Source organism: Macaca nemestrina, unplaced genomic scaffold (assembly GCF_043159975.1).
Source record: "Macaca nemestrina isolate mMacNem1 unplaced genomic scaffold, mMacNem.hap1 Scaffold_46, whole genome shotgun sequence".
In the NCBI taxonomy this organism is placed as follows: Eukaryota; Metazoa; Chordata; class Mammalia; order Primates; family Cercopithecidae; genus Macaca; species Macaca nemestrina.
This window is the reverse complement of record NW_027257675.1, coordinates 546,023-606,970: the sequence shown is the minus strand read 5'-3', so window position 1 is coordinate 606,970 and position 60,948 is coordinate 546,023. Positions and strand designations below refer to the sequence as shown.

General features: G+C 42.9%; 1 long non-coding RNA gene across 1 annotated transcript; it reads right to left on the bottom strand.

Annotated features, from left to right (window-relative positions):
- Positions 1 to 1,474: 1,474 nt before the first annotated feature.
- LOC139361390 (uncharacterized) lies at positions 1,475 to 30,609 on the bottom strand. The gene is made up of 3 exons (XR_011618957.1): positions 30,405 to 30,609; positions 13,918 to 14,009; positions 1,475 to 1,678 (listed from the first exon to the last, which is right to left on the bottom strand). It is a non-coding gene; the product is annotated as an uncharacterized lncRNA (long non-coding RNA).
- Positions 30,610 to 60,948: the final 30,339 nt, after the last annotated feature.

The following is a 60,948-nucleotide window of genomic DNA, read 5'->3' as shown; positions in this document are numbered from 1 at the left end:
AGATTGACATGGTTTGGCTGTGTCCCCACTGAAATCTCAACTTGAATTGTGTTTTCTAGAATTCCCAAGTGTTGTAGGAGGGACCTACCGGGAGGTAATTGAATCATGGGGACCGGTGTTTCCTGTGCTATTCTTGTGATAGTGAATACGTCTCACGAGATCTGATGGGCTTATCAGGGGTTTCTGCTTTTGTTTCTTCCTCATTTTTCTCTTGCTGCCACCATGTAAGAAGTGCCTTTCGCCTCCTGCCATGATTCTGAAGCCTCCCCAGCCATGTGGAACTGTTAGTCCAATTAAACCTCTTTTTCTTCCCAGTCTTGGATATGTCTTTATCAGCAGTGTGAAAACAGACTGATACAGAAATGAAATAACAAAAAGTCAAAAACTGTTACATCTGCTTTTCCTTGTGATTGCAAATGAATATGGTGCCTGTGATACCTCACATTTATTACATATCACGATTTTTGAAACCTCTCACTGAGAAATACTGGAGTGTAAGTGTACATTTAAAGCAATGACTTCTGTGAAATGTGAATATTTACTATCACTCATAGTTCATTTATTTTCAGTGCACTTAACTTTTATCTAGGGATCATAAACAAGTGTTTTGCTTTCTTATTGTAATCAAGTTTATTGAGGTGTAATTTATGTGTAATAGATTGCATCCAGTGTACAGTTTGATGAATATTGACTGTTTAATATGCCTGTAAGATCACCATCACCATCAAGATACAAAACACTTCCATCACCCCAAAGGCTTACATGTACCCTTTGACTAAATGAATTTTGATAATGTGTATAAGTCCTTGATATTGAGCAATTTGGGAATAATTTCTGCTGAGGAGTTTTTGCTAGTTTCCTTATTTTATTTACTTTTTAAATTATCATAAGCATTAATATCTTATTTTTTTTCCTTGGTTATTTGCTTTGATTTCTGTTTTCCCATTAAAGGTCCTCTGTTTGGTCTTTCCTTCTCTTTCATATCTGTTGGAGCAGAAAGACCAAATAATGTTTTTGTGAGCTCACATAAATGAGATAAATAGAATACATTTGAAAAAACATCAAGACTAAGTTGCCTCGAAGGGAAAAAAAAGTCACACCAAAAAGAAGGTGGGAATTAGTGTACTTGAGTATGGAAATTGATTAAGCAATAAAAATATGATGACAATTACTTTTGTAATTCAGTTATGAATTATGCTTAAAATGTGTACTTTATTCACTTTAATTATGACATTTGATTTTAGAGTTTTTCCTTCTCTCAATTATTGATACATTTTCTAGGGAAGGCTTTCTCAAATATTTGTTTTTGTCTGACTTTTTATAATCGTGGCTCTTAAAATCGAAGGATGGATTTTGAACAGTCAATTTCTCTCAGTAGTGTAAAATGAGTCACATGGGTCACATTTGTCTTGAGTCCCTTCAAAGACTGGAATGTGAGTAGAAATTGCAGAGCAACTTTCCCACGGCACTAATTGCATGTGAAGGACAAGACACTTCCATATTGTAATACCAATTATAAAATAGTGCAAAAAAAAAAAAAGTCTCTGGTTAGAACTGTTCCATTTGTCATATGCCTTCTCATTTATAAAACAAGAATTTTCTCTCTTCTCTCACCCGGTTGGAGGATCAGCTTTATTTTTCAAAATTTGGATGGAAATCAGTCTTCAGTCTGCTGTATCTGAAAAGAGAAAAATGCTTGCAACAGTTTGAAACCCTATAAATTAGAATACTTGATGTCAGTTATCTAGGATTTTTCTATCACTCTTCTTCCAACCTCCCACTTCTCACTGATGAGGGTTTCTTACTTTGGGGTGAAGAATACATAGCAACTGTCAAAATGTAAAATAAAGCGAGTTCATCTGATTAGTCTGCAATCTCTCTCTTTTCGTTTGCATCTGGAAATTCTCAAGTAGACACATGGAAACTTGTTGCATGCACGCTTTCTCCCTGCACAAAAGAAGCACTTTGTGGCTTTTTATTTCTGTTTGTTGTAGATCACCTACATTGACACTTCTACAGTTTTCTAGCATTGCATTTGTATTTTATGGCATTCACTTAGAAAGCCATTAATATAGAGGAAATCCATCTGCCTTTGAAAGGATGTGTCTGTTTTTCTTTTTTTGTTTGCTGTCATTTTTTCCCTCTTTAATTTTTGTGGGTACATAGTAGATGTTTGTATTTATGGGTCACATGAAATATTTTGATATAGGCAAGCCATGCCATCACATAGGGGTCTATTATTCTTAATGTACAGCTTTTAAACATTTTCTTATATAATTTTTTTTTTTTTTTTTTTTTTTGAGACGGAGTCTCGCTCTGTCACCCAGACTGGAGTGCTGTGGCACGGTCTCGGCTCACTGCAAGCTCCGCCTCCTTGGTTCATGCTATTCTCCTGCCTCAGCCTCCCGAGTAGCTGGGACTACAGGTGCCCGCTACCACGACCGGCTAATTTTTTGTATTTTTAGTAGAGACAGGGTTTCACCATATTAGCCAGAATGGTCTCGATCTCCTGACCTCGTGATCTGCCCGCCTTGGCCTCCCAAAGTGCTGGGATTACAGGCGTGAGCCACCGCACCCAGCCATTCTTATATAATTTTAAAGCTGACTGTGGTTTATAGCTTTGTTCTGTTTTTCTTTGTCCTTAACAAATACCTTCTAGATATTGCTTTAAAATGGAAAGTTCCTGCCCATTACTGACTTAGGTTACCCAAACATTTACTCATACGCTAGTTGGAAAGTTGTCATCATTGTTTCATTTCAGGAAATAGAGGCAAACTTGGCGAATTAGTCATTGCATTAATAAAATGGAAGATTTAGCCAGCTTTTAAAAAACTGCACTGGAAACTATGGAGCACTGGGCACCCTAACAATGAAAAGTGAGGGCAGGGGAGGTGGAGACATTGAGATTTGTTTTCTCTCTCTGGCTATTTGAAGCTGCATTTTTCTTTGAAATTTTTCTTCTGGAAATTATATTTTGCTTTATTATACTCTCACATTACCAGACTAATTTTAAAAGACTTCTTTTTTTTTTTTTTGCATTTTACATATTTGCCAGGTATGTTCATGGATTACTTCATAAATTATTCCATGAACATTGCATTTTAAAGCTAATGCTGTTGTTTTAATATTTCATTTTTCTATGTGGAATGCTAAATCCCTTCTGATAATAATGTATATTTTATATATTAAAAATTAGAACATATATATTATATATTTTTAAAATTTTTTAATGTGTCCTCTGTAGAGTAGCTATTTTGATCATCAAAAAACTTGTAAGATTAGCAGGGCAATTTTTTTTTTTTTTTTTGAGACGGAGTCTGGCTCTGTCGCCCAGGCTGGAGTACAGTGGCCGGATCTCAGCTCACTGCAAGCTCCGCCTCCTGGGTTCACGCCATTCTCCTGCCTCAGCCTCCCGCGTAGCTGGGACTACAGGCGCCTGCCACCTCGCCCGGCTAATTTTTTTTTTTGTATTTTTGAGTAGAGACGGGGTTTCACTGGGTTATCCAGGATGGTCTCGATCTCCTGACCTCATGATCCGCCCGTCTCGGCCTCCCAAAGTGCTGGGATTACAGGCTTGAGCCACCGCGCCCGGCCTAGCAGGGCAATTATTTTATCTCAGTTATATAGATGAGAAAACAGACACATACACACTACATTAATGACCTGCTGTGTTCATACAGCTATTATCGGATGAAGTCAGAACTCAAACTCAAGGCACAATGCGGTCTGGTAAGTGCCCCCAGTCATAATCCACTTATAAATGCTATGATTAATTTGATTGTGTAAGTTTGTCATATTTGCAAACTGAGACAAAATATGTTGAACATAGCAAATAAAGAATAGTGTAGTTGTTGGAGTATAAAAGATCTGAACATTAACCCTGTCTTTGACACTTGCTAACCAGCTCATTACTAAACTACTTTAAGTGACTCATATCTTTCAAATGAGCATAAAATTCTTTCCAACCTCATAAAATTATTATGAGAATTATAAGAAACAGTGCACATAAGGTGCTTAACATAAGTACCCAACATTGGTAAACAATTAATTATAGATTTCATTAAAAATTGAATCTAATATAAATGGGCATGTTATAATTTACTGGTCATTGTAGACTAAGATCTAGTTTTTTCCTTACCTCCACTAAAATCTTCCCAGCTTGGTGGACCACTTTGCGTGTCACATTTCCAGCACTCTCTATGATTGGTAGTCATTTTTTAGGTACCGGCTGTGAACTGCGTGTTATCTTTTCATGCATTCCTCCCTTGTCTCCTCAGTTAAATTTTGCTTTCCGGGCCATGGCTAATTCTCTTTTACTTTCTTTCATTGATTATAGCACAGGGAAGGGACCTTGCCTCCCTGATATTATACCATTCTATGGTAGAAGCATGACAACAATTTTGTGGATGATAAATGAACAACTAGGCCTTAGGAACCAAGTAGTAAGTGCCAGGCAATGTGTGATTGCATGGTCTCATACCACATGTTTCCATACTACAAGTTTTGTCTTTCCTCACAGAAGGTAAAGATGCTAATTTGGCTCGGTTTGAATCTCTAATGAGTAACACAATCTGGAAGTGATTGAGTTTACCTATAATTAATTGATTCCTTTTTTTCCCTACTAGGCAAAATGGGAACTTGAGATAGTATGCAGTTCAGTAATTGAAAAGAAAAAATAAATTTCTCTATAAATAAGCTTTCTGATACGTGCTCTTAGCACACACAGTGTGTATGTGTGTGTGTGTGCACGTGCACGTGCATGTGTTTATTAAGCCATAACTATGGTAATTATGTGCCTGATTGATAAATATTTTTGACCCTCAGTCTTCTGGGAACACAGGATTGTACTTTCTGGCCTTTTAGTGGCTGACTGAGACCAAGAATCATAATTGGAATTGACATGGTTCCCTTCTGAGACACAAGATTTAATTCGTTGTGTAAGATTTGCATGAGTTCCCTTTTGCCTCCTGCCATGACAGCCATTGACACTGAGTAATAGCTTTTCCATTAGTCTGACTCTCTGGGTGACCCATTCCAGCACAACCTTGCCCACCCTGACTAGTACAAAAACTTAGAGAAGTTGAAATTAAATTTCTCTTCAGAGCAAGATGTTAATGTGTACAATTAAGTGTATTCTGCCTACATCCCCCGACACAGGGTATAAAGACACTGAAGATCAATGCTTCTCAGACATGCGACACTTACAAATTCTTCCTCAGGGAAAAGTGAAAGCAGAGCTGCTTTGCCTGAACTGAGAGGTGGAAGATGCACTATTGAGATTTGAAAACAATCCTTTTTTTCCTAAAAAAATTGAAAAGTGTTGTTCCTGATAGAAACATAAGGATATATATTGCTAGTACTTGAAGGCCACCTTATTAAGCTGTTCACATTATTCTGTCTTTTTATCTGTACTACAGATTTACAAACTATATGTAATTATCATCTTTTCACAAATCAAGAACCTATCAATCTCAAATATGTTAACAATTTTGCTCTTAAATGACTAGTACATTTTTAACCACAATCCCAACACATACCTATCTTTTAAACAAAAGTCTTTGATTTCTCTATCAACTCATTTGGTAACTACTGTCTCCAGCCAGTGGAGGCCCAAAAAAGAAGAGCATCAGCAGGGGATCCATCTGCATTGGGTTCTTTTGAGGCCCTTAACTTCAGCGTTCAGATTGGTTGGCAGGCTTTAATGTTTCACAAACAATGAGAAAGTTTAAGAGTTTTTAGTACTTACAGACCCTGAGGGGTACACTGTATGCCTGGAGGCCATACACGGGAGGTCAGGGGGGTGTAAACAGGGGTTAGGGTAGAGCCTAGCAACTAGCAGTATATATTTGGAATAGGCTGTGGGTCACTTTACCCAGCAAATGCCAGAATGATCCATTGAAGGGAAGCTGCAGCAAAACTGGGAGCCCAGTCTGTTAAGCAAGAGAGATGTATTTAAGTTGTGTCTTTGGCCACATCTTGAGTCTTTTGGGTGTGAGGTAGAACTCGAAATTGTGTCAAGGGTCACTGAGCCCTGCCTTTGGCACAAGAAAGCTAACCAGTATTCAAAATGCATGCAGAGGCAACATAGAATTACAAGCATCTGCTACAACTTATCTGACTCTACATTCAATAGACACATTTTACACCACTCCATGTGGTCTCTCATAGAATGGAAATATTTCTGGAAAGAAGAGATCCAAGGTTAAGTCATTCTCCTAAAATATAAAACATCCTTTGGAGAGAAAATATTTAAAGATTATTAATAATCACCTCCAAGCAACACTCTCATCAGTAGGCAAATTAACTTAATGGAAAAGGGGTGTGGTTAAAAAAATATAATACGTCGGTATATCACTGAGTTCTACTACAAGTCCCAGGCTTATGATATTTTCTTAATTTATTGCCTTGAATTTTTCATTCTCTGAATCCAGATCATTAAATTTTCATTGCACTATGATAATGCTAGAGATGAAACAAGGCTCTCTATTTTAAACTCAAGTTGTTTATCTTCGATCAGTTTATCCTTTGCTTAGAACAAACATGGATCTTTCTGTTTTTTTTTTATGTAGTTGTCAAATAAACTTATTCTGTTATTATGGTATACTTTATATTTTACATATCCATGTATGTTTGCTCTTTCAAAAAGTATACATTCTTTAGAAACACACTTTCTAAGTGCTCTTCTGGGCATTTAGTGCTTAGTAGCTGCTTCACTTTCCTGGACTTATAAGTAAACTATGTTATAAAACTTAAGTAATTGCATACGTTTTTTAAAGGGTAAAAGGGGTACCCATCACCTCAAGCATTTATCAATTCTTTGAGTTACAAATGCTCCAATTATACTCTTTTAATTACTTTAAAATGTACAATAAATTATTGTTGACTCTAGTCACCATGTTGTGCTGTCAAATACTAAGTCTAATTCATTCTAACTGTATTTCTGTACTCATTACCTGTCCCCACCCCCCCACCTCCCCACCCCCCCCCCACCACCCTTCCTAGCTTCTGGTAATCATCATTCTACTCTCTATCTCCATGAGTTCAATTGCTTTAAGTTTTAGTTCTTACAAATAAGTGACAACATGTGAAGTTTGTCTTTATGTGCCTGGTTAATTTCACTTAACACAGTATCCTCCTGTTCCATCCATGTTGTTGCAAATGACAAGATTCCATTCTTTTTTTTATGACTGAATAGTACTCTATAGTGTGTATGTACCACATTTTCAGTATTCATTTATCTGTTGACAGACAAGTAAGTTGCTTCCAAACCTTGGCTATTGTAAATAGTGCTGCAATAAACATGAGAGTGCAGATATCTCTTTGATATACTGATTTCCTTTTTGGGGAGTACTGATAAAAGAAAAGCTTCAGCCAAATTAAATTGAAAGGAGTTTAATTGAGCAATGAATGATTTGCAAATCAGGCATCTCCCAGAATCACAGCAGATTCACAGAGACTCAGAACAGACACATAGTGGAAGAAGATTTATAGACAAAAAAAGGGAAATGACATACAGAAATTGGAAGTGAGGTACAGAACAGCTGGATTGGTTACAGCTTGGTGTATGCCTTATTTGAAAATACTTTGAACACACAGCAGTGTATGAAAGGTTGAAGTATGGCTGCTGGGATTGGCCAAGAGTTACCTATTGTTACTGGTGCATACTACCAAGTTAGGTTTTCAATTTTGTCTGCCTATTAAGCTGGGTTACAGTTTATCACCAAGGACTCAAATATAGAAATACAGAGTCCTTTTCAGGCCATATTTAGTTTGTTTTAACAGTATATACCTAGTAGTGAGATTGCTGGATCATGTGGTAGTTCTATTTTTAGTTTTTTGAGAAACCTCCATACTGTTCTCCATAGTGATTTACTAATTTACATTCCCACCAGCAGTGTGCAAGTGTTCCTTTTTTCCCACATTCCTACCAACATTCATTATTGCCTGTCCTTTGCATAAAAGCCATTTTAACTAACATGGAAGTGTAGTTGTGATTTCATTGTAGTTTTGATTTGCATTTATCTGACAGTCAATGATATTGAGCACCTTTTCATATACCCATTTGCCATTTGTATGTCTCCTTTTGAGAAATGCCTGTTCATATCTTTTGCCCATTTTTAAGTCAGATTATTAGGTTTTTTTTTCCTATGGAGTTATTTGGACTCCTTATACATTCTGATTATTAATTCTTTATCAGATGGATACAATGTAGATATGTTCTCCCATTCTGTGGGTTGCTTTTTCAGTTTGTTGATTGTTTCCCTTGCTGTGCAGAAGCTTGTTAACTTAATGTGATGCTATTTGTCCATTATCACTTTGATCACCTGGAGTAATCAGTTTTGTTTCTTGGAATTATCCAGATCAGTTATTCATATTTTCTATATTTATGCTAGTTTATAAAATCCCAAACATCTAGATGCTATAAACCATCTTTCATGGAAAGTGAATTGATTTTAGAATTGAATTAATGGGGAATCATTGAAAGGTCTTATGTACCTAAATGATCAATAGTTAAATCTCAATATCCAACCCTTAAAAGTGAACATTTTTATGTATCAGCTGTTACACAGTTTCAGCAATCCTTGCTACTATTCGACCCAGCAATCCGATTACTGGATATATACCCAGAGGAATATAAATCATTCTGCCATGAAGACACATGCATGCAAAAATTCTTTGCAGTGCTATTCACAGTAGCAAAGACATAGAATCAACCTAAATGTCCATCAGTGACAGATTAGATTAAGAAAATGTGGTACCTATACACTATGGAATACTATGCAGCCATAATAAAGAATGAGATCATGTCATTTGCAGTATCATAGATGGAGATGGAGGCTATTTTTCTTAGCAAACTAACGCAGGAAGAGAAAACCAAATACTGCATGTTCTCACTCAGCAGTGAGAGCTAAATGATGAGAACTCACAAACACAAAGAAGGGAACAACAGACACTGGGGCCTACTTCAGGGTGGAGGGTGGAAAGAGGGAGAGGAGCAGAAAAAAAAATGGATACTAGGCTTAATATCTGGGTGATGAAATAATCTGTACAAAAAACCCTTATAATACAAGTTTACCTACATAACAAACCTGCACACGTACCCCTGAACCTAAAAGTTAAAAAAGAAGGCGGTAGCAAAAGGAAAAATAAAGAGTTTTAAAAAAAAACATACTGAAGCAGCCCTCTAACTGGCCTGTTTTCTTTACTCCCTATGATGCCAAATAAAAGGCATTCATAGGCTGGATCCAAGTGGATAGAATATTGAAATTCATAATTTATCATTCACTTCTGGTGTTTCTCTAAACTTCATGTGATAAACCATCAGGTATTTTCTCAACCATATTTCTTTCTCTTCGTGGAATACAAGTTATCCAAGTTTCCAAAATCCTGCTTATATCTTTGAAAGTTCACTTACACAATCTCATTAACTCCTCTTTTGTATTCACAGAAATTTAAATGATGATAAGTTCAATTCCTCAACATAATTATAAATGAATTTTTGAATTATAAATATCTTGTTCCCAGACAATTTTAACAAGGACCAACAGAGTCCAAACTTCAATGAACTTGACCTTGTCTTTAGGTTACATTAAGAATAAACATATTCTCTCTCTTATTCATGATCTCAAATCATGTTCGATTTACCATTATATTGTCTCACCAGACAATAATATGGAATGAGCATGAATTGGCAGTATAAACTCGAACAGTCATGACTTCAAAGACATTTTAAATGTCCTATTATGTTATCACTTTTCCTGAAGTAGTAAAGCCTAGGAATATTTCATCTAATGATCTGTTTTGATTACCGTCTGTGGTTTTCCTGCACTTTCATGCAGACTTAAGTACGTTTTTAGAACTCTCAACCATCTCTCAAATAAATCTTCCTTCCTTTTTCTCTCATGGAGATAGCATGGTTTTCAGATGAAAGCCCTCATCCACACACAACCCTTTTTTCTTTTGTGTTTTCCATTTTATTTTAAAAATCAAAATCTTGTACTCATGTGTGAGTGTATGTGCTATATTAAAAGTTGATCCAATTTCACTCTTGGAAGCTTGTTTCCTTTCTAATGAATGCACAATAGTTTTTTCGTCGCATACAAAATTCTGAGACCATCTTACTCTTTCTGTGAGTCAACCTAATTTTCGCTATTAGAGTCTTCTAGGCACAGGACACTTTTATTTGTTTCAGATTTTTTAGAATTTATGTTTTTTTCTTTTACAAACCAAAAACTGGTCAACCTTTAGAATTACTTCATCAGATTTCAATATGGGGCACTGATATTACTCAAAATACAACAATAGGCCAAGTTGCTTAATATTTCTATTTAATTTATCTGAAAAGCAGGAGTGGTATTATTATCTACTTTATATTTTTTGTGGAATATTTGATCTCTTTAGTCTTTTCAGAGGCAATAGAGAAGTACAAGAAAGGTGGAATAAAGCAGAGTAAGAAATTATTGCAAGTATAGAGGTCTGTATTTCTTGTCTCTAGAATCAATTATTAGATTGCCATGGTGGATAATTGTTTTGAATATTATGATTTCAACATCATATCCCTTTCCAGGTATGTTTTCATATATAATTTATAAACTACTCAGAAATATATATTTCTATAAAATTAACTTCTGGCTGAACGAGCTGAACACCACTTTGGCGGAAATGAGCTTTGTTTTTTAACATCATTATTCCTATTTTCATCATAGATAATTATCTTTGATTTTTAGCAAAATTCACTGCTTGCTTTAAGTAAAATTAACTATTTCTTACGGCAGTTGATACAAACACTACATTGACAGTTAATATACTTTATTTGTTAGAATTTTTTTTCTCCTTAACATGACACACATGTAACAATTAGTATTGTGATACTGTACCAAGGAAGTTATGATTTGGATTCCAAAGCGTTCTTCTACTCAATTCATTATTTAGACCTTTGGAGTATCTGTTCTTTGTTCTTCAATTGGTATTTGTGATGATAAGATAATAATACTCAAAAATTGACCCAGTATTGAACTCAGTAAACTTCGACCTCAATGATATGCCATATGCCTAAAATAGGTAACATTTGACAACCATCGTGTGCTCATAAAAACCACAGAATTTGAAGAAAGGATATCAGGACGACAAAAGCAATTTAGGAAAACATTCAGAACATCCTATTTCAAATAAACTAGAAAACCATTTTGAAATATATCAAGTGCAGGACAGTCATGGTGGCTCACACTTGTAGTCCCAGAATTTTGGGAGGCCGAAGTGGGCTGATCCTTTGAGCCTAGGAGTTTGAGATCAGTGTGGGCTATGTGGTGAAACCCTGTCTCTACCAAAAACAAACGAACGAACAAACAAAATAGCTGGGCCTAGTGGAGCACACCTGCAGTCCCAGTTACTTGGCGGGCTGAGGCAGGAGAATCACTTGAGCCTGGGAGGTAGAGGTTGCAGTGAGCCAAAATCATTCCGTGGCACTTCAGCTTGGGTGATGGGAGTAAAACTCTATCTCCAAAAGAAAAAAAAAAATCTCTCTCTCTCTCTCTCTCTCTCTCTCTCTCTCTCTCAGGGGCAATTATGTTGAGAACAAGTTTAATCTTATTGTGTCAAAACTGTGCTTCATTTGTAGTTTTATTTTTTCTGTTTCTTTTGTGTACATTATAATGTAATTCATAAATATACTAAACATATATTATTAATAAATGTATAAAATTGTCCTGTATACAAGTGAAAAGGCATGTAACTGATTTTCAAATGAATTAAGTAGTGGTCACAATTCTATATCTAGTTGAATCTATGGGAAATAACATAGTTGTGATTCCTTTATATAGAAGATGACAACCTGTCTCCCATGATTGCAGGGAGAGAAAGCCAATGAGTGTAAAAATACTATGTGTGTAAATTATTGAACTTAACTCTTCTCTTCAGAACAGTATGCGTCTCTTTTGTCTTTAAGCTCAATTTCAATCACATGACTAGGCAACTTTCTTATAGGTTGTAGGTGCCAAATTGAGAGAAAAAGGCAATGCTTGCCAAACTTCTGTGATCAATTCCATATCTTTGATCCTCAGTATATGGCTTGGTGGGGGGAGAATGTTGGATATTTTGACTGTAAAGAGTAATATGAACTGGTTCTAGCTCATAGTAATCCACAGAGGGACCTGATACAACCAGAATTCCAAGATCAACTCTGCTACTTACAAGTCATATGCCCTTGAGAAGCTAACACAACCTTTTTACATTTTTCTTTTAATTTCTTAATAAAAATGGACGAGCTTTGAGGAATAAATAACAAAATAAAAATGTGTATAAAACATTTCATGATACCTGAAATATTATAGCTCCAAGCCAACTAGTAGGTGATTTCTTGTTTTTCTTTATTTCCCTTCCTTTCTTCCTTCCTTTCTTTCTTTCTTTCTTTCTTTCTTTCTTTCTTTCTTTCTTTCTTTCTTTCTTTCTTTCTTTCTTTCTTTCTTTCTTTCTTTTTTTCTTTCTTTCTTCCCTTCCTTCCTTCCTTCCTTCCTTCTTTCCTTCCTTCCTTCTTTCCTTTCTTTTCCTTCCTTCCTTCCCTTTCTTTCTTTCTTTCTTTCTTTCTTTCTTTCTTTCTTTCTTTCTTTCTTTCTTTCTTTCTTTCTTTCTTTCTTTTTCTTTCTTTCTTTCTTTCTTTCTTTCTTTCTTTCTTTCTTTCTTTCTCTCTTCCTCTTCTTCTTCCTTTTTCTTTTTCTTTTTCCTTTCTTTCTTTATTTCTTTCCCTCTTTCTTTCCTCAAATTGATATGTTTTTAGGCATTAACCATATTTCATTTTATTGTGATGTCTTAAGACAAGAGGAATATTCTTGTTTGGTCCCTAACTCATTTGAAATGCAGTCCTTATACTTGTACATTCATTGTTCCTCTCTTAAAGTTCTTGAATTTCTATGCTTTATTTTATTCCTTCCTGAAATCTTTGGATTACATAGTTGTTAACACAATCCTTGTCACCTGTGTGTTGCCTGCTGTTGATTATTTCAAAATATATATGTTGCAAGCAGAATACTTATATTCTTCATAAAGGAGAAGATGCATATCTTCTACTTTTATTCAAATGTCTTATTCCTTTATTCTCTTACAATGGTAATATTTTCCATTCATCTATGACTGTTAGAAAAAAAAATTAATACTGTCTGAGTTGTAACTGCCCTACCTCTATTTTTAGGACTTAAGTTATGACATCACATTTATTTACTTGGATGGTATATTTATACTGCATGGTTTTGAGTCCATCACCATTTCAAATTCACTATTCAAGTCATATATCAGTTTATATATCAAATTTGCTGTTTGCCACCTGTCACTTAGATAAATGACCTCTCTGTTGTTACCAAAGAGCTATAAAAATAGATTAGGCAGAACAATCTTTATATAGAATCTTGAGATAACCATGAGAAGTCACCTAGCCAGTTGATCACAATTCTATTCACATTTAGGTAAAGTCACCCAATTGATTTCTGATTCAATAAATTGCTGTTACATTTCACCTTTAATTTTCTTGTAGCTACAAGTATCTCATAAGAAATATGATCAAATGCCTTTCTGATAAGGATGACTACCACAGTTAGATTTTTTATATCTACCAATCTATTTCCCAAGGAAATGAATGGGTTCATGTGATAGTATGCATTCATATCAACCCAGCTTATGCCTAGTAGTTCTTGATTCTAGAATATTTTCCAGGATCTACATTAAATGATACAATCCCCAGTTTATTTACTTTATTTTTAGTATACACTGTGAAAAATCAAGATTTTGTTTACCAATTTTCAGAGTTTTTTATCCTATTCTCAATAACAATCAATAATCATCAACAGCCATAAGAAATCTTGCTTACTAGGTCTTTCGTTCTAGCATCAAATTTGTCAGCTGAGGGACTTGAAACAGTTAGTTACTCACCTTACATCTCCTGACCAATCTTGAGCATGATCTTGGGGCACTTTCTCCTATATTAGTGTTTGCACTACTATTTTAGTCCAGTGGTCATTTCACTTGACAAATAAGACAAAAGCAAGAGATGAGTTAAAGTGTTCTGGTTTTCTATTCAATTCATCATTTAGTAGCTTTAATCCCTCTTTGAAAAAAGCTTGAACATAAATAAAATAAGAAAATCATCACTGCTATGCCCCAAGCTGAAGAACTATTATTTTCCTTGATCTTCTTTTGTGCTGAAAATAACAAAAAGATGGATTTATGTTTAACTAACAATTTTGTGACTTCACTTCATTTTGAAAAATTAGTATTAATGCTGTAATTATTTTTATTTTACAAGTCCTCATTATATTTATCCTTGATTATCTTTCTACCTGTTTAAATATGGTTTTAAAATGTGAACTGATTAACATGCAAAAGCTCCTAGTATGCTGTACATCACATTAGATCTGAAGAATAAATTCAAATTTCCTTCATACTGATTCATTGTCTGGTCCTGGAAAAGTCACTGATTCTCTCAGAGCCTTAGTTTTATTATCTGTGAAATGAGCATAATAAAACATCTACCTCAACTCTTAATTTAAAGTGGCATCTAAGACTTCCTTTCAAAGGCAGACAGAAACCATCAGAAGATCCTTTCTCCAGCTACTCTGGATAAAGTATAATAATATTTTATATATGTGACTAAATACAAAATCCAGAGAGATGAGTTTTACAGTATCTGATATTAAGATCTCAAAACCATATAGTGAGAGTTTTTAAAAGCCCAGCAAAATCACAATGGTAATGAAACAGGGTATATAACATAGAGAATTTTGTTTTATACCAGTGAGGAAAATATGGAAAGGGAAGAAATAAAGTGTCTATCCTTTTTTTTTAAATAAAGCATGGTAAAACGATTGGGAAAGCTATTTTATTAGATTAAATATTAGCAGTTTAGTCTTACATACTACGGAATATTTTTTCCTAAAATTAAACGTTTAATTTGATTTGATCCAATATAATTTCATTGTTTTATTTTGACACTTGATATTTTGATAATGTTTGTATATTACCTATATAAAACTATATGTGCATGGCTGAAATGATGAAATTATTATATTCTCATATGCAATTTTTCATCTATACATATGACAGGGTTGCATTATTTCACTTAGGATTTTCTTAGAGTGTCGAATTGCTTACAACAGGTTTGCAAAATGATTTCTACAGCTTCCACAGTTTTATCTGATTTATATTAGTATGTACAATATTGGGATGATGTGTTCCTTAAAGAGTAAAAAATAGTTACATGAGTTTCCTGATGATGACAGTGATGGGCTGTGATGTTTTAGGAAGGTTCCTGGCAGTGATAGTAAGTAAAGTGTTTTCCTTAAAGTCACACACCTAGTGATTGTAGAGCCAGAATACAAACCTTTGTGACTCGAAATTCCGTGCTTCCAACAAATAAGGTCAAAGAGTAAAAGAAACTAAAGTCAGAAAGTAGGATGTATAAATGGAATAAAGAAGACAGGCATGAGAAGTATTATGGGAGCTGTATTTATAAGATACAGAACCTGATTGAATATGATGGCATACAAGGAATTCATAAAATATTGGTTGATGGGAAATTATTCATTACAGAGATAATCAGAAAACTGATAATGTGTCCTACATTATTTAAAAGGAAATTTAAGAGAAATGTGACTGAGCAAAAAGGGCACAGAGTAGTGGTCAAACACATCCATAGTTTGTCTTTCTGTATTTTGTCCTGCAGCTGACCCTTTGGAAAGAGTTTGGTCTCTACTAAACATTTCATGGCAGAAAGTAGATGTGATTCACCCGTATGTCTTCTTGGTAGTAGAACTCTCATTGAAAATTTTTCAGCTAGTCTGTAATTATTGAGTCTTGAAAACAAAGTGGAATAATTTGACAATAGTGTCAAATTTGAGAGGTGCTTTCTTTGAGAAAAATATTAGCTACCATATATCTGTTTCTAATCATTAATCCTTGAATATATGCCTATAGTATCATAAGATGGTGATAGAAACTTCCCCAGAATCTTATACCCACTGAAGTATCAGTAGGATTAAAAAGCATGGCAGCATTTTGAAGGACAGTGAGCAAATTACGTGACATTGTGATAAGATTGTCAGGGCTACTTGTCCCCAACTTAAGGACATGTAAGAATACCTAATGTATCCAACCAATATTTGACTTAAAGTAAATGAATAAAAGGTTTAGAAAAAAAATCTCATGAGATGATCAATTGTATTACTTCTGATCAAGCTATACCATAAACCTTTGTGTTGAGATAATCAACTCCTGTCCAAATGGGCTTGGAGAAGGCATGTCATATGGGCAAGATAAGGGTTGGTTTACTGGAGGAGACAAAGCTTGAGTAAGACTTACTTAAAGGATGAATCTTTTTTTTCTTCATTTTTTCCCCTTCTTAGATTTTTAAAAATGAGATGTAATTTACATACCATAAAATTCACTCTTTTAAAGTGTGAACTTCAGTGATTTCAGATATTCAAGAGTTGTGTAACCACCACCACTATTTAATTCAAACAAAATTTCACCATCCCAAAAAGAAACCGTGTACTTATTAGCCATCATTTTCCATTCTGCATTCCCCACTCAGTCATTAGAAATTACTGATCTACATTCTAGTTATATGGATTTGGCTATTCTGGATATTCCATATAATTTAAATAATACAATTTGTGATCTTTTGTACCTAATTTCTTTCACTTTGTTTCAAGGTTTTTCCATGTCATAGGTTGCATTAGTAACTCATTCTTTTTATTTCTGAATAACATTTCATTGTATGAATGTACCACATTTTGCTTATTCATTTGTCATTTGAAGGACATTTGGGATATCCACCTTAGGCCAATTATTAATAATACTGTTATGAACATTTATGTCTTTTATATTATTATTTTCAAATACACTTTAACTTTATTTTTTACAGCAATTTTAGGTTCATAGGAATATTGAGTAAAAGATACAGGGATTTCCTATATACTCCCTGCCCTCACGCTTGCATAGCCTCCTCCATTATGAATATTCCTCATCAGAGTGGTACATTTGTTAAAACTGATGAACCTACATTGACATATCATAATTATCCCAAGTCCATACTATAAATTAGGGTTCATTCTTGATGTCATACCTCAATAATTACAGCCTACCTGAAAAATTCTTTGAGTTTAGACAAATGTATAATCATATTTATCCACCATTCTAGCATCCTACCAACCAGTTTCACCATTCTAAAAATCCTCTGTGTCTGCCTATTCATTCCTACGTCCTCCTCAACCCCTGACAACCACTGTTTTTCTTTTTTTGTCTCTCTGGTTTTGCCTTTCTAGAATGTCACATAGTTAGAATCATGCAGTATGCAGCCTTTTAAGATTGACTCATTTTACTTAATATACATTTTAAGTTTCCTTCATGTCTTTTCATCCTTCATGAATAGCTCATTTGTTTTTAGTGCTGAACAATATTTCATTGTCCAGAAGTACCACAGTTGATTAATCTCTTCACCTACTGAAGGGCATCTTAGTTGGTTCCAGTTTTTGCAAATATTAATAAAGCTACTATAAGCATCTATGTGTAGATTTTTGTGTGTACATAAGTTTTCAACTTCTTTGGGTAAATTTGAAGGGATGAGATTGTCAGATTATATGGTAAGACTATGTTTAGTTTTGTAAGAAACTGCCAAATTGCTTTCCAAAGGGCTGTTTCAAAGTGATGTTTGGAAAATGGCTTTTTCAAAATTTTGTTCTTACCAGTAATTAATGGAAGTGTATCTTGCTCCACATCCTCTCCAACATTTGGTATTACCAGTAGTTTTGGTTTTGTCCATTCTAATAGGTGTGCAGTGGCATCTCATTGTGCTTAAATGAGAATTCTTGGGGTTTTTTTGGTTTTTGCTTTTCAAATATTCTCACCCATTCTTTGAGTTGTCTTTATACTTTCTTGATGATGTCCTTTGAAGCATTAATATTTTAAATTTTGATAAAATTTAGTTTATCCTTTTTTTGTACAAAGCTTGTGTTTTGGTATCATATGTAAAAAACTTATTTTAAGGTCATGACATTTTATGCCTATATTTTTAAGAGTTTTATAATTTTAGTTTTTATGTTTATATAAGTGATACATTTTCAGTGAGTTTTTGTGTATAGTGTGAGGTAATGGTCCAGTTTAATTTTTTTCCATGTAAATAGCCAGGTTTTCTAGCACTATTTATTGAAAAAGAATGTTCTTTTCATTTTGAATTGTCTTGACATCCTTTTGAAAAATCAATTGAATGCAAATATAAAGATTTATTTCTGAACTCTCAATCTTCTGCATGATTTACATATCTATCTTTATGTTAGTACCACCACTGTAGCTTTGCAGTAGGATTTAAAGTTTAAAACTGTAACTCCTCCAAGATTTATTTATTTCATTTATTCAAGATTATTTAGGCTACTCTTGCTTCATTGCATTTCCATATGAATTTTAAGATCAATTTATCAATTTCTGGAAAAAAGTTGAGATTTTAAGAGGGTTTACAGTGAATCTGTAGATTAATTTTTCACACTTTCTAAACAAAATTAAGTCTAGACCATGAACATGGTTTTTCCTTTTAATAATATCATCTTTATTTTCATTAAATGATGTTTTCAAGTTTTCATTGTGTAATATAAGTCTTTCATGTGTGTCAACAAGTTCATTTCAAGGTATTTTATTCTTTTTGATGCTATTTTCTTAATTTCATTATCAGTTTGTTTATTGCTGGTTATAGAAATAGTTTATTTTTATCTTGATATTTTGTCCTGCAACCTTGCTGAAATAATTTTTGTATTTTATTCCTTAGAATTTTCTACATACAGGATCATGTCATTTTTAAATAGAGGTAGTTTTACTTTTTGCTTTTCAAAATCTGGATTTTTTTATTTTTGCACCTATTTTTTACTGAATGTAGTCTCCCACTACAATGTTAAATAGAAGTGGCAAGTGTGAACGTCTTTAAACTTTTTATTTTTTTTTCCTGTTGTGAGGAGGTAAGCTTTCTGTTTTTTGTATGTGTGGTTTTTTGTTTTGTTTTGTTTTGAGACGAGTCTCGCTCTGTCGCCCAGACTGGAGTGCAGTGGCGCGATCTTGGCTCACTGTAAGCTCCACCTCGCGGGTTCACGCCATTTTCCTGCCTCAGCCCCCCAAGTAGCTGGGACTACAGGCATGGGCCACCACACCTGGCGAAATTTTTTTTTTTTTTGTATTTTTTTTAGTAGAGATGGGGTTTCACCGTGTTACCTAGGATGGTCTCGATCTCCTGACCTCGTGATCCGCCTGTCTCAGCCTCTCAGAATGCTGGGATTACAGGTGTGAGCCACTGTGCCCGGCGAAGTTTATATTATTAATATATTATACTAATATATTTGTCCGCATTGCCTCACCCTTGCGTTTAAGGAATAATGCAAGGGTGATTCAATGGACACATTCAATGTACCCATTTGCTTATAATATGTAACTTCTTCTATGTTGCTGAACTCCCTTGGCTAGCATTTTATTGATTTCAGCATCTATGATCATAATGAATGTTATTCCGTGGTGTTATTTTCTTGTGATGTCCTTTTCTGTTTTTGGTGTTAGGGTAAAACTGGTCTCATAGTTGAAAAGTGCCTCCCTCCTTTCTCGTTTTGGAAGAGTTTGTAAAATATCGGTGTTAATTCTTCTTCAAATGTTTGGTGGAATTCACAAGTGAAGCCATCTGTTCATGGGTTTTTATTGTGGAAAGTTTTTATTTTAAATTATTTTTTATTACTATTTAAATTGCTCTACTTCTCATAAGTCTATTCAGACTTTTTTTATTTCCCCTTAATTTAGTTTCAGTGGTTTAAGTCTTTCCAGAATTTTTTGCATTTCATGTAAGTTATCTACTTTGCTGGTACAAAAATATTCATTTTATTCACTTATACTCCATTTTATTTCATAAGTTTGGAAATAATTTCCTATTTTCCACTCCTGTTTAAAAACTGACTTTTCTGTTTGTTTTCTTTTTCAGACTAGTTAAAAGTTAATGATTTAAAAATAGTTTCACAGAACCAACTTTTATTTTTATTTGTTTTCTCTATACTATCTTTCTATTTTCTATTGTATTAACTCCTACTCTAATTTTCACTAGTTCTTCTACTTGCTTTAAATTTAGTTTTCTCTTATCTAGAAAAAAACTCGAAAGGTTTTGTAGGTAGAGTATTGGATTATTGATTTAAAATCTTTCTTTAAAAAAAAAAATAGAAAGCTCTAAATTTCTTTCAGCCTTGCTTTAACCACACCAAATAATTTCTTTATGTTGTGTATTTGCTTTCATTCATCTCAAAATATTGTTTTAGCAACCATTTTTTTTACTATTTTTTATTTTTAATTTTAGTAGGTACATGGTAGATGTATATATTTATGAGGTACATGAGATAGAGGCATACAATGCATAATAATCATGTCATAAAAATGGGGTATCCATCCCCTCAAGAATTTATTCTTTGTGCTACAAGAAATTCAATTATACTGTTTTAATTATTTTTACATGTACAATTAAATTCTTATCGACTATAGTCACTCTGTTGTGCTATCAAATACTAGGTCTTGTATGTTCTTTCTGTTTTTTTAGGGGTACCCATTAACCATTTCCACCTCACCCCACCCCCCACTACCCTTCCCAGCCTCTGGTTATAATCATTCTACTCTCTGTCTTCATGAGTTCAATTGTTTTGATGTTTAGATCCCACAGTAAGTGAGAACTTGTGATATTTGTCTTTCTGTGCCTGACTGATTTCACTTAACATAATGACCTCTAATTCCATCTAGCTTGTTGCAAATGACAAGATCTTATTTTTTTAATGAATGTATAGTACTCCACTGTGTTATAAGTACCATATTTTCTTCATCCATCCAACCTTAGGCCACTTAGGTTGGACCCAACTTTTGGCTGTTGTGAATAGTGTTACAATAAACATGGGAGTGCAGATATCTCTTTGATATACTGATTTCTTTTGGGTATAAACATACCAGTTGGATTGCTGGATCATATAGTAGCTGTTTTTAGTTTTTTGAGAATCTCCAAACTGTTTTCCACAGTGGTTGTACTAGTTTATGGTCCCAACAACAGGCTATGAGGGGGTCCCTTTTCTCCACATCCTCACCAGCATTTGGTATTGCCTGTCTTTTGGATAAAAGACATTGTAACTGGAGTGAGATGATATCTCATTTTAGTTTTTATATGCATTTCTCTGATCATCAATGCTTTTGAACACATTTTCATGTTTCTATTTGTCATTTGTATGTCTTCTTCTGAGAAACGTCTATTCAAATCTTTTGCCCATTTTTCAATATGATTATTAGATTTTTTCCAGAATTATGTATTCTGGTTATTAATCCCTTGTCAGGTAGGTAGTTTTCAAATATTTTCTCCCATTCTGTGGGTTGTTTGTTCACTTTGTTGATTGTTTTCATTGCCGTGCAGAAGCTTTTTATCTTGATGTGATTCTGTTTGTCCATGTTTGATTTGGTTGCCTGTGCTTGTGGGGTATTACTCAAGATTTGCCTGAAATGATGTCTTGGAAAGTGTTTCTAATTTTTTTGCAGTCGTTTCATAGTTTGAGGTCTTAGACTTAAGTCTTTAAATTACTTTGATTTGATTTTTGTGTATGACAAGAGATAGGGGTCTAGTTTCATTCTTCTGCATATGGAAGTCTAGTTTTCCCAGAACCGTTTATTAAAGAGGCTATCTTTTCCCCATTGTATGTTCTTGGCACCTTTCTCAAAAATGAGTTCACTGAAGATGTGTGAATTCATTTTTGGGTTTTCTGTTCTGTTCCATTGATGTATATGTCTGTTTTTATGCCAGTACCATGCTGTTTTTATTACTATAATTCTGTAGTATAATTTGAAGTCAGATAATGTTATTTCTCCTGTTTTACTCTTTTTGCTTTAGATAGTTTTGGCTATTCTGGGTCTTTTGTGGTTCCATATCAATTTTAGGATTTTTTTTCTATTTCTGTGACCAATGTCATTTGTGTGTTGATAGGGATTATATTAAATCCATAGATATCTTTGGATAGTATGGATATTTTAGCAATATTAATTATTCCAATTTATGAATATGGAATGTCTTTCTATTTTTGGCGTCCTCTTCAATCACTTTCATCAGTGTTTTACAATTTTTATTGTAGAGATCTTTCACTTTTTTGGTTAAGTAAATTCCTATATACTTATATATTTAATTTTATTGTGGCTATGGTAAACAGGATGACTTTCTTGATTTCTTTTTCAAATTGTTTCCTGTTGACATATACAGATGCTACTAATTTTTGCATGTTAATTTTTATCCCACAATTGTAATGAATTTGTTTTTCAGTTCTAAATTTTTGGGGGGTATTTATAGGTTTTTCTAAATGTAAAATCATATCGTCTGCAAACAAGGATAATTTGACTTCTTTCTTTCCAGTTGGATGTCCTTTAGTTCTTCCACCTGTGTCATTGCTCTAGCTAGAACTTCTAATACTAGGTGGAATAACTATGGTAAAAGTGGGCATCCTTGTCATTCCCCAGATCTTAGAGGACAGCATTTCAGTTTTTCCACATTTTGTGTGATACTAGCTATGGGTCTGTGCTATATGACTTTTAGTATGTTGATGTATTTCCTTCTATATCCATTGTTTTAAGGGTATTTTTAAATCATGAAAAGATATTGAATGTTATCAAATGCTTTTCAACATCAATTGATACAATCAAATAGCTTTTGTCATTCATTCTGTAGATATGAGTTATCACATTGATTGATTTGTGTATGTTAAACCATCCTTGCATCTCTGGGATAAATCCCATTTGGTCATGATGAATAATCTTTTTATTGTATTGTTAAATTCAATTTGCTAGTATTTTATTGAGGATGTTTACATCAATCATCATTAGAGATATTGACCTTTAGTTTTCTTTTTGTGATGTGTCTACGTCTGTTTTTTTTTTTTTTTTTTTTTTTTTTTTTTTTTTTTTTTTTTTTTTAATCAGGGTTATATCTGGCCTTGTAGGATGAGTTTGGAAGTATTTTCTCCTCCTTCATTTTTTGGAAACAGTTTGAGTATGAATTGTATCAGCTCTTCTATAAATGTTTGGTAGAGTTTTGCTTGTTTGGGAATGAATGCCTTTATTTCTCTTTCATATTGGAAGGATATTTTCATTAGACATATTAGTGTACGGTGAAAGGTTTTTGTTTTTTTTTCCCTTCAGCACCTTAATATGTCATGTCACTCTTTCATGACCTATAAGGTTTATACTGAAAAGTCTGCTTCCAGATGTGTTGGAACTCCATTGTATATTTGTTACTTTGCTCTAGATGCTTTTACTATTTACTTTACTCTTGACTTTTGAGAGTTTAATTATTAAATACCTTGAGGTTGTCTTCTTTGGGTTAAATCTGCTTGATGTTTCATAACCTTCCTGCACTTGGACATTGACATATTTCTCTAGGTTTGAAAATTTCTCTGATATAATCATTTCGAATAAACTTTCTACCCCTATCTCTTTCTTTACCTTCTCTTTAAAGCCAATAACTCTTAGATTTTCTTTTTTGAGACTGTTTTCTAGATTCTGTAGGCATGCTTAATTGTCTCGTTATTCCTTTTTCTTTTTACGTCCTCTGACCATGTATTTTCAAATGGCCTGTCTTCAAGCTCACTTCTTCTTTCTTCTGCTCAATTAATTCTGTTATTAAAAGATTCTGATGCATCTTTCAGTATGCCAGTTGCATTTTCCATCTCCAGAATTCTGCTTGAATTTTAAAAAATTAATTCAATCTCTTTGTTAAATCTATCTGACCGCATAAGATAAATTTTCTCTGTGTTATGAATGACTCTGAGTTTTCTCAACACAGCTATTTTGAATTCTGTTTCTGAAAGGTCACATATCTCTGTTTTTCCAGAATTGGTCCCTCATGCCTTGTATAGTTCATTTGGCAAAGTCAGAGTTTCCTGGATGGTATTGATGCTAGTAGATGTTCTTTGGGGTCTGAGCATTTAAGAGTTAGGTATTTATTGTAGTCTTTAGGAGTTAGGTATTTATCATAGTCCTGAAAAGAATGCTTTTCAATATCCTTCCTTCTTAGGAAGGCTTTCCAGATTTTTGAAAGGACTTGGGTGTTATGGTCTAAGCTCTGTTGGCCTTATGGGGCACCCCAAGTCCAGTAATGCTGTTGGTCTTGCAGATTTGTAGAGCTACCCCCTTCATGATCTTGGGCTATGTCTGGAAGAATTCTCTGGATTACCAAATAGACACACTTGTTCTCCTCTCTTACTTTCTCCCAAACAAATGGAGTCTCTCTCTCTCTGTTATGAGCCACCTAAATGTGGGGGTGGAGTGCAACAAGCACTGCTGTAGCTACCACCAGAAGAACTGCACTGGGTCAGGCCTGCTGTCAGTACAGCACGGAGTCTTGCCCAAGGGTTTCTGTAATCGCTGCCTGGTTACCACATATGTTTGCTCAAGGTCCTGGAGCTCTACAATCAGCAGGTGGCAAAGCCATCCAGACCTGTGTCCTTCCCATCAGGGCACCCCCACCACAGTCCCATGGGAAGTTCTGCCAGACTACTGCCAATGTTCCCTTGATGGCCAAGGGCTCTTCAGTCATCTTGTGGTAAATGCTGCCTGGCCTGGGACTCACCCTTCAGGGCTGTGGGCTCCCTTCTGATCCATGGCAGGTTCAGAAATGCTTTCCAAGAGCCAACACATGGAATCAGGGACCTCAAGAGCCCACATGGTGCTCTAGCCCCCTATGACTGAGCTGGTGCCTAAGATGCAATGCAAACATATCCTTTATGTTTCACTCCACCTTTCTTAACCAGAAATATCTGAGCCAGCAAGTCTCAGAGTCTCACCGAAGGCTTTCAATGTACCACCTGGGTATTACTGCTGGTCATTTAGGCCCCAAGGGCTCTTCAGTTACCAGGTGATGAAGCCTGCTAAGATGGGGTCCTTCCCTTCAAGGCAGCAGGTTCCCTTCGGTCCTGTGCTGTGTCTAGAAATGTTCAGGGCAAGGGCCTAGAAAGGGGGCCTCAGACTCTGACTGGCATTCTATTCCACTGTGGTTGGGCTTGTATCTAAGATACAAGGCAAAGTCCTCCCCACTCTTCCTTCTTTTCTCCTCAAGTGGAATAAAGGGTTCTCTTTTGGAGCTGCAACTTGTATTAATAAATCCTTGGGTTACAGGAGAAATGATGTCAGCACTCCCTTAGTCACCCCAGCCGATGTTTAAGTAGCTGTCGGGCCTCCTCAGCGTTCTGGCTTTGGGCCCAGTTCAGCACCAGGATTCACCTAGGCATTGCAGTCCTTGTGGTCTAGACTGCCTTTCAAATTTATTTAAGACTCTAGAGTATTTTCTTTCACAAAAAACAAAGACTGTTTCTCCTATGTCTTTGGTGCATCTATTAGCAATATGACGTTAATGCCAGGTACTGTTAGTTCTCGTTTGATTTTTGGTTCTTATGAAGGTGCTTTTTTATGTAGATAGTTGTTGAATTGGGGTTCTTGAAGATGAAAAATATTGGTGAAATCTTCCATTCTGCCTTCTTGCTCTGCCTCCCTGAATCTCAGAATATTTTTAATATCACTTGTGATTTATTCTTTGACTAATTTTTCTTTCAGGAGTGTGTTGTTTAATGGCCACATATCTGTGTATTTCCCAAATTTTCTTATTGTATTTACTTCTAGTTTAATTTCATTATTGCCAGAGAACATATTTGCACAATTTCAGTTCTTTTAAATTTGCTGAAACTTATTTTATAGACTAACATATGGCTAATTCTGGAGACTGTTTTACATGAGTTTATGAGTGTGTATACATTAATGTTGGATGGAGTATTCTATAGATTAGAACTATTAGGTCTAGCAGGTTTCTAGTGTTGATGAAGTTTTCTATTTCCTTGTTAAATTTAAATCAAATTTCTCTATACATTATTGAAAGTGGGGTACTAAAGTCTATGTTATTGTTGAATTGTCTTTTTCTTTAATTTTGTCAATTTTTGCTTTAAGTGCTTTGGTTCTCTGTTTTTAGATGCATAAATATTTATTATTTTATATTTGTCATGGCTTGACTATTTATGTCTCTGTCTCTTGTTACCTCTTTTTTTTTAAGAAAAAAATTTGTATTAGTATAGTTGATCAGTTATCTTTGGTTACTGTTTGCATGGCCTACGTTTTTTCATTCTTGTTTTTTGAAACTACTGTAGCTTTAAATCTAATGTTTGCTTTAGCAGACAATATATAGTTGAATTATTTTTTAAAAATCCCTTCTACCAGTTTGGTTTCATTTGAAGTCTATTTATATTTAATGTGACTACAGACAACATAAGATTTACTTCTGCCACTTTGTTATTGTTTTCTATATGTATAATGTCTTTTTAGTTTCTCTTTTTGCCTATTACTGTCTTCTTTTGTATTAAATATATATTTTATAGAAGACCATTTAAATTCCTTTTTTCTTTTACTGTAATATTTGAGTGATTTTCTTGTGATTGTCCTGGGAGGATAACAATTAACATCTTAGTTTATAACAGTGCTATGTATATTAATACCAGATTTGCTTCTGTCTAGCTTATTTCCCTCTCCCATCTTTATGCTCTTATTGGTATACAAATTCCAGTTTAAGGAGTTTTGGGGCTGAGATGACGGGGTTTTGTAAGTATAAAATTATGTCATCTGCAAACAGAGACAACTTGATTTTCTCTCTTCCTATTTGAATACCCTTTATTTCTTTCTCTTGCCTGATTGCCCTGGCCAGAACTTCTAATATTAGGTTGAATAGGAGTGGTGAAAGAGGTCATCTTTGTCTTGTACTGATTTTCAAAGGGAATGATTCCAGTCTTTGCCCATTCAATATGATACTGGCTGTGGGATTGTCATAAACAGCTCTTGTTTTTGAGGTATGTTCCATCAATACCTAGTTTGTTGAGAGTTTTCAACATGTAGGGATGTTGAATTTTATCAAAGGCCTTTTCTGCAACTACTGAGATAATCATGTGGTTTTCGTCCTTGGTTCTGTTTATGTGATGGATTATGTTTATTGATTTATGTATGATGAGCCAGCCTTGCATCCCAGGGATTAAGCTGACTTGATCATGGTGGATAAATTTTTTGATGTGCTGCTGGATTTGCTTTGCCAGTATTTTATTGAGGATTTTTGGATCATGTTAATCCAGGATATTGGCCTGAAGTTTTCTTTTTCTGTTGTGTCTCTTCCTAGTTTTGGTATCAGGATGATACTGACTTCATGAAATGAGTTAGGGAGTAGTTCCTCCTTTTCAATTGTTTGGAATAGTTTCAGAAGGAATAGTACCAGCTCCTATTTGCATTTCTGGTAGAATTCTGCTGTGAATCCATCTGGTCCTGGGCTTATTTTTGTTGGTAGGGTATTAAATACTACCTCAATTTCAGAACTTGTTATTTTCTATTCAGGGATTCAGCTTCTTCCTGGTTTAGTCTTGGGAGGGTGTATGTGTCCAGGAATTTACCTATTTCTTCTGGATTTTCTAGTTTATTTGCAGAGAGGTTTTTATAGTATTCTCTGATGGTAGTTTGTATTTCTGTGGGGTCAGTAGTGATATCTCCTACATCATTTTTTTTATTATGTCTATTTGATTCTTCTCTCTCTTCGTTTTTATTAGTCAAGCTAGCAGTCTGTCTATTTTGTTATTTTTTTTTTTTCAGAAAACTAGCTCCTGAATTCATTGATTTTTTGGAAAGTTTTTCCTGTCTCTACCTCCTTCAATTCTTCTCTGATCTTAGTTATTTCTTGTCTTCTGCTAGTTTTTGGATTAGTTTTCTCTTGTCTCTGTAGCTCTTTTAAATGTGATGTGAGGGTGTTGATTTGAGATCTTTCTAGCTTCCTGATGTGGGCATTTAGTGCTATAATTTCCCTCTTAACACTGTTTTCACTGTGTCCCAGAGATTCTAGTACATTTTCTCTTTGTTCTCATTGGTTTCAAAGAACTTCCTGATTTCTGCCTTAATTTCATTATTTACCCAGGAGTCATTCAGGAGCAGTTTGTTCAATTTCCATGTAATCATGTGGTTTTGAGTGAGTTTCTTAATCCTGAGTTCTAACTTGACTGCACTGTGGTCTGAGAGATTGTTTCTTATGATTTCAGTTCTTTTGCATTTGCTGAGGAGTGTTTTACTTACAATTATGCGGTCGATTTTAGAATAAGTGCCATGTGGCACTGAGAACAATCTATATTATGTTGATTTGGGGTAGAGAGTTCTGTAGATGTCTACTAAGTCCACTTGATCCAGAGCTGAGTTCAAGTCCTGAATATTCTTGTTAATTTTCTGCCTTGTTGATCTAATACTGACAGTGGGGTGTTAAAGTCTCCCACTATTATTGTGTGGGAGTCTAAGTCTCTTTGTAGGTCTCTAAGAACTTGTTTTATGAATCTGGGTGCTCCTGTATTGGCTGCATATCTATTTATAATAGTTAGCTCTTCTTGTTGAATTGTTCCCTTTACCATTATGTAATGCCCTTCTTTGTCTTTATTGATCTTTGTTGGTTTAAAGTCTGTTTTGTCAGAGGCTAGGATTGCAACCCCTGCTTTTTATTTTTCTTGCTTTCCATTTGTTTGGTAAATTTTTTGTCATCCCTTTATTTTGAGCCTATGTGTGTCTTTGCACATAAGATGGGTCTCCTGAATACCGCGTACCAATGGGTCTTGACTCTTTATCCAATTTGCCAGTCTTTGTCTTTTAACTGGGGGATTTAGCCCATTTACATTTAAGGTTAGTATTGTTATGTGTGAATTTGATCCTGTCTTCAGGATGCTATTTGGTTATTTTGCACACTAGTTGATGCTGTTTTCTCATAGTGTTATTGGTCGTTATATTTTGTTGTGTTTTTGTAGTGGCTGGTACCAGTTTTTACTTTCCATATTTAGTGCGTCTTTCAGGAGTTCTTGTTGGGCAGGCCTGGTGGTAATGAAGTCCCTCAACATTTGCTTGTCTGGAAAGGATTTTATTTCTCCTTCGTTTATGAAGCTTAGTTTGGCTGGATATGAAATTCTGGGCTGCAATAATTTGAAGTCAGGTAGCATGGCGCCTCCAGCTTTATTCTTTTGACTTAGCATTGTCTTGGCAATGCGGGCTCTTTTTTGGTTCCACATGAACTTTAAAGAATTTTTTTCCAATTCTGTGAAGAAAATCATTGGTAACTTGATGGGGATGACATTGAATCTCTAAATTACCTCGGGCAGTATGGCCATTTTCACAATATTGATTCTTTCTGTCCATGAGCATGGTATGTTCTTCCATTTGTTTGTATACTCTTTTATTTCACTGAGCAGTGGTTTGTAGTTCTCCTTGAAGAGATCCTTTACATCCCTTGTAAGTTGGATTCCTAGGTATTTTATTCTCTTTGAAGCTATTGTGAATGGGAGTTCATTCATGATTTGACTCTCTGTTTGTCTGTTACTGGTGTATAAGAATGCTTGTGATTTTTGCACATTAACTTTGTATTCACCTATTTCTAAGGCTAAAGTCCATTGCCTTCGTTGCCCTCAATAGACTCTTAAAAAAGGCTAAATTGGGCCACGTGCAGTAGCTCTTGCCTGTAATTCCAGCACTTTGGGAGGCTGAGGCAGGTGGATCACAAGCTTGGGAGTTCAAGATCAGCCTGGCCAACATTTGAAACCTCTCTCTATGAAAAATACAAAAATTAGTAGGATGTGGAAGCACACAACTGTAATCCCAGCTACTCGGGAGGCTGAGGAAGGAGAATCACTGGAATCCAGGAGGCAGAGGTTGCAGTGAGTCAAGATCATGCCATTGTACTACAGCCTGGGTGACAGGGTGAAACTCTGTCTCAAAAAGAAAAAAAAGGGGGGAGTTGGCGAGCTAACACTTGAAATGGTGGTCCAGAGCTCTTAAATATGTCATCTTTGTAAAACTGAATATATTTACTAAAATATTTTAATCAGATCATTTTCTGATTATAAGGGATAATGCAATTTATGGTAACTCTAATTTATTTTAGCCTATTTTATAAAGTTTATAAAGTTCAACAACCATTTTTATTTCAAATCAAGATGTAGTCTCACCATGTTACCCAGGCTGACCTTGCTCTCTCTTCCCTGTTTCTCAGGGGCCTACATGCTTCTCGGTCTGGCTGCATGTCTTCAACACAGATCGCTTCCCAGTCCGTCAGGGAAACACTCCTCGGAGATCCCTGTCCTGAAGGTCTCTCTCTCCAAACCTGTTTCTGCTGGCTTGGGCAGGTTCCATGACCCTGGAGCTCCCGGCTCCCATACGTGTCTCCCACAGGGAAGCTGTCTTGCTCTCCCTGTTTCACCTCAAGGCTGCGTGGCTTGCCTAGCATGAGCGGTAGGCAACCGTGACTGGCCTGGTCTTCGTGGACAGGCGGTGTGGCATTTACCCTCTGCACTTACCGTCTCATTCTTGAGGGACAGCCTCTCCTCTGCTCCTGGGTGGACTGACTCCCTGAATCTTCTGGCTCCCTCGAGGATACCGGGCGTTCGTTGATTTCCCTTGGAATCGATGGACAGGTCCCTTGGGACCCTCTTCACCGGGCATAGGCCTAGACACCGCTGTTGGTTTCGCCGTCGCCCCGTACGGCCGGGCTGGCGCACATTCCCGTCGACGGCTCGAGGACACGCCAGTGCCACGCGTGGGGCCAGTGGCTCCGCCGCGGGACCGCCCCTGTCCCTGTTTGCGCGGGTCCTGGAAAGCAGAGGCAGCTTGCGGGAGCCCCGGGGCTTTCGCAAGCGGGGCTAGGCCGCCGCTCTTTCGGAGGGGGAGGGAGGCCGAGGGCTCGTGGGTCAGTGAATTTTCGGCTGGCACCACGCCTTAAGGCCCAGGGGATGATTCTGTGCCGCAGCGAGGCCCCGCCTGCCTCAGCCGATGATGGCGAGTCCATCCTCTCTCACCCGGAGGGGTCCAAAATCCCATCTCAAGAGGAGTCCTGAGACCCCAGCGGAGGCCCTGAAGCTCCCCCTCCACCGGTGGAAGTCGGCTCAAGGAGGTCCTGAAGACAGGACTCCGGGGGTCTTGGGACTGGGATGCCCGCGGCCCCTTCTCCCACGCCGCCCCCTGCTGGAGCCCGGATCCGGCGGCCGCCCGGGCTGCAGCGGCAGCCCCCAGCGGCCCCCCCCCACCCCCGCTCCCCCCCCCGCCCCACCGCGCACACGCCCCCTCCCACCCCATCCCCGGCCCCGGCGCCCCGCGCAGCCGCCGTTGTTTAAAGGGGCCGCAGCCTGACTTCCAGGTGGGGAGCGCGAGTGGGCCCGGCGCGGCAGGGCCAGTGCGCATGCGCGAGGCGCGAGCGGCCTCTCGCGTCACAGCGGTTCCCACGGTTGTCTTAGAAACCGGCCCCCTGAGGCTTGGCAAAGCAGGAGCCCTCCGTGGCGGTGCTTGGGTGTCGGGGCTGCGAGGCTCCTGCCTCACCTCTCCACGGGGTCGACAGGAACGTCTCCGGACGGACGCCGGGAGTCGCAACGCGCCGGCCGGGATGACAAAAGCGCAGGCGGAGTCCGGGGGAAGCGGCGCGTCGTCCCAGCCTCAGGCCTGCCCGGACGGTGTTGGGGTGAGTCTCCCCAAAAGTCTTGCCCCCGTGATCTCCACGACAGGTCCGCCCGCCTGTCCGTGGGCTGCTCTCTCCCCCGAGGGGCCTTCACGCGCGGAGCGGGAGCCTGCAGCGTCAGGGGGGCTGTGTGCCTGCGGGGGCTGCGTTTCTGTGCCGCTGCTGCCGTGTGACTGTGTGTGTCTGCGTCTCTCCCATCCTCTCTTGTCTCTCTGGCCCTCACTCTCTGTGTGTGTCTTTCCCTCTTTCTGCCGGTTCGTGTGTGCGTGCCCGTGTGCGTGGGTGCGTTCGGACGAACGCGCCCCGTGCGCCCAAAGGCGACTTCTTGCGCGTCGGCCTGGCTCTGCCGAGCCTCTTTCTTCTGCCTCTGTGCCTGGGTCTTGCGGCGGGCTCGTCAGTGGTTTTTGCCGCCGTTCCACTTGGGGTCCCTGAGGGCCTCGGCCGCGTGAGGAGATGCGTCTTCCCCAGCAGCAGTGGAAATCTCGTTACCCTTGCCGAGCGGACTCTCTCCTGGGATCAAGATAACCACAGTCCAGCCAGGGCCAAAAGCCCCAGAGGAGCTCGTCGTCCGCCCTGCAGGAGAGGAGCAGACCCGCCTCAGAGGAGACGCTTGGACCTTTTCACGGCTCTTCTCTGAGACATGAAGCCGCACCACGGCAGAAGCTTGAAGAGGAAGCCGGGAAGGGGAGATGCCAGGCCTCCCGGTCCCTGGAAGGCTGGCCTCTCCGGACAAGTCAGCCGTTGGGCAACCCTCCCCTTAGGCCCGCGGCGGTGGCACCGGGCAGTGTCGGGCCTGGGCTCCGGCCTCTGCTCTGTCCTCCCTCTTGCTCTGTCTCCCCTGTCTCTCGGGGGCCTACACGCTTGTCGGTCTGGCCGAACGTCTTGGACGCAGATGGCTTCCCAGTCCGTCAGGGAGACACTCCTCGGAGATCCGTGTGGTGACGGTTTCTCTCTCCAAACCTGTTTCTGCTTGCTTGGGCAGGTTCCATGACCCTGGAGCTCCCGGCTCCCATACGTGTCTCCCACAGGGAAGCTGTCTTGCTCTCCCTGTTTCACCTCATGGCTGGGTGGCCTGCCTAGCATGAGCGCTAGGCGACCGTGACTGGCCTTGTCTTCTTGGACAGGCGGTGCGGCACTTCCCCTCTGCACTTCCCCTCTCGTCCTTGAGGCACAGCCTCTCCTCGGCTCCTCTGAGCAGGTGGACTGACTCCCTGAATCTTCTGGCTCCCTCCTGGATCCCAGGCGTTCTTTGATTTCCCTTGGAATCCACGGGCAGGTCCCTTGGGACCCTCTTCCACCCGGGCACAGGCCTGGACTCCGCTGTTGGTTTCGCCGTCGCCCCGTACGCCCGGGCTGACACGCATTCACATCGTCTGCTCGGGGATCGGCCAGTGCCACGCGTGGGGCCAGTGGCTCCGCCGCGGGACCGCCCCTGTCCCTGTTTGCGCGGGTCCTGGAAAGCAGAGGCAGCTTGCGGGAGCCCCGGGGCTTTCGCAAGCGGGGCTAGGCCGCCGCTCTTTCGGAGGGGGAGGGAGGCCGAGGGCTCGTGGGTCAGTGAATTTTCGGCTGGCACCACGCCTTAAGGCCCAGGGGATGATTCTGTGCCGCAGCGAGGCCCCGCCTGCCTCAGCCGATGATGGCGAGTCCATCCTCTCTCACCCGGAGGGGTCCAAAATCCCATCTCAAGAGGAGTCCTGAGACCCCAGCGGAGGCCCTGAAGCTCCCCCTCCACCGGTGGAAGTCGGCTCAAGGAGGTCCTGAAGACAGGACTCCGGGGGTCTTGGGACTGGGATGCCCGCGGCCCCTTCTCCCACGCCGCCCCCTGCTGGAGCCCGGATCCGGCGGCCGCCGGGGCTGCAGCGGCAGCCCCCAGCGGCCCCCCCCCACCCCCGCTCCCCCCCCCGCCCCACCGCGCACACGCCCCCTCCCACCCCATCCCCGGCCCCGGCGCCCCGCGCAGCCGCCGTTGTTTAAAGGGGCCGCAGCCTGACTTCCAGGTGGGGAGCGCGAGTGGGCCCGGCGCGGCAGGGCCAGTGCGCATGCGCGAGGCGCGAGCGGCCTCTCGCGTCACAGCGGTTCCCACGGTTGTCTTAGAAACCGGCCCCCTGAGGCTTGGCAAAGCAGGAGCCCTCCGTGGCGGTGCTTGGGTGTCGGGGCTGCGAGGCTCCTGCCTCACCTCTCCACGGGGTCGACAGGAACGTCTCCGGACGGACGCCGGGAGTCGCAACGCGCCGGCCGGGATGACAAAAGCGCAGGCGGAGTCCGGGGGAAGCGGCGCGTCGTCCCAGCCTCAGGCCTGCCCGGACGGTGTTGGGGTGAGTCTCCCCAAAAGTCTTGCCCCCGTGATCTCCACGACAGGTCCGCCCGCCTGTCCGTGGGCTGCTCTCTCCCCCGAGGGGCCTTCACGCGCGGAGCGGGAGCCTGCAGCGTCAGGGGGGCTGTGTGCCTGCGGGGGCTGCGTTTCTGTGCCGCTGCTGCCGTGTGACTGTGTGTGTCTGCGTCTCTCCCATCCTCTCTTGTCTCTCTGGCCCTCACTCTCTGTGTGTGTCTTTCCCTCTTTCTGCCGGTTCGTGTGTGCGTGCCCGTGTGCGTGGGTGCGTTCGGACGAACGCGCCCCGTGCGCCCAAAGGCGACTTCTTGCGCGTCGGCCTGGCTCTGCCGAGCCTCTTTCTTCTGCCTCTGTGCCTGGGTCTTGCGGCGGGCTCGTCAGTGGTTTTTGCCGCCGTTCCACTTGGGGTCCCTGAGGGCCTCGGCCGCGTGAGGAGATGCGTCTTCCCCAGCAGCAGTGGAAATCTCGTTACCCTTGCCGAGCGGACTCTCTCCTGGGATCAAGATAACCACAGTCCAGCCAGGGCCAAAAGCCCCAGAGGAGCTCGTCGTCCGCCCTGCAGGAGAGGAGCAGACCCGCCTCAGAGGAGACGCTTGGACCTTTTCACGGCTCTTCTCTGAGACATGAAGCCGCACCACGGCAGAAGCTTGAAGAGGAAGCCGGGAAGGGGAGATGCCAGGCCTCCCGGTCCCTGGAAGGCTGGCCTCTCCGGACAAGTCAGCCGTTGGGCAACCCTCCCCTTAGGCCCGCGGCGGTGGCACCGGGCAGTGTCGGGCCTGGGCTCCGGCCTCTGCTCTGTCCTCCCTCTTGCTCTGTCTCCCCTGTCTCTCGGGGGCCTACACGCTTGTCGGTCTGGCCGAACGTCTTGGACGCAGATGGCTTCCCAGTCCGTCAGGGAGACACTCCTCGGAGATCCGTGTGGTGACGGTTTCTCTCTCCAAACCTGTTTCTGCTTGCTTGGGCAGGTTCCATGACCCTGGAGCTCCCGGCTCCCATACGTGTCTCCCACAGGGAAGCTGTCTTGCTCTCCCTGTTTCACCTCATGGCTGGGTGGCCTGCCTAGCATGAGCGCTAGGCGACCGTGACTGGCCTTGTCTTCTTGGACAGGCGGTGCGGCACTTCCCCTCTGCACTTCCCCTCTCGTCCTTGAGGCACAGCCTCTCCTCGGCTCCTCTGAGCAGGTGGACTGACTCCCTGAATCTTCTGGCTCCCTCCTGGATCCCAGGCGTTCTTTGATTTCCCTTGGAATCCACGGGCAGGTCCCTTGGGACCCTCTTCCACCCGGGCACAGGCCTGGACTCCGCTGTTGGTTTCGCCGTCGCCCCGTACGCCCGGGCTGACACGCATTCACATCGTCTGCTCGGGGATCGGCCAGTGCCACGCGTGGGGCCAGTGGCTCCGCCGCGGGACCGCCCCTGTCCCTGTTTGCGCGGGTCCTGGAAAGCAGAGGCAGCTTGCGGGAGCCCCGGGGCTTTCGCAAGCGGGGCTAGGCCGCCGCTCTTTCGGAGGGGGAGGGAGGCCGAGGGCTCGTGGGTCAGTGAATTTTCGGCTGGCACCACGCCTTAAGGCCCAGGGGATGATTCTGTGCCGCAGCGAGGCCCCGCCTGCCTCAGCCGATGATGGCGAGTCCATCCTCTCTCACCCGGAGGGGTCCAAAATCCCATCTCAAGAGGAGTCCTGAGACCCCAGCGGAGGCCCTGAAGCTCCCCCTCCACCGGTGGAAGTCGGCTCAAGGAGGTCCTGAAGACAGGACTCCGGGGGTCTTGGGACTGGGATGCCCGCGGCCCCTTCTCCCACGCCGCCCCCTGCTGGAGCCCGGATCCGGCGGCCGCCGGGGCTGCAGCGGCAGCCCCCAGCGGCCCCCCCCCACCCCCGCTCCCCCCCCCGCCCCACCGCGCACACGCCCCCTCCCACCCCATCCCCGGCCCCGGCGCCCCGCGCAGCCGCCGTTGTTTAAAGGGGCCGCAGCCTGACTTCCAGGTGGGGAGCGCGAGTGGGCCCGGCGCGGCAGGGCCAGTGCGCATGCGCGAGGCGCGAGCGGCCTCTCGCGTCACAGCGGTTCCCACGGTTGTCTTAGAAACCGGCCCCCTGAGGCTTGGCAAAGCAGGAGCCCTCCGTGGCGGTGCTTGGGTGTCGGGGCTGCGAGGCTCCTGCCTCACCTCTCCACGGGGTCGACAGGAACGTCTCCGGACGGACGCCGGGAGTCGCAACGCGCCGGCCGGGATGACAAAAGCGCAGGCGGAGTCCGGGGGAAGCGGCGCGTCGTCCCAGCCTCAGGCCTGCCCGGACGGTGTTGGGGTGAGTCTCCCCAAAAGTCTTGCCCCCGTGATCTCCACGACAGGTCCGCCCGCCTGTCCGTGGGCTGCTCTCTCCCCCGAGGGGCCTTCACGCGCGGAGCGGGAGCCTGCAGCGTCAGGGGGGCTGTGTGCCTGCGGGGGCTGCGTTTCTGTGCCGCTGCTGCCGTGTGACTGTGTGTGTCTGCGTCTCTCCCATCCTCTCTTGTCTCTCTGGCCCTCACTCTCTGTGTGTGTCTTTCCCTCTTTCTGCCGGTTCGTGTGTGCGTGCCCGTGTGCGTGGGTGCGTTCGGACGAACGCGCCCCGTGCGCCCAAAGGCGACTTCTTGCGCGTCGGCCTGGCTCTGCCGAGCCTCTTTCTTCTGCCTCTGCGCCTGGGTCTTGCGGCGGGCTCGTCAGTGGTTTTTGCCGCCGTTCCACTTGGGGTCCCTGAGGGCCTCGGCCGCGCGAGGAGATGCGTCTTCCCCAGCAGCAGTGGAAATCTCGTTACCCTTGCCGAGCGGACTCTCTCCTGGGATCAAGATAACCACAGTCCAGCCAGGGCCAAAAGCCCCAGAGGAGCTCGTCGTCCGCCCTGCAGGAGAGGAGCAGACCCGCCTCAGAGGAGACGCTTGGACCTTTTCACGGCTCTTCTCTGAGACATGAAGCCGCACCACGGCAGAAGCTTGAAGAGGAAGCCGGGAAGGGGAGATGCCAGGCCTCCCGGTCCCTGGAAGGCTGGCCTCTCCGGACAAGTCAGCCGTTGGGCAACCCTCCCCTTAGGCCCGCGGCGGTGGCACCGGGCAGTGTCGGGCCTGGGCTCCGGCCTCTGCTCTGTCCTCCCTCTTGCTCTGTCTCCCCTGTCTCTCGGGGGCCTACACGCTTGTCGGTCTGGCCGAACGTCTTGGACGCAGATGGCTTCCCAGTCCGTCAGGGAGACACTCCTCGGAGATCCGTGTGGTGACGGTTTCTCTCTCCAAACCTGTTTCTGCTTGCTTGGGCAGGTTCCATGACCCTGGAGCTCCCGGCTCCCATACGTGTCTCCCACAGGGAAGCTGTCTTGCTCTCCCTGTTTCACCTCATGGCTGGGTGGCCTGCCTAGCATGAGCGCTAGGCGACCGTGACTGGCCTTGCCTTCTTGGACAGGCGGTGCGGCACTTCCCCTCTGCACTTCCCCTCTCGTTCTTGAGGCACAGCCTCTCCTCGGCTCCTCTGAGCAGGTGGACTGACTCCCTGAATCTTCTGGCTCCCTCCTGGATCCCAGGCGTTCTTTGATTTCCCTTGGAATCCACGGGCAGGTCCCTTGGGACCCTCTTCCACCCGGGCACAGGCCTGGACTCCGCTGTTGGTTTCGCCGTCGCCCCGTACGCCCGGGCTGACACGCATTCACATCGTCTGCTCGGGGATCGGCCAGTGCCACGCGTGGGGCCAGTGGCTCCGCCGCGGGACCGCCCCTGTCCCTGTTTGCGCGGGTCCTGGAAAGCAGAGGCAGCTTGCGGGAGCCCCGGGGCTTTCGCAAGCGGGGCTAGGCCGCCGCTCTTTCGGAGGGGGAGGGAGGCCGAGGGTCCTGCATGCTTCTCGGTCTGTCTGAATGTCTTCAACATGGGACAGTTTCCATTTCATCAGGAGATACTTCCTAGGGGTCCGGATCTTGATTGCTTTCGTCTTCTGTGGTATTTCTTATTGTTTGGACCGGTTTTATTACTCTGGAGTTCTCATACCTATCTGGGAGGGGGCACTTCCATTGATCTCCATGTCTCAAGTGATTGCTGCCTGGTCTGTCCGAGACCAGTGTGATGCTACCCCTCCGTGGCTGACCTTTGCCTGCCAGGAAAGGCAGTGTTGCATCCGGCCTGTAATTTTTCGCTTATTTCTGAAATCCCTTCGGTTCCCCTGCTCCTGGGCAAAATGCCTTCAAGCACTGAATCTTTTGACTGCCACGGATTTCAAGTCTCCCAAGGGATTGGGTTTTGCTGGTTGTCAGGGGAGGTGGTGTCAGGGGAACCACCTGGTGGTGGGCTGTTGGTGGGGTATACTTTTTCAAAACGTCTGGGCCCCTCTGGCAGGCATCCCTGCATGTGGCTTGGACTCTAGCACAGGTCCTGTCTCACAGGTTTTCAGGTGTGGTTGGCTTTTCCTCAACTTTGTGTGGGAAATCCCAGTGGCCCCCGGGCACATGCCTGGACCTCACTATCTGCCTCAGCATCTTCCCAGATGACCTCAAAGACACACGCTCACTCCATCTGCTCTTGAGGGAAGTCAATGCCATGTGTGGTCACATTGGCTCTATCTTGGCCTCGCCTTTGTCTCTTGTTGCATGTGTTGGGGAAAGCTGTGTCGGGATTTCGGAGTCCCCGGGCCTTGGAGAGGAAGGTAAACCCCTACCCTACTCAGGAAGGAGGGAGGCAATGGACTCATGGGCCAGTTTATTCAGCCAACAGCAGGCCATGCAACTCTTGGGATCTTTATGTGCCCCAGCGAGGCCCTTCCTGCCTCACTACATTGTAACCCCATTCCTGATCACCCGGTGGGATCCATTATTGGATTCGAAGGGGTGTCCAGAGAGCCCAGCGGGCACCCTGAAGCTCCTCCTCCACCGGGAACCAAAGCAGAAAACCAATCAAGAAGGTCCTGAGGATAGGACTCCTATGGGTCTGACCCTGGCTCTCGCGCAGGCCCCTCTCCTAGTCCTCTTCCCACCCGCCGCCTGGGACTGCTCCACTGCTGCCACTGCCGCCCCAGTCCCCGCATCGCGTCGCCACCATTTTTTAAGGGGTCCCCAGCCTGACTCTCTGGAGCAAAGGGGGAGTCAGCCTTGCCAGTGCTCATGCGCGAGGCCTGAGCTGCGGTTTTGGTCACAGCGATTGACACCATTTCCTGGGGATGGGTCCCTGAGACTTGGCGAAGTAGGAGCCCTGTGTGATAGTGCGTCAGAGTCGGGGCTGAGAGCAGTCCTGGCCAGGGCTTTAACAGGATGGTCTCCAGAGGCCGGGATTCACGGAGATCCGACCAGCAGGAAGAAACCTCAGGAGGAAGAAACCTCAGGCTGATCTCCGGGGAGGCAGCGCGAGATCCCAGCCTCAGGCCAGGATTCGCGGAGTGTCAAGGAGGCCTCTTTCCCAATCTTCACTTCACCTGCCACCGCCTCAGTCCCCACAGCCCCCGCTCCACCATATTTTTTTTTACGTAGTCAGTGTCTCACTGTCACCCAGTCTGGAGTGCAGTGGCGAGATCTCAGCTCACTGCAAAGTCTTCCGCCCGGATTCAAGTGATTCTCTTCCCTCCGCCTCCCGAGTACCTGGGATTAGAGGGATTAGTCAGAGTCAGGGCTAAGACCAGCTCTCACCAGGGGCATAGACGGGATGGTCTTGGAGGCCAGGATCCACGGAGGGTCGTCCAGGAGGAGGAAACCACGGGCAGAGGGCCGGAGAAGCAGCGCGGGATCCCAGGCTCAGGACTGCACCGACTGATGGTGTGCCAGTGAGTCTCTTCAAAAGAGGAGAGGTTTGCTTGTGTGCCTGTGGGCTGCTCTCTTACCCACGGGTCATAGTCACAGAGAGCAGAATCCGGCAGCTTCAGGGGCTGCCTGGGAGTGGGTGTTACCCTGCCACTGCCATACGTCTTTGTGCATTTGTGTGTGTGCCTGCGTCTCTTCTTTCTCTCTCCTTTCTCTCTCTTTCACTCTGTGTCCGTGTGTGTGTGTGTGTGTGTGTTGGGACACATGTGCCCTGTGTGCCGGAGGGTGGTATCTTGTACGTTGACCTTCCCTCTGGTCAGCCTCTCCCTGCGTCTCTGCCTGGGGCATGTGGCCGGTTGTCAGTCGTTTTCCGCTGTTCCAGTTTGGGTTTGTGAAAGTCTGGAGGAGTTGGGGAGCTGTGTCTATCTGGTAAGGATTTAAATCACCTCTCCACCCTGAGAGGCCTCTTTTCTAGGATTAAGACCTCTACCCCCCAGCCAAGGATAATAGTCTCACCTGAGAAGTCATCCTCTACCTGCAGGAGCGGTGCAGAGCGACCTCAAAGAAGATGGTTCTCATTCCTCTCTCTCTTTCATCTCATTGAGAAATCTAGCCACAGGGTAACACAGGTTTTGAAAAGAAGGGAACGGGACCATGGCAAGGATCTGTGAGTGTGCAGGCTGTGTTTCACATATCATTAAACATAGTCTAGTGAGTGTTTTGCAGATAGCTGGCATTTAACTTTGTTTTATTGAATCAAAGAAAGAAAAAATGCTGAGAAAAAAATGACACAACTTGCCTGCCAGTCCGTCTGATTGTTACAAATTTAATAGTAATTTTAATTTATCTCATGTAAAGGTCCTTGGCAGTGATACCTAATTTCCTAAGATAGCCTTGCTTTATTTGGTATGATTAAGATGTCATGCATATCAGAGTATCTGGAAATTCTTCCTAACTCCCTTGACATAATGATTAATCACAATTCCAAAATAACATAACAAAACAAACAACAGAAAATCATTTGTTACTTAGTTCCTTCAAAATTTGTTTATTTAAGTTGTGGTTCCTTCATGTGCGAAACATTTTTATGCGTCTGGCACTCTTCCAGCCACAGATTTCATCTTAAACAACCTAAGTATTGAAATGCTTGTGCCCTTTGATTAATTTTTCCTACATAAATACTTTGATATAAAAGCTACATTGAGGCTGGGTGCAGTGGCTCACACCTCTAATCCCAGCTCTTTGGGAGGCGGAGGCCAGCAGATCACAGGGTCAGTAGATCAAGACCATCCTGGCCAACATGGTGAAACCCCATCTCTTCAAACATACAAAGAATTGGCCAGTGGAGGCTAGGTGTTGCTTCATGCCTGTAATCCCACACTTTGGGAGGCTGCGGCAGGCAGATTAAGGAAGGTCAGGAGTTCGAGATGAGACCAGTCTGCCCAACCTGGCAAAACCTGTGTCTATTAAAACTATAAAAAATTAGCCAGATGTGGTGGCAGGCACCTGTAATCCCAGCTACTCAGGAGGCTGAGGAAGGAGAATTGCTTGAACCCAGGAGGCGGAGGTTGCAGTGAGCTGAGATCATGCCACTGCACTCCAGCCTGGGTGACAAGAGTGAAAATTTACCTGAAAAAAGAAAGAAAGAAAGAAACCTTGTCTATACCAAAAATACAAAAATTAAACCCTGAAGGTCACGTCCGAATGAGAAAGACATTGTTTGGATCAAATTGTCTGACACTAAGGAATAGTGCAGACTGGCCAAGTGAGGTGACTCACACCTATAATCCCAGCACTTTGGGAGGCCAAGGCAGGTGGATCACCTGAGGTCAGGAGTTCAAGACCTGCCTGACCAACATGGTGAAACTCCATCTCTACTAAAAAAAAAAAGTACAAGAAAATTAGCCGGGCGTGGTGGCGCGTGCCTGTAAATCCCGGCTACTCAGGAGGCTGAGGCAGGAGAATTGCTTGAATCCAGGTGGCAGAGGTTGTGGTGGGTGGAGATCATGCCACTACACCTTAGCCTGGGCAACAAGAGTGAAAATCTGTCTCAAAAAAAAAAAAAAAAAAAAAAAAAAAAGAATAGTGAAGAGTTAGGGCAGATTTATTTTCAGAGAAGCAGGGAATCTGGAATTTTTGGTGAAATGTCCCTATTTCCAGAAGCTGAAAATGCTCTCAAAGTTAAAATTCAAGTTAGCCTATATCAAGCTTCTCCTTGTTCTATGTGTGAATAGCTAGTCTGTATCTTCACCTATGTATATTTAAAAATCAACCTTAAGAAGGCCCTTGGCCACCATAATCCTTCCACATGGTAGCAAGAGCCCAGCCTCTGAGACTGTGCTTCCTTCCCGCCTCCCACTGGAATGCCTTCCCCCTAATCTCCAAGGTATCAAACCGGTCAGGGACAGCTGAGACAACCCTACTTCTGGGAGTCCTCCCCAACCCCTTGAAGTCACAGGCATCTCTGATGTCCCTGCCCTTCATCCACATCACTGAACAATTAAGTGCACACATCTCTGTACTTCTATTTAAACCATTCCATATGTGTTTACAATTAACGACTTCATGAATGACTGCGGTATGGATGGAGCAGAAAGGAATGCTGAGGGAGGACTCCGGTTAGAATGAGCTGCTCTTCCAGGACTAGGAATGAACTTTCCCCAGTACCAACCAGGCAGCCTCCAGGGCAAGAAAAGGTAAGGGGATCCATCCTGTTGACAGCCAAGATGGAATTACAGGTAATTCTCACCTCTTTTTCGACTCTCAGTTGGAAACCCCCAGCCACAAGGTGAAGCACAATCCACTCCAGAGCCCCACAGTTGGGGCCGGGGATGTCACAGAAATCACTAGGGCAGCCAGTTCCCATCCAGGGGGAGCCCAGACTGACCCAGCACCCTCAAGCTTTGCTCCAAACTCAGGCCAGGGAGTGAAGCCCTTGTCCCCAAGCCACAGAGTGAGGGTTTGTCTCTAACCCTGTGGGCTCCAGTGAAAGGAAAATGGCCTGCAGGTGCCCACAGGAGAGCACCTGAGTTCTGAGACAGCTCTATGGCTCCCAGCCTTCATTCCCATGAGTAACACAGGGACACACAGAGGGGCATGCTGACTGCCTATAGGGCACCCATGGAACACGGATGCACCCTGCAGATCCTGAAACTGGTCAGGTAATGAGGTACAGAGGTGTGGGGAAGACCTGGAGGGAGGCCTTACTGGGTGCCAACCAGCCTAACCAGCCGGGGTCACAGACCAGAAGTGCTTCTGACATTAACCAGACACAGGGAAGGTGTGTAGGATGAGTAGTAGAAGTGACTGCAGAGGCCTCTGGGGATTGTAGTTTTGGAGCTAGAGAGGCGGGAAAGCAGTTGGTTTTGCCCACACAGGGTGCCTCTGACATCTGCACAGCACACACAACCAAGTTTAGGAGCCTACTGTTAAGATGCCCAAGTGACATTGACAAGTTTCGCTGGGAGCCAATGAGGTCTGCTGACCACAAGAGCATCGCGGTACTGCTGAAGGATTCTGGAAAATGTGGTGGGGTTGGCCGGTATGCACTGACCTTCCCCTGAAGGTGACCTGAGCTCACCATGCAAGTCTCCTCCCTGGTGTGCCCTTCCCCGAGCAGATGCCAGATTGGGACAGAAGCAGCTCAGGGAGAGGCGATGCTTTGCCATGACTCCTGGTTTGCAAGTGACACTGGCCCTGTGTTGCCTACAGTAGGAAGGTGTACCAGGACAGGGAACCCCAAGGCTGTTTTCAGGAAGAGCAAGATTGGCTTGCAGCAAACTCCCGGAATGGAGATGGGGAGAGTCTTGTAGCATTTCCCCGGCATTTTAGGGGGTGGAGCCTGGACCTGGGTGAACAGCAAAAGATCACCTGGTGGTAGTGGTGGTGAGGCTGGGAGACTTGAGCCAGAAATTCCTGAGGATCTTTTTTTTTTTTTTGACAGAATCTCGCTCTGTCACCCAGACTGGAGTGCAATGGTGTGATCTCGGCTCATTGCAACCTCTGCCTCCCAGGTTCAAGAGATTCTCCTGCCTCAGCCTCCTAAGTGGCTGGGATTACAGGTGCCTGCCACCATGCCCAGCTAATGTTTTTATATATTTTTTTAGTAGCAATGGCGTTTTGCCATGCTGCCCAGCCTGGTCTTGAATACTCGACCTGAAGTGATCCACCTGCCTCGGCCTCCCAATGTGCTGGGATTACAGGCATGAGCCCCCAGGCCGATCTCATTTTTATCTTTTCTCTTACAGGTTTTTATTTTGTCTTTTTTTTTTTTTTATCTTACAGGTGCGGCTTGGAGGAAACTTCTGGAGGGTGGGGTGGTGCTGAAGAGGAGGCAACATTGTAACTGTTTTGTTCAACATGGGTGTTTTCTTTATGCATCAATTTGTATTTTTAAAGATATTACATTAAAATTTTGTTTATCTTGATTACTGAGTTTTTTTGGTGCCCCATAATTTCTCTATCCATAGTCCTGAGCCTTGATACAAAGTGAGGACCTGGCCTCTGGGCATCAAGCAGCCAGAAATTCCCTTAGGAGCTTTCTCTGAATTGTTGAATTGTGAGTGATTATTTTCCTTTCCTGACTTCCCTAATATCCACAATTTCCTCGTAATCATCCTCCAAAGCCACACCCACAAGGCACCTCTGAGACCTATCATGAAGCAGATATTCAAAAATTATTTGTAAGTCTTCACACACCACCCCTGCCACAATGTCTTCCAACATCACTTTGCCTGGAGAATTAAAAAACAAGGTTTGCATGTTGAGTATCAGCCTCTCCCATTGGGTGGGTGTTTAGGAAGGAGGATCAGCCAAGAGTCTTATTCCAGCCCAGGTAAATGACCTTGCCAAAGATTTGATATCCACAAATGTGGAATCCTTGTAACAGAACTCAGTGGGAACCAAAGTCAGGCATGGGGCTGGGCTTTAAGGAGCACAAACGAAAAGGAAGGACTAGAAAACTTCAGAAAGGTACTGGTGGGGGATGGCGGGGTTGGGGGAATGGGGGACAGTGAGGATGTGGGATCCTGAGATAATCCGAATCCCTATGTGTAGACGTATGTGTACAAAGGCTGTAAAGAGAGACCCAGGCTGATGGGGTATCTGTAATCAAACATAATGTGGCAGCAGGTCAAGTGATAAGGGGACTCTGGAAAAACAGAACAAGCAGCAAAATGAGCAGTATCAAACTCCACAGAACTTAACCAACACCAAGACACTAAGAAAGGTATTCCAAGAAGGATCCAGGTGCCTGTGCAAAGACCAAGCAGTGAGCAGACGTGTGTGTTAGTGATTCCATTAGCATGAACTGAACATCATCTAATACAGCATCTCACAGTTCTGTGTGCATCAGACTTATCTGGGGGACTTGTTAAATACAGATTGTTGGGTCTCACTCCTAGAGTTTCTGGTTCAGTGTTTTGCGGTGCAGCCTGTGAGTCTGTATTTCCAGCATGTTATTCAGGTACTGCTAATACTGTTGGTCCAAGGACTTTGCTATGATCTAATTTAATACTAGGTTTGGGGAGGTACTAAAGAGCAAAGAAACAACAGAGGAAGGGACCTGAAGCCTGTAGGGGCTTCTCTGTAAACTCAAACATAAAAGGCTTCAAGGCACTCAAAGAGCATTTACAGCATCATGTCTACAAATACAAGATACCACGCAGGGAGTGCTCCATCAAGTAGAGAGATGAGCCCACTGAGTGTCCCTGTCTCAGTCTGTTTGTGTTGCTATAACAGAATACCACAGACTGGGTGATTTATAAGCAAGAGTTCACTTGGTTTACAGTTCTGGACACTGGAAAAGTGAGGGGCCTGCATCTGGTGAAGGTCTTGCTGTGCCGTCCTATGGTGGAAGGTGGAAGGGCAAGAGAGTGACCACATGTGAGAGGAGGGAGGGGGAAGGGAGAAAGGGAAGGAAGCCATCCTCATTCTTTTATCAGGAACCCACTCCCAAGACAACTAACCCCCTCCGCCTTCATCCATTCCTGAGGGCAGAGCCTTTATGACCTAATCGCCTCTTCATGGTTCCACTGGGCAGCACTATTGCATTACGGGTTGAGTTTCCAGCACATGAACTTCGGGGAACACCTTCAAACAGCAGCAGTCCTCGTGCAAGCCTGCCAGAAAACCTGCGTGCCTGGCACTCTGGAATCCCTCTTTTCCACCCCTTCTCACTGCAACTCTAACATCAGTTCCCTCATCATTTTCCATTCAAGCACAGGAAAGAACATAATCACTACACCCATTTTTTATGAACCATTCCTAAATTAAAATAATTCTATCACTCAAATAGAAATTTGCAAAAATAAATTTTCATTTTTGATATGAGTGAATATGAATTTGAATTTTTTTTTTTTTTTTTTTTTTTTTGAGAAGGAGTTTTGCTCTGTGGCCCAGGCTGGAGTGAAGTCATGAGATCTTGGCTCACTGCAACCTCTGCCCCCGGGTTCAAGCAATTCTCCTGCCTCAGCCTACCGAGTAGCTGGGATTATCAGCACCCGCCAACACGTCCAGCTAATTTTTGGGGGTTTTTTTGTTTTGTTTTGTTTTGTTTGTTTTTTTTTTTTTTGTTTTTTTTGAGATGGAGTTTCACTATTGTTGCCCAGACTGGAGTGCAATGGCGTGATGTTGGCTCACCGCAAACTCCGCCTCGCAGGTTCAATCGATTCTCCTGCTCAGCGTCCCAAGTAGTTGGGATCACAGGCATGCACCACCACACCTGGCTAATTTTGTATTTTTAGTAGAGACGGGGTGTTGCCATGTTGGCCAGGCTGGTCTCGAACCCCTGACCTCAGGTGATCCGCCCATCTCGGCTTCCCAAAGTGCTGGATTACAGGCATGAGCCTCTGCGCCCGGCCCTGAATATGAAATTCTGTATTAGTTTAATGAAAATTCTAAAATATATAGAAAGTAAAAATAATTATCAAAAGTGTTCAATGATGCAAAGCAACACATACCGTGAGATCTTATATCCTAAAATATATAGACCTAAATATGTTATTTTAAAAATCAGGCAGAAACATAAGGGGCTGTATAGACACCTTTCAAAATAAGCTTTCTGGCCGGGAGCGGTGGCTCATGCTGTAATCCCAGCACTCTGGGAAGCCGAGGTGGGGAGATCACCTGAGGTCAGGAGTTCAGGACCAGCCTGGCCAACATGGTGAAACCCCATCTCTACTAAAAATACAAAAATTAGCTGGGCATGATGGTGGGCACCTGTAATCCCAACTACTCAAGAGGCTGAGGCAGGGAGAACTGCTTGAACCTGGGAGGCGGAGGTTGTAGGGAGCTGAAACATGCCATTGTACTCCACTCTGGGCGACAAAGCAAGACTCCATCTCAAGAAAAATAATAATAATATTAAATAAAATAAAATAAGCTTTCTAGGTTGGGCACAGTGGAAGGTGGAAGGGCAAAAGACTCACCACATGTGAGAGGAGGGAAGGGGAAAGGGAGAAAGGGAAGGAAGCCTTTCTTTGGGAGGCTGAGGCGGGCACATCACTTGAGGTCAGGAGTTCGAGACCAGCCTAGCCAAAATGGCAAAACTCTGTCTCTACTAAAAAGACAAAAATTAGCCAGACTTGGTGGTGCACATCTGTAATCCCAGCTACTTGGGAAGCTGAGGCAGGAGAATCACTTGAACCTGGAAGGCAGAGGTTGTACTGAGCCGAGATCGCACCACTGCACTGCAGTCTGGGTGACAGAGCGAGACTCCATTTCCAAAAAACAAACAAACAAAAAAACAAAAAACACGTTTTGCAGGGGTGTGGGGTAGACAGGAATCAAGGCAGAGAGAGCAGTGGGGATATACATAAAATCACCCTCCACAGCTGTGCTGTCCAATAAGACTCCACTACTTGGGAGGCTGAGGTGGGAGGATCATTGGAGCCCTGAAGGTCGAGGCTGCAGTGAGCTGAGATTGTGCCACTGCACTCCAGTCTAGGTGACAGAGTGAGACCCTATCTTCAAAAAAAAAATTAGATGGGCATGGTGGTGGTCAGGAACAGTCTGACCAACATGGAGAAACCCTGTTTCTACTAAAAATACAAAAGTAGCCAGGTGTAGTGGCACATGATTGTAATCCCACCTACTTGGGAGGCTGAGGCAGGAGAATCCTTTGAACCCAGGAGGTGGAGGTTGCAGTGAGCTGAGATCATGCTACGGCACTCCAGCCTGGCAACAAAGCGAGACTCTGTCTCAAAAAAAAAAAAAAAAAAAAGAAAATATACAATTTTGGAGGGAAGTTTCAAAATCAATCAGTGAGCACCCCCCAGGTTTATCCTTATGTAAAGTGCCCCCTCTGCACATGCAGGATTAAATAAACCTTGAAAATATTATGCTACGTGGAAGAAGCCAGTCACAAAATACCACATGTTATGTAATTCTATTTAAATAAAATGTCCAAAATACAACAATACGTTGAGACAGAAAGTAGATTAGTGGTGGCCCAGGGTTAGGGGAGTTGGGGGGGAAATGGAGGGTTACAGGGTTTACTTAGGGGTCATGAAAATGATCTAAAATTTATTGTGGTGATGTTTGCACAACAGTGCAAATATACTGAAAACTATTGAATTTTGCACTTTAAATGGGTGGCTTCTGTGGTATGTTATTAATATTTCTCAATAAAACTTCAAAAAAAGTATATAGTGCTTGTGTGTCTTTTAATGTATTATTCCTCCAGAGTTCAGTCCACAGTTTTACACTTGATGAAGAAATTAAGAGTTTGTTTCTTCTTCTTTTTTTATTTTTTGAGACCGAGTCTCCCTCTGTTGCCCAGACCGGAGTGCATTGGCATGATCTCGGCTCACTGCAACCTCCAGGCTAATTTTTGTATTTGTAGTAGAGACAGTGTTTCACCATGTTGGCTAGGCTGGTCTCCAACTTCTGATCTCAAGTGAGTCCCCCACCTTGGCCTCCCAAAGTGCTAGGATTACAGGCATGAGCCACCGCGGCTGGCCCAAGATTAGTTTCCGTTGTTTCAGATGCCCTAGGATCATTTTATTCTACCTTAATTTCTGACGCATCATCTCAGTGGAAATTTTACATTAGGTCCCAAAGTATTTTACTCTTTTTAAGTTTTTATCAGCTGGGTACAGTGGCTCACACCTGTAATCTCAACACTTTGGGAGGCCAAGGTGGGAGTATCAGTTGAGCCCAGGAGTTCAAGACCAGTCTCTGCAACATAGTCACACCTACATATCTACAAAATAAATTTTTTTAAGTAGGGGACATATTGTTGCATGCCTGTGGTCTCAGCTACTACATAGGCTGAGGTAGGAGGATCACTTGAGCCCAGGAGGTGGACACCGTGGTGGCCATGATTATACCACTGCACTCCAGCCTGGGTAACAGAGCAATACCTTGTCTAAAAAAATTATTTTTAGTTAGAATTTTTTTTTAGAAAACAAAGTATATACTTAGTGACTCGATACAAATGAATGACTTTGATAATCTAAGGAAACCAAAATAAATAAATAAAAACCCACAGCCATTCTTCTTATATGAGTCTCTGGTGTCTCTGAGTTGTAAGAATTATGAATTATGATTAATAACAAATACGCATGACAAGGATTCAATAAGGGATAGGCATTAATAAATTGCAATGCACACTTACTGGAGTAAGGCCTTTAAAGATGTGCAAGAAAAAGAAAGAAAGAGAAAAGGCATTGAAAAACTGCATTGCCTACCAAAACGCTAAAGTTTACCTAAGTCCATTAATCAGCACACACACACACAAACACACACAAAAACACACATGCAATGGGTGTGTAAAATGGTCAAAACAGTCTCCCATGAATGTATCCTCTTATTAATAGGTCTGTGGGGGTAAGAGATGAGGTTCTATAGATCCTGGTATCAGAGATGGGGAATCTGTGAGGTCCCTGGGATGAGAGATGAGGGTCTGTAGATTAGGGATGGGTGGTCTTTGGGATAGTGATGAGGTCCATGGAGTCAATGATTGTGGGTATGTAGGGTCAGTGATGAGGGAATCTGGTGTCAGTGATGGGATGTGTGTGGAATCAATGAGAGAGTGTGGAATCAATCTGTGAAAACCAGACTTGTGGTGTCATCTCTCAGGCTGATGCGTCCTGACCTGTGTGTCAGTGGTGGAAATTCTATGGGGTCAGAGTGTGGCTGGCAGGTTCCTGCCACTGGGTATTCTGGGTCTGGCCAAGCGCACAGATTCCCTTACCTGGTCCTGGCTGGAGAGGCCCTTCTCAAGGACTCCTCACGTGAAAGGTGGGTTGGTGGTGGATTTTTTTTTTTTTAAGGGACATTTGGCTTTTTCTTTTGGGTTTCATTTTTACATTTAGAGACCACAGACACATGCAGCTTTTAGGAAGAAATTTTTGTCTGGGCGGTCGCTATGTCCTTTGGGCCAAGCTGTCTAATGAGGGAGAAGCTGACCATTCCCTCAGCACAATTCAGATCTAGACGGTCACTTTAAGGTATCCCCACGGTGGCATGCAAGTGGCTTGTGGCTTTGGGTTGGAAGAAACAACTAAGAAAGTCCCAGAAGCGCTCCTCAGGCTGGATCTGTCCCAGCTGGAAGAAAAGCCTCCCTAACCCATCAGGCACCAATGGGAGATGCCTCTGGGCTGTGAGAGGCTGGCAGAGACGGGACCTGCAGACCCAGAGAGTTCGGGTACGGAAGCCTGTTACTGCCAGATGCTGAGGCGTTGTCATGGGAACCAAGGGCCTTTTGGGTCAGATCAGAGCCTTTCTCAGACAATTCTTTCAGTAACTGGGGAGCTCCTGTGCAGCACACACCCCTGTGAAGGCCTAGTGCTGTCTCCTGCAGAGTCTTCTTTGGTCTGAGAGCCACTTGTTTCTTACGTCCCTGCACTAATCTTGCCATCTGCTCCTACGTAGCCCAGGCATTTGCCCCATGCTGGTCCTCTCTTTCCTGACAGGTGGGCTGTCTCTCCAGCTTCTGTGAGGACAGTTCAAATTATGGAGGAGAGGGCAGGTGCAGGGCAGCAGTGCCAAGGGGAGTGTGGGTGAGTTGGGGGAACAGGGGCTCATTTTTCTTTGTAGCTCAGATTCCTAAGCCTATGCCTTTGAGAATCGGTGTCTTCCTTGCAACATTTCAACCTGAGGCTCTGGAGAGTGTGGAATCTCCTGAGGGAGAGGGCAGAGTTGGAGCCGGATGGAAGCGTGGTAGAGAGAGGGGTGGGTGTAGGGAACATGGAGAATGTATCAGGTGGTGTCTTTATTCCTGGCACCTTACTTTACCTGCTGGAGTTTCCTAGTCTGTTCCAGATGTACTCTCTTGACCCTGAAGGGGCCTGAGGGGAGATGTTGGCTGCCAGTATGGGTGATCTTGGCTCACTGGAACCTCCGCCTCCTGGGTTCAAGGGAGTCTCCTGCCTCAGCCTCTCTAGTAGCTGGGACTACAGGTGTCTGCCACCACACCTGACTAAATTTTTTATATTTAGTAGAGACGGCATTTCACAATGTTGATCAGGCTGGTCTCGAACTCCTGACCTCGGATGATCCACCCACCTTGGCCTCTCAAAGTGCTGGGATTACCGGCAGGAGCTATCACGCTCCATCAATCCCACAAATTTAGGCATTATGATATATTGGAGCCACCACGCCCCACCAATTACTCAAATTGAGGCCTTATGATACATTGCTACTTTTGAATCACTTGTTTTTTACTTGTGTTTTCCCCCCTCCTTTTATTGATTGATTGATTGAGACAGAGTCTTGCTGTGTCACCCAGACTGGAGTACAGTGGCACAATCTCGGCTCACTGCAATCTCTGCCTCCCAGGTTCAAGCGATTCTCCTGCCTCTGCCTTCCCAGTAGCTGGGATTACATGCCCATGCCATTATGCCTGGCTAATTTTTGTATTTTCAGTAGAAACAGGGTTTTGCCATGTTGGCCAAGCTGGTCTCGAACTTCTGACCCCTGGTGATCCACCCGCCTCGGCCTCCCAAAGTGCTGGGATTATAGGCGTGAGCCACCACATCCGGCCTCCCCTCCTTTTCCTTCAGAGATTTTAAGTGTTTTCTCTGCTCCATCTATTTAGTTATATATTATTGTCTTGACAATTTTGGCTTGAATTAAAATTACATACTTTCTTTCACCTGTCTTTATTAATATTTAAACATATTAAAATAATACATGTTCAAAATGAAATGAAACATTACAAATAAATGTAAAGGAAAAGCAGTATTCCCTCTCCAGTTCTGCTCTTGAAATAACCAGTTAACAAGATGATGAGCATCTTTCTATGATGTTCTCCAAGATTCACGTAAGTATTTGCAAGCATACAACAGCATATACAGGCCAGGCGCAGTGACTCACACCTGTAATCCCAGCACTTTGGGAGACTGAACCGGGTGGATCATTTGAGGTCGGGAGTTCGAGACTAGCCTGGCCAACATGATGAAACCCCATCGCTACAAAAAATACAAAAATTATTTGGGCGTGGTGGCAGGCGCCCTAATCCCAGCTACTTGGGAGGCAGAGGCATGAGAATTGCTTGAAGCCAGGAGGCGAAGGTTGCAGTGAGCTGATATCACATTACTGCACTCCCACCTGTGTGACAGAGTGAGATTCCATCTCAATAAATAAGTAAGTAAATAAAGAGAAAGGCAGGAAAAAAAAGATGAAAGAAAGAAAAAAGAGAAAGAAAGCAAGCAAGAAAGCAAGCAAGAAAGAAAAAGAAAGAAAGAAAAGAAAGAGAAAGAAAAGAAAGAAAGAAAAAGAAAAAGAAAGAAAGAAAAAGAATGAAAGAAAGAGAAAGAAAGAAAGAAAAGAAGGAAGGAAGGAAGGGAGGAAAGGAAGGAAGGAAGGAAGGGAAGTCGTGTGCTCACGTTGCTAAGATCGATGGTAAGAGCAAATTCTCTAGTGGTGAAAATACAAGAAGGAAAAAGAAATCTCTGTCAGTCTTTTTTGTTGCACCCCCAAGCTCTAAAAAGTACAGCCACATGTGTGATAAGTGCTTAGTTAAGATGAAAAAGGCATTAAATTTGTGCATGGAAATCATAAACAGAAATGTGTTTTGACTGACGGCAATTGGGTCAATGCTATCCAAGGTTCAGGCATCCACTCCAGGTCTTAGAACACATCTCCACAAGGCGCAGTGGCCCACACCTGTAATCGCAGCACTTTGGGAGGCCGAGGTGGGTGGATCACGAGGTCAGGAGATCAGGGCCATCCTGGCTAACGTGGTGAAACCCCATCTCTACTAAAAATACAAAAAAAAAAAAAAAAAAAGCTGGGAGTGGTGGCATGCACCTGTAATCCTAGCTACTTGGGATGTTAAGGCAGGAGAATTGCTTTAACTGGGGAGGCGAAGGTTGCAGTGAGCTAGGATCATGCCACTGCACTCCAGCCTGGGTGACAGAGTGAGACTCTGTCTCAAAAGAAAACAAAAACAAAAACAAAAAAAAGAAAGAAGGAAAGAAAAAGAGAGGAAGGAAGGAAGGAAATGGTCACAGTCACTTATGACACAGGAATTTTGCATTTATGTGAGTGGGGTAGTGGCAGTATATGGGGCAGGAACATTTTGTTGTAGATGAAGATGTTAAATTCAATTGTGGAAGAAAGATGTATGTTACTGATGAGATGTCAAAAAATAGAAGATAGGAGGCATTTGTTCTGTTTTTCTGGCCACTCAGTACCTTTTGAACAGTTAAAAATTATTTTTGAGACAGAGGCTCACTCTGTTGCCCAGGCTTGAGTGCAGCGGTGCCATCACAGCTCACTGCAGCCTCAGACTTCTGGGCTCAAGCAATCCTCCCACCTCATCCTCTCAAAATGTTGGGATCACAGGCATGAGCCACCACTCCCTGTCCATTTTGAACACTTTTGCAGCTCTAGGAAATTTCTTCAGTTCCTTGGGCTCTTTTGAAGTAGAGCATGTGACTAAGTCTTGTGTCTAAGTTTCACCAATGAAACTCATATCAAGATATTTCAAAATTGATCAACTTAAGGTTTTACATGGAATTCGTTTTGTGGGCAAGGGTGGAGGTAGAGGTTCCGACTTTCACAGGCAAGAGTAGTTGCTCATGTATCATGTGTCAGGTGCAGACAGTACATCAGTGTGGCAACAGTGGCAATTCTCATAGTTCTTGTGCCAGCAGGACAGGCAGGTGACTTACTCACTATACCAGTCCCATGGCATAATTTTGGGCATAGTTCCTAGAAGCTTAGCCTTGAGCCTGGATTTCTATCCCTCCCAATCATTCTGCGAGCTACGTACATTTTTGGCTTGATTACCAAAGGCTGGGACTGTTGCTTGCAATTGGAAGCCTTGAATGTTAAAGTATTAAACAATAAAACAGGCCAGGCCTAGTGACTGATGCCTGTAATCCCAGCGCTTCACAAAGCTAGGGCAGGTGGATCATTTCAGCTCTGGAATTTGAAACCAGCCCGGGCAACATGGCAGAGCCCGGTCTCTACAAAGAAATACAAAAATTAGCCAGGCATGGTGGTGTGCGCCTGTAATCCCATCTACTTTGGAATCTGGGGAGGGAGGATCATCTGAGCCCGGGTAGGTCCAGGCTGCAGTGCCGTGATCACACCACTGCACTCCAGCCAGGGTGACAGAGTAACACTGTCTCAAAAAAAAAAAAAATGAAAAATCATATGTTTAGTTCCTTTAACCCCCAGTCCCCAGCTTTTGGTGTTTTAGAGGTATTTCATTATTGGATGATGATATTCACTTGGGTGACTAGTAGGGCAGGCTATGAATACAATTGGTATCTTAATTGAATTTGAGGAGCTGATTCATTAAAACTACAAACAAGTGGCTTAGGTATTAAAAGCCCCTGTCCCACAGATGGAAGGAGGTCACATTTCTTCTTCTTTGCCACTCTCCCATCTTCCAACTTGCCCCCTACCCTGCTTCCTCATTCAACTACCAGCCCACCTCTCCCCTTACCTTGTTCAGTGACGTTTTTCAGTGTCTACACTGTCTACACTCACCTGCCACTTAATCCTTCCTCAACCAATCTGCCCACTCACCCACCCCTCTAAGGCTGCCCTTGCCAAAGTCACACAGGGACCCACAGCCTCTCCATACATACTTCTTAACCTCCCTGGCCTGGGCAGCATTTCTGTTCAGTTAAGAAAATATTTATTATATATCTGCCCTGTTTAGGGCACAGAAAATTCTCAAGTGACTGTGATATAGTCAACCACTTCCTCTTTCTTTCTTCCTTTTTTTTTCTTTTGAGACAGAGTCTTGCTCTGTCACCCAGGCTGGAGTGCAGTGGCGTGATCTCAGCTCATTGCAACCTCCACCTCCTGGAGTTCAAGTGATTCTCCTGCCTCAGCCTCCAGAGTACCTGGGATTACAGGCACTCACCATCATGCCTTTCTAATTTTGTATTCTTTTTGAAGAGACTGGGTTTCACCATGTCAGCTATGCTGGTCTTGAACTCCTGACCTCAGGTGATCCACCCGTCTCAGCCTCCCAAAGTGCTAGGATTATAGGCGTGAGCCAACGCGCCTGGCCCACTTCCTTTTTCTTAAAATTCCCTTTGCTCTTGAGTTTTACAGCACGTTCCTTTCTTCTTCCTGTCTCTTCTGCAGGTTCATCGTGCGCAGTCACACTTTAAGTGGACTTCCATCTTGACTCCCTTCTCATCCCAATTAACAGACTCTTTCCAAGAAAGTTCACCATCAAATCCAGCTCAGATCTCTCTCCTCAGCTTCTGACCCTCATTTCCTGCTTCCAAGGGATATTTTCAACTGAGATGCAGGGCATCTCAGATTCCACTTGTCTGATTCCACATGCCCGCTGGTCTCACCACACTTTCTCATGGGTTGGGTGGGTTTTAGAGCTGTTTTCCTAAGGCCTGGGAGACCCAGGGTGATCTGCTCTCTGCTCCCCGCTCCCCAGCCTCCCAGCCCCCCAGCCCCCTTGCCTGCTGCCCCTGCTGTCTGGAACAGGCTTCCTCCCTCTTAAACTGGCTCCTATTTTGCATCCTCTCAGGCCTCCTTATGGAAGGCCCCTCAAAATTAGCTGGTTGCCTTGTTAGAAATGAAAGTTTCTTAGTACCCACCTCGAACATCTTTCCAAATTTTGAGGGGAAGGCCCTGTTTGCACATTTTTATGAAGCTCCCCAGGTGATGACAGTGCCTTCTCAAGTTGAGAACAAGAGAAAAAGAGAGGATACATTCTAGATGAAGTAAAGCACCAGTGGGCAGGATTTAACAATTGTCTGGATACAGAATGTGAGGGAGAGGGAAGAAAGAGGAGCCCTCCGGAATTTGAGGCTTGGAGAATGACATACTGGTGAGTGAACTAAAGGAGCCCTAAAGTGATTTTTTTGTGGGTAAAGAAATAAAATTCAGTTGTTTTACCTTCAGTTTGCCACGCTAAGGAGACCTGAGTAGAAAATGAATGAAAAACATTGCTGAGGTCCTTTCTGAAATTACTTGTGTAAATTCAAAACTATCTTTTATTGTTTTCCTTCATCTAATGTTAAAACCCAAGTTGTGAACCCAATTGAAGGGATAATACAAATGATCTTAAAGTAGACAGATCTGTGTCAGTGTTGACTAGCAAAAGGCGAGAATACCTGGAATTGAATTAAAGCATGAGCTGTAGAAGAAGCTGCTTAATTAGAGCTCAAACTTATCAGCACATCTCTTTCTCTAAGCATTTTCTAAAACAATTATCCTAATTTATGTTTTTGAATTGCAAAAGGAATAGGTACCCCTGAACTCTCACCTGCCACTTACTAAAAAAATTTAAGTCTTCTTGGAGAGTCTTTTGAAAATGGTCTCTGGTATTGGCACAGATGTTTATTTGTATATTAAAATAAGACAACACAATGTATTGATAAAGTCTACCTCTACAGAATCAATGCCATGGTCATTGAAATGCAAGATTAGAGAAAAAGTGTATTTCCTAATTGTTTATACTATAAAGTTAATCCATTGAAATCTGAACCCTAAAATTATAGTTCAGCCTTAACATGATCTAGCAAATAGAAAATTATAACTGAATACAAGGCTTAAAGTTACAAAAGAGATTTAGAACTAAATAGCAACTGAACCTCTGATGATGAAAGGAAACTCTATTATAAAGACCTAACATTGAGTGTCCTATGTTAACATTTGTTATTTCAAGACTTGTGCTTTTATAGATATGAAAGTATTTAAATTTGCTGTTATATTCTTTATGGCCTTAAATCAGCAAAGCCCAAACTTCTCCATGACCAGAACCAAATGTTATTTTCTAAAGAAAAGAGCTGTAGGATCAGGGAAGTGTCAAGCAATTCATCAGGAAGAAAGAGGACAAGAAGCCAAGACAAGCCTTGACTCTAGAGCATAGTGGGTACTTAACCCTTTATCATAAAATATAAACACTTTTTTTAATGGAAAGAATCTTTCTGAATTAATGTTTTCTTCTCAGTTTAAAGAGAATTTGAAGTCCTAAATTCAAGTTTAATAACCAGAGCTAGAACAGATCATGAGAGCCGGCAATCTATTGCAGGGTCCTCCTTTACTGATGAGTGTGGGATGGGGCAAAAGTGAGCCCAGGTCAGTGGCAGAGCTAGGAGCACCTCCCTGGGGTCCCAGCACCCTCCCCTCTGTGAGCTCCCCCATGTGAGACCATCATCTGGAGCCTTCTACTTCCATGCATACTTTTTTTTTTTTTTTTTTTGAGACAGAGTCTCCCTCCTTTTCCCAGGCTGGAGTGCAGTGGCATGATCTTGCAATCTTGGCTCACTGCAACCTTCGCCTCCTGGATTCAAGGGATTCTTCTACCTCAGCCTCCTGAGTAGCTGAGATTACAGGCATGTACCACCATGCCCAGCTAATTTTTGTATTTTTAGTAGAGATGGGGTTTCACCATGTTGGTCAGGCTGGTCTCGAACTCCTGAGCTCAGGCAATCTGCCTGCCTTGGCCTCCCAAAATGCTAGGATTACAGGAATGAGCCACCGTGCCTGGCCTCCACACATACATTTAAAGTGAAAAAAATCAGTGCTTCTCATTCTAAGGTCTCCAATGGACACCATCAGAATTAAACTTTAACATGTGCCCAAATCCTGGAAATAAAATGTAGATGATAAATTTTATAATGCTCAATCAACATTTTAATTTTTTAAAGCTAAAACAGTCATCTCATGGTTGAATAATTTTCATTTTGAAAAGTTCAATTGTGTGTGTGGGTGTGAGTTCGTGTTGTCATAATGGAGATTGCGTTCAATTCAATAAAAAGATATGAAAGACCTATGTATTGGCCCCATTCTAGAGATGGTGGAGGGCAGAGAGAAATGACACGGAACTAAGCTTAAGGAATACACCATCTAGCCAGGAGGCAGACCCACAGCCAAATATGTAAGACAGTGGGATAACTCTAGCGGAATAGTTGTGTGCTGGAACCAGCTAGCCAGAGCCCGTCTCTGTAGTGAGTGTGCATCTCTTCCCAACTCTGCTTTCAGCATCTTCACATTCATAGCTTGAAGGTGGCTATGGTGGGAGTATTTACACCACAGAAATCAGCAAATGCTATGCATCAGCCTCTAGGAAGGCCAATTATGAAACACCAGCATACTACTGGATAGAAGGCGTCAGAGAAAAGGTGAGTTTTGCAGAATGGAAATCTCAGTTTGATGAGAGCTTTGGATGGAGGAGAAGGCAGTAAGAAGAAGGGATGCCAGCTGGAAGGAATACATATATATAGAGGCAGAGCATGCTTAGGAAAAAAAAGTAGATCAGTGGCTCTCAAATGTAAATATCAATCAACATCACCTGCAGGGCTTGTTAAAACACAAACTGCTGGGCCCTGCCCCCAGAGTTTCTGATTTAATAAATCTGGGGTAGGGCCTGAGGATGTGCATTTCTAACAAGTTCTCAGGTGATACTAATGCTGCTGGTTTGGGGGCCCCACTTTAAGAACTAACCAAAGTAAATGATGGAATACTCCATGCCATGCCACACACACACACACACACACACACACACACACACACACACACACCTGGATTTCCTCTAGCTCCTCAGCTTTTGAGACGTGTTTCAGGGGCCAGCAACATCAGCATTTCTGGGAGCTTATTATAAAAGCAGACTCTCAGGCCCCCACCTCAGACCTATTGACTCAGAATCTACAGTTTTTTTGTTTGTTTGTGTGTGTGTGTGTGTGTGTGTGTTGAGCCGGAGTCTTGCTCTATTGCCCAGGCTGGAGTGCAGAGGTGCTATCTTGGCTCACTGCAAGCTCCGCCTCCCAGGTTCACACCATTCTCCTTCCTCAGTCTCCTGAGTATCTGGGACTACAGGTGCCTGCCACCATGCCCGGCTAATTTATTGTATTTTAGTAGAGATGGGTTTTCACCGTGTTAGCCAGGATGGTCTCTATCTCCTGACCTTGTGATCCACCTGCCTTGGCCTCCCAAAGTGCTGGGATTACAGGCATAAGCTATTGCGCCTGGCCCAGAATCTACAGTTTAACAAGATATCCAGGTGATCCTTATGTGTGCAAAAGTTTGATAAGCACTGCTCTATCTAGCCGACTAGTTCCCAGCCCAGGCCTGCACATTAGAATCCCCTGGAGAGGCTTTTCAAAAGTACTTGTGCCCAGGTCCCACTGTAATGCACTTGATTTAGGAATGAGTCAGGGCATGGGTTTGGTTTCAGAGCTCCCCAGGTGATTGTAATGTGCAACCAGGGCTGAGAACCACCGCTATGGGTATCACCCTCAGTTAGAAGAGTTCCCCATCAGGGCACTGTTTTGAACATTCTGTCATGGAAGTTCGGAAGAGCAGCCAAAAGCTGCAAAGCCATAACTACCTGCTGATAACAGAACTGGAGCAGGTACAGGCAGATTACTCTCTTTCATGCTTCTCCCCTCTCGCCTCACAAATCTGTCTTCCTTTTGCTTGCCTTTGACCTCCCATTCTTTTAGTTTCTCTTTCACTCTCCCTTAATGATATATAATATTAGTTAATTTAAAAATTGTTTATAATTATATAACTATATAGCTAATTATATAACTATATATTAATTATATAGTAGTTAATATAAAACACTTTCCACAGGAGCATATCATTTTAGTATGTAAAACACTGAAATGTATATAGACGACCCTTGAACAACATGTCCACTTCTAGGCAGATTTTCTTCTGCCTCTGCCAGCCCGAGACAGCAAGGCCAACCCCTCCTCTTCTTCCTCCTCCTCAGCCTACTCAAGGTGAAGATGACGACGAAGGTCTGCCTTTATAATGCTCCACCTACACTTGATGAACAGTAAATATCTTTTCTCTTCCTTATGATTTTCTTAATAACATTTCATTTCCTCTAGCTTACTTTATTGTAAGAATATGGTATATAATACATATAACATACATCTTATGTGTTCATCAACTGTTTTGGTTTCAGGCTTCAGGTCAACAGTAGTTAAGTTTTGGGAGAGTCAAAGATTAAACTCGAATTTTCAGCTGCATGGGAGTAGGTGTCCCTAACCCACATGTTGTTCAAGGGTCAACTGTGTTTAGTTTTAACATATGGAATCTTATTAAATAATATGAAAAGGAGATAGCTTAAAAGCCCTTGTATTCTGAAAGCTACGTGGCTTTGATGTGCCATTTTAATAACAGGTAAATTGAATGTTTTGGATTTCTGTCTCTAAAACAAAACCAATGCAATTACTAGTTAAGATGCTTTGTATTTGCCTATGGCCCTGAACAGACCTGCCACCCCCCGATCCCCAGACACACTCCTCAGAATTTGACCCTAATCGAAGTTCTCACCCTAGTTTAGGGCACATGTCTATGCAGTGTGTACTATGAGAGCGCGCTTAGTGCAGTTAGATTATGCAGTCTTCTGGGACAGTTTGGCCATTCCAAGGGGCTTTGCCATATAATAAAAGCCATTAGCAATGAACTTCAAAGACATTAGGGGAAGTGAAAGAAGCCAGACACAAAAGACTATTGTATGATTCCATTTGTATAAAATGCCCAGAAAAGACATATCTATAGAGAGAAGGTAAATTAGCAGTTACCTGGGGTGGGAGAGAGAAATAACTGCAAATGGACACTGCCAGGTTTTCGTGGGGGGAGGGGATAGAAATGTTCCAAAATTAGATTATTCCTATTGTGGCACAATTCTATAAATATATTCAAAAACTATCTAATTGTACTGGTAAAATAGATGCATTCATTGATGTGTAAATTATACCTCAATAAAGCTACTAAAAAATAGCAAATCACCAATTAGCACTAAATATTTCTCCACCTTAAAATAAGTTATTTCACCCTCGTCCTTTACTAGTAATACCCGGTGAAGAGGAAGGAGCAAAATGGTTTTAAGGCAGACTCACTTATTAAAGAGAAGTATATATTCCCATTGCCGGTGGTTTGA